Raw genomic sequence first — 72,089 nt, forward strand, 5'->3', positions numbered from 1 at the left:
CAAATCTCTTTCAGCAAGAATGATTTACCCCCGGAAGGAGCGACACACAACAAGGCCTTGCATCTAACAGTTAAATGTGAGGACTACTATGTCAAGCGGGTAATGTTGGATGGGGGATCAGGTGTTGATATTTGCCCGCTCTCCACGCTACAAAGAATGGAAATTGGGACCGAAAGAATCCGACCCAACAATGTCTGCGTAAGGGCTTTCGACGGCATCAAGAGAGATACCATGGGGGAAATAGACTTGTTGTTAGTCATAGGGCCAGTCGAATTTGAAGTAACCTTCTAGGTGCTCGACATGGATACATCCTACAATTTTCTCCTGGACAGACCTTGGATCCATGCGGCAGGAGCTGTGCCTTCCACTCTTCACCAGATGGTGAAGTTCGAGTACGAAGACCGAGAGATCGTGGTCCATGGAGAAGACGAGCATGCTATCTATCGGGACCCATCCATCCCATATCTTGAACCGAGAGAAGGGAGCGAACATACGGTCTATCAAGCTTTCGAGATTGTACTGGCAGAGCAGCACGAAGAGGGAATACCCTGCCCCCAGCCTTTCTTGTCTAACGCCTCGGTTATGGTAGCCAAAGAGATGATCCGGCACGGATTTAGGCCAGGGAAAGGGCTTGGACGAACCCTGCAGGGAATAATCGAACCTATCACCTTACCGACCACCAAGAAACCTTTCGGACTAGGTTTCAAACCTACTCCAACAGACGAAGAGTGGGCAAAGAAAAGGAGAAATGAGGGTTGGAAGTTACCTCAACCATTGCCAGATTTATATGAAACTTTCATCAGGCCAAGGTACACCGAAGAAGAAGACGATGAGGTCTTCACGGCTGAGGAAATCGATGAGATATGCGGGGCAATGAGAGAGATGCTCTACGAGGTCCACATGGTTCAACCAGGTGAAGGCACAAGCACTGCTGAGATGCTGTACATGGGGCCGAACGCCAAACTTCGAAACTGGGAGGCCACGCCATTCCCGACTAGACGGAAGTCCGGGTAGACCTGTCCTGCCACCTTTCATGTGTCACAAGTTGTCTCCAGGACATAACTTGAACGTTTTCTTCCTTTCAATTGTTGTTTTGAATTCCTAAGTTGTAAACATTGTTGTCTTCCAACTTTCCAAAGAAAATAAAAAAAAATCATCATTGCTTTCCCATTCTTTCTTTTGTTCTGATTTTTGTTATTTTTCCTTTTATCTTTCTTTTCAGTTATAATAATGCGGCTTTAAATATGACATGCTTGCGGACTTCACGCCCAGATCACAATGAGCTATTTAACTGCGAATTAATGAACCCAGAACCAGAATATGATGCGGAAGAAGCTTTTAGGGAAATAAACCGAGAGTTGGAACATTTTGAGAATAAACCTAAGCCAAATCTGAATGACACCGAACCGGTTAATTTAGGAACTCCTGAAGAAATCAGGGAGACTAAAATAAGCATTCACACGGACAAGAAAACGCGAGATGCGATAATTCAACTTCTTTTTGAATTTAAAGACGTGTTTGCTTGGTCATATGATGACATGCCGGGACTAGGTGTTGATCTAGTGGTTCATAAATTGCCGATTCATCCTGATTGTCCTCCAGTTCAACAAAAGCAACGAAAGTTCAAAACTGAGGTCAGTGACAAGATTAAAGAGGAGATCACCAAACAACTGAAAACGGGAGTGATTCGGGTAGTCCAATATACAACATGGTTGGCAAATGTGGTTCCAGTACCGAAAAAGGACGGGAAAACTCGGGTATGTGTAGATTACCGAGATTTGAATAGAGCAAGTCCCAAAGATAATTTCCCACTGCCCAACATCCACATCCTCGTTGATAATTGCGCCAAACACGAGATACAGTCTTTCGTAGATTGTTACGCTGGGTATCATCAGGTATTGATGGATGAAGAGGACGCCGAGAAAACTGCCTTCACCACGCCTTGGGGCACCTACTGTTATCGGGTCATGCCATTTGGTTTGAAGAATGCTGGGGCTACTTACATGAGGGCCATGACTGCCATTTTTCATGACATGATGCATCAGGAAATAGAGGTGTACGTGGACGACGTGATAGTCAAGTCCAGGACGCAGGATAATCACATCCAAGACTTGCAGAAGTTCTTCGAGAGACTAAGGAAATACGACTTGAAGTTGAACCCAGCCAAATGTGCTTTCGGAGTTCCGTCGGGCAAACTTTTGGGCTTCATCGTAAGTAGGAGGGGTATCGAGCTAGATCCAACCAAGATAAAATCCATCAGGGATCTACCTCCCCCGAGAACGAAGAAAGATGTGATGAGTTTGTTAGGCAGGTTAAACTACATCAGTCGATTTATTGCCCAGCTGACAAGCACGTGTGAGCCCATATTCAAGTTGTTAAGGAAAGATGCGGCGATCAAATGGACAGCTGAGTGTCAAGAAGCCTTTGATAAAGTCAAAGAATACCTTTCGAATCCCCCAGTTTTGGTCCCTCCAGAGCCAGGGAGACCACTGTTCTTGTACCTAACGGTCTTGGAGAACTCTTTCGGTTGTGTCCTCGGGCAACACGACATAACCGGAAAGAAAGAGCAAGCAATCTACTACTTGAGCAAGAAATTCACCGGCTACGAGGCCAAATACACCCTGCTGGAAAGGACATGTTGCGCTCTCACGTGGGTTGCTCAAAAGCTGAGACATTATCTCCAAGCCCACACTACGTTCCTCATAAGCAGGTTGGATCCTTTGAAGTATATATTTCAGAAACCAATGCCTACTGGGAGACTGGCTAAGTGGAAATCTTGCTTACCGAATTCTACATAGTCTATGTCACTCGCACGGCAATGAAAGACCAGGCGCTAGCGGATCACTTGGCCGAAAATCCGGTCGATGAGGAATACCAGCCATTGAGTACTTACTTTCCCGACGAAGAAGTGAATACCGTAGAAATGGTCTCAGAGGACGCTCATGTTTGGAAGATGTTCTTTGATGGAGCCGTGAATGCCAAAGGTGTAGGGATTGAGGCAATTTTGATTTCGCCTTCTGGTCAGCATTATCCCGCCACAGCTAAACTGCGTTTCTTTTGCACAAACAATACAGCTGAGTATGAAGCCTGCATCATGGGCATGCATATGGCGATCGATCAGGATGTTGAAGACTTACTGATTATGGGAGATTCTGACCTGATTATCCGGCAAGCCCAAGGCGAATGGGAAACTCGGGATGTCAAACTTATCCCTTACCGACAGCATGTGGAGGACCTCGGCAAGCGCTTTACATCAATAGAGTTCAGGTATATCCCGAGGTGTCACAATGAACTGGCAGATGCACTTGCTACTCTGGCTTCAATGCTACCCTACCCGGGCAACGCCCACGTCGATCCTTTGGAAATCCAAATCAGGGAAAGACACGGTTACTGCAATGTAATCGAGGCAGGATCAAATACGCAGCCTTGGTACCATGACATCAAGAGGTTCTTGAAGACACAGGAATACCCCGAGCATGCTACTGGAGATCAAAAGAGAACCATTAGGCGACATGCAAGTGGTTTCTATCTGAGCGGTGAATTGTTGTACAAGAGGACCCCGGACCTCAATCTCCTAAGATGTGTCGATGCCGAGGAGGCGAGAAAGATCATGCACGAAGTACACGCAGGTGTGTGCGGACCTCACATGAACGGGTATGTTTTAGCAAAGAAAATCCTTCGAGCAGGTTATTACTGGATGACCATGGAAAAAGACTGCTTTAGCTTCGTTCGGAAGTGTCATCAATGTCAGGTGCACGGTGATTTGATTCATGCACCTCCCACAGAACTGCATCCCATGTCTGCGCCTTGGCCATTTGTCGCCTGGGGCATGGACGTCATTAGACCAATCGAGCTGAAGGCTTCAAATAGACACAGATTTATACTGGTTGCCATAGACTACTTCACAAAATGGGTAGAGGCTGTCACTCTCAAGTCGGTCACTAAAAAAGCTGTAGTGGATTTTGTACACTCAAATCTTATCTGTCATTTCGGTATTCCTGCGACTATCATTACAGATAACGCAGCAAACTTGAACAGTCACTTGATGGGAGATGTATGCGAGCAATTCAAAATAACGCATAGGAATTCTACTCCTTATCGGCCAAAGGCCAATGGTGCTGTAGAAGCGGCGAACAAAAACATCAAGAAGATTTTGAGAAAAACAATCCAAGGTTCCCGACAGTGGCACGAGCAGTTACCATTTGCGTTGTTGGGATATCGTACTACGGTACGCACGTCAGTAGGAGCGACTCCTTATCTTTTGGTTTATGGGACCGAGGCTGTAATACTGGCAGAAGTAGAAATTCCTTCGCTTCGAACCATTGTCGAAGTAGAAATCGAAGACAGCGAGTGGGTCAAGACTCGGTTAGAGCAATTGACTTTGATTGATGAAAAGAGAATGGTCGCGGTTTGTCACGGACAGTTGTATCAACGAAGGATGGCCCGTGCTTACAACAAGAAAGTCCGACCCAGGAATTTCGAAGTAGGTCAGCTGGTACTGAGGCGTATTCTGCCGCATCATGAGGAAGCAAAAGGGAAGTTTGCTCCAAATTGGAAAGGCCCATACATCATAAGGAAGATATTGCCGAGAGGAGCATTGTATTTAGGTGATATCGAAGGAAATGACCCCGAAACAGCAGTAAATGCGGATGCAGTCAAGAAGATACTACGTCTGAATTATACTCCAGTAGTCTTGACACATTTGAAATGACGAAGGTTTTATTCCCCACTACTCCCCAAACACTACCCAATTCTCTCTACAAACCTTTGAGCCGCTTACAGAAAAAAACAAAAAAAAAACAAAAACAAAACATTGATTGAGGCCTGAACTACGTTTGACTTGATTCCGAAAGGATACGTAGGCAGCCTCTCCCTGAGGTTCAGTCATACCAACAATAAAATCCCATTCACCCTGAAATTGAAACTGGGGCACGTCAAGCGGCCTAGAAGTTAGTATCGTCTGTCTTTCTTTGCCAAGCACAAGCTTTCAGATCAAATTACCAAAGATAGTGGGAAGCCAATATGCGTCACGAATGGAGACCGGCACACTCTAAATGGAGAGATAAAAATGAGAGAGTCTCGTTGGTGAAAACCTTCGGGCACCACGAGGTGACGGGAGTAGAGAAACCAAAATGAGAGAGCTTGTTTAGTAAAAACTCGCAAAGAGTGCTATCAAGCGATGACAGGAAGAGAAATGAGAGAGGTCAGCCAGCGAAAACCCACAAAGGGCGCTGTTGGCCGAAAGAATGACTCCACCCAAGGAGGTCTCGGCAAAGTTCCACCGGTTTGGGATCACAGATCCGTTTTGGTTCGGGGAAACGCAAGTTCATTGAAGGTTAGGCGTCCAGTCCAAAGAGCATGTCATGTCATTTAAAGCCAGCATTATCTTCCTCAGATAAGTCTTTCTCGTCCCGAGAGGGACACTCCTTTCTTGAAATTCGTTTTCCCCTTTCTTTGTTTTTCTTCAAATCCCTTTTTATGTTTAACCCCAAGTTCCAGATACACCGAAAAGGGCAGGTGGCAGGTTTGGTTTCACGGAATTCTGTTTCATGAAGGAAAACCCCCCGTTTCATTGGTACGTCTGTCCAAACCTGATGAATCATGATGTCTGATGGCTTTCGAAGTAAAGAGGAAAGAGAGGAATTTCCCCAGCAAGTCCGCCTCGCACAAATCCCCACAGGATTTCCCTTTGTTAATAAAAATGGGGACACAAATCCCCATCACATCCCCAGCAAGTCCCTTTGTAAAAATTCCCCAACAAGCTTACCCCAACAAATCCTAGAGAGCCCGTTTTGAAACAAATCCCCAGCATGCACCATTGTACAAAAATCCACACAAAGAATCCACTTTGTAGATATTCCCCCACAGAGCTTCCTTTGGTACAAATCCCCACAGAATACCTCCAATAAAATCCCCGTTGAGAGTCTCCAAGCAAAACGGGACACAAAAAAAAAAGAAAAAAAAAAGAAGAAAAAAAAAAAGAAGAAAAAAAAAAGCCTTACGAGGCAAGTCATCACAGCTTCTAGAAATACAAGCCTGAGCAGTCTAAAGGGTTTCGCCATTTGAATCAAATCAATGGCGGGACTTCGCAACAGAAATATAGACGCAACAAAGCAACTGGGAACGATCAAGGTCACCGAACCGACCGTCATGTCCGAACTAACAATTGTTCTTTGTCTGAAAAGTTGAAACAGGTATAATCCAAGACAACCGTGCAAGAAGCAGGTGTCGCCCGAAGAAGAAGGTACGTAGGAACAAGAAATATTTTGGCAATAAGGAATTCACTCGAAAGGTAAGTTTCCACGAGACTCCCTTTTATCTTCTACTAACACAAGAAAATTCAAAAAAAAAAGGTCAGTTAGTGTTCTCGAATTTTGTCCCCAGCCAGTCAGCATTAGGGTTTTAAACCCTAAACTGAACTTTTCCTTTAGTCAGCATTAGGGTTTAAAACCCTAAACTGAACTTTTTCTATGCAATCAGCATTAGGGTTTTAAACCTAAACTGAACTCTTCCTTTCAGTCAGCATTAGGGTTTTAAACCCTAAACTGAATTTTTCCTTTAGTCAGCATTAGGGTTTTAAACCCTAAACTGAACTTTTTTCCATTCAGCCAGCATTAGGGTTTTAAACTCTAAACTGAGCTTTTCCATGCAATCAGCATTAGGGTTTTAAACCCTAAACTGAATTTTTCCTTTAGTCAGCATTAGGGTTTTAAACCCTAAACTGAACTTTTTTCCATTCAGCCAGCATTAGGGTTTTAAACCCTAAACCGAGCTTTTCCCTTTAGTCAGCATTAGGGTTTTAAACCCTAAACTGAACTTTTTCCATGCAATCAGCATTAGGGTTTTAAACCCTAAACTGAACTCTTTCCTTTCAGTCAGCATTAGGGTTTTAAACCCTAAACTGAATTTTTCCTTTAGTCAGCATTAGGGTTTTAAACCCTAAACTGAACTTTTTCCATTCAGCCAACATTAGGGTTTTAAACCCTAAACTGAGCTTTTCCATGCAGTCAGCATTAGGGTTTTAAACCCTAAACTGAATTTTTCCTTTAGTCAGCATTAGGGTTTTAAACCCTAAACTGAACTTTTTTTTTCATTCAACCAGCATTAGGGTTTTAAACCCTAAACTGAACTTTTTCCATGCAATCAGCATTAGGGTTTTAAACCCTAAACTGAACTCTTTCCTTTCAGTCAGCATTAGGGTTTTAAACCCTAAACTGAATTTTTCCTTTAGTCAGCATTAGGGTTTTAAACCCTAAACTGAACTTTTTTCCATTCAGCCAGCATTAGGGTTTTAAACCCTAAACTGAGCTTTTCCATGCAGTCAGCATTAGAGTTTTAAACCCTAAACTGAATTTTTCCTTTAGTCAGCATTAGGGTTTTAAACCCTAAACTGAACTTTTTTCCATTCAGCCAGCATTAGGGGTTTAAACCCTAAACTGAGCTTTTCCATGCAATCAGCATTAGGGTTTTAAACCCTAAACTGAATTTTTCCTTTAGTCAGCATTAGGGTTTTAAACCCTAAACTGAACTTTTTTCCATTCAGCCAGCATTAGGGTTTTAAACCCTAAACTGAGCTTTTCCTTTAGTCAGCATTAGGGTTTTAAACCCTAAACTGAACTTTTTTTCCATTCAGCCAGCATTAGGGTTTTAAACCCTAAACTGAGCTTTTCCATGCAGTCAGCATTAGGGTTTTAAACCCTAAACTGAATTTTTTCTTTAGTCAGCATTAGGGTTTTAAACCCTAAACTGAACTTTTTCCATTCAGCCAGCATTAGGGTTTTAAACCCTAAACTGAGTTTTTCCATGCAGTCAGCATTAGGGTTTTAAACCCTAAACTGAATTTTTCCTTTAGTCAGCATTAGGGTTTTAAACCCTAAACTAAACTTTTTTCCATTCAGCCAGCATTAGGGTTTTAAACCCTAAACTGAGCTTTTCCATGCAATCAGCATTAGGGTTTTAAACCCTAAACTGAACTCTTTCCTTTCAGTCAGCATTAGGGTTTTAAACCCTAAACTGAATTTTCCATTTAGTCAGCATTAGGGTTTTAAACCCTAAACTGAACTTTTCCCCAGTTGGTCGGTATTAGAGTTTCAACTCTAAACTGAACTTCTCCCAGCTAGTCGGTATTAGGGCTCCAACCCTGAACTAAGCATTCATACCTTCTTTCATCAATTTTATGAACTTCTTGGCGAATAATTCACGAAATTTTTCCTAGTGAAACTGGGGCAGAAAATTTCGTTCATTTGTTTTTCCCGCAGGTCTAACCTCGAGCCACACGGATCGAAACGACCCACAAGATGAGTCTCAACTCAGAATCTAAGAAGAAAAGACAAAAAGAAGATGTCCCGAGATACCAGAGAAAATGGAAGGCGGATCGCTCCAAGATTTGATTAAGGTCCAGAACTCTGCCAGTCACGTCTCACTCAGTATCCCAGAGATTAAACAAGTCGCCGCAACTCGCAAGCATCAAGATTCGGATCGAAGTCTCCAAGCACAATCAGCTAAGACCAGAGATCAAGCCGCAAAAGAATCATAGATAGGGATCTTGTAACTAGCAGTTGACATGCATATAAGTATATAGTTCAGTTTCATTTTTCCTTTGGTTGTAACAAGGCGGTCAGTAAAGCAACGGTGACAACAACAACAGTAGTAACAGCAAGCATTGCAGTCCCATGGTAGTCCCAGCTACCGAAACTTCCCGAACTACATTGACCTGATTCCTGTTTAGCCCAGGATATGTAGGAAATCTTTGAAGCAAGATTCGGTCAAAACTTTCAGAACATGCTTCGCACGGAGTAGTCCATAGGCAAAAATCGCTCATACATGCTCACTTTATCTTTGCGCGAAAACTCTTCGTGTTTCCGAACAAAGAGGGGCAGCTGTGAGCACGTGATTTTTGTTTTACGCGACAATCGCTCCAAAAGAAATAAAAAATAATAACAAATGGTCCTGTTGTACAATTTTTGGATTTTACATGGCACTTTGTTAATTATTTATGATTTTTACCTAATTTTTATTTTTATTAAAACAAAATACAAAAAAAAATGTGTATGTGTCACGCGTAATTTGAACCGTAATCCGTTCATTAAAAAGAAAAAAATCATAAATATGCATTTTTGTCCGTAATTGTTGTCTTGTTTAATTTTACCTACTTTTAACATTTTTATATGCGTGTAAAAAAAACATTAATTGTTAATTAATGTTTTTTTTTAGTTTCATTTAATTAGGTTGTGTGTTAAGAAAATTAGAAATAAAGAAAAAGAGGGTAAAATTTGTTTTAAATGAATTTGGGTCGTTCCCATTTCAAAATCTGAGGCCCAAATGAATAGCCCAAGCCACCAGTCCGAACAGCCCACCCCAGGCCACAAAACGACGTAGTTTAACACCAAAACTACGTCGTTTCAATGCCAATCCATCACGACCGTTCAAACCAAGCTGATCCAACGGTCCGGATCTCTCACCCATAACCCCCATTACCCGACCCGTTACCCGAACCAATTCTGACCCCTACTAAGCCAAACGACGACGTTTCTTTTAAGCCTTCAGATCCAAGCCGTCCATCTCGCCTCATCCAACGGTTGAAATCAATCCACCCATCCCATATATAAGGTCCCTATCATACCCTGCCCCCTATCCAAGACCCCAGCCTTCGTCCTCATCCTCTTCCCCTCCAAACCCTAGCCGCCCCTGTATTCTTCACCATGAAAGCCGGCGGCATGAACACCGGTGGCCTTCACCTTAACACCATAGGACCATCTCACCCCCCTGAACATGGACCTATTGACCGTTTAGTTCGAATCATCCTCTAGATCCTCGAATCTTCATTTGAAGATTCGAGCAAAACTCGATCTACACCGATCTGCCCTAGATTAATACCAGACAATCCCCGGACCCCCCTCGTGACCAAACCATACTTGGTTTGGTCCGAATCTAACCAAGAAAGCCCAAAACCCAAATCTGCCCTCTAGAACCCTAGGTTTCCTCGTGCCTGTTCCGTGCCTATTCGAACCAAGAGATTAGGGTCTAATGGACTTTAATCGAAGTGTTTCTCATTTGAGAAACACTTCGATTAAATTCCGTTCAACTTTGAGAAGGGTCTGTTCAAACACGAGTTGATTTTTCTGTTTTCAAAGTTTTTAAGGTAAGTTTGTTTTCTCTTTGTTATTCAGTACGTGTGTGGTTTAAAGGTCTGTTCGTATGGCTGAATGTCTTGTGTAATTTGTGTCTTTGAATTTTTATCAACTGTTGATTGTCCACCTTACTTGAACCTCTGTGTTTGATTGAGTCCCTCTTCTATTTTTACTGATAATGTGTATATGTGTGTGCTGTGCAATTAGTCGAACCTCAAATTTGACTGATCAACTGATTCCCCAGTACAATTCTGCTTGATCAGTATGATTCGAGTCATGTGTTCGATACTGTTAAATGTCTGATTTTGGCTTCGATTGTATGTGTTTTAACTAGTATAGTCGAATCGATATACGTCGTCAATCGGTTTCATGTTAGAATGGTAGCAATTTGACTCAGGCTTTTGTAATTTACTGAAGCATTGTTGAATCAGATAAGTGTTGTTGCCACTCGGTATTAATTTGTTTAGCCAAATCAGAAAGACATTTAAAGGATTGATTTATTAGCTAGGTTTCAGATTTTAATAGCATTGTTTACTCATCTCTCAACCTTGGGCAGCATGTGCATTACAAAGTAATGGACAGCATGTGCTGTCAGGACACACCCCTGCTGCCCATACTCTGCTTTAGTTTCAGAAATAATAAACATTACTCAAAAGTAAGTCTGCCAGGGAATATCATGGGGTTTGTTTATACTTAATTAGCTAAGTGGAATCTGAAAATAGGACAACACATGGGAGGGGTGTTGTGATGGTCTAAACAGGCTGTTAAAGGTTTGATTTTAGGTTGATAAAAGCAGGAACTTCCATCAGTTTAAGGGGGATATTTTTTGATATACACACACACAGACAGACATTGATAATAACAGAGTGGATTGAGAGGGAACATTTTTAGGAGAGTTGAGTTCTGAAAAACAGAAAACTGGAAAAGAATTCTTTTGGATAGCCAAAAATAGATTTCAAGACTGAAATTGGACATTGGATTTTGAAAAGAAATAGATAGTAAGAGGGATAAAGATACAGAAACCAGAAACTGGTTTTCTTCCTGCTTTTGTTCAATTCTTAGCCTGCTCAGCCTATTCAGTCAGTTTTCCTTTCTTTCAAGTATCAGCTAAAGTGTGTTGGTTTGGTTTGCCTTGGTTGACTCCCTTGGAATTGGATTGTCTGAATTTCTGTTTCCTACTGCATTGTCTGCTGCTGCCTTTCTGCCATTTTATCGGTTCTAACTGTATCTTGCACTGGGAGCTGTCCTATTTGTATCTGCTGTTACTGCTGCTGTTTGGTGTTGCTTCTATTGTCCTACTGACCCCTTGCTTCTTCTGTTGTATCCAACATCCAGGTACATACTAAGACTTTGCATCTGATGTAACAATGAAAGCATGAAATCAAAGATATGCAGGAGTTTAATCATTCGTTTGCTGCAGTTACAGTTTTTTACGAATGTTATTAAGATCTATTTAATTTTTTTGTTTGTAATTCAATAAAGAAACACGTTAGGTAGCCTTGTACTTAATCGCAGCTTAGTCTGTCCTAAATTGTGATTTCGTTTGCTTAATGGGTTGTCTAATGAAGAATGTATGAGTGTTTTAACACACAGATAATTAGGTAACTCTTCAACTAATATTCTGCATGTATAGAAAAGAATGCTTTAAGCTTGCCAGATATGATATTTAGTTTTATTGAATCTTTGTAGATAGTTCACAGGATCCTGTTCAAACTCTATTAGTAATAGTTTCCGATAAGTTAATTCCACTGATTTGGTTTAAATAAGCGAGTTTCAAACTCGGATTTGAAGAACATTTATCATAAGCTTTTTAACAGTTCTATTAATCTTGTATATTAATTTCCCCGGACAATTTAACAACATGCTCATCCATGAAATAAGGCACAAAATAACTCACGCCTCATAAAATCAGATAATCAAGTAAGGATCCAAAGTTGGTCAAGCATGTAATTAGCACATAATCCTCTTTCTTTCATTTTATTAGAGATAAATGTAATAGAAATGTAGACGCTTTAGGATATCCTTTCTAAAATAGAGACGAGCCTCGCCAAATAAAAATATAAATTGTGGGGCCCTCAACAACTAAACATAATAAATATTTAGAATTCAGGACAGGCCGTTTAGTAAATTTCATGGTCTTTCCCAAAAATAATAACGCGTTAGGCTCTTTAGGCGCGGTTTAATTAAATTACATTCTTAAACTCGGGTGCACATTGATGTGACCCGAATCCAAATCTCAACGGAGTCGAAATGTGTTAACAACTACGGGTGCATTGATGGTGACGTGGTTCGAGATGCATTTTCATGACGTTGCAATTCTATAAAAATAAACGATAATAATAAAAGCGGTTTTAAACTTAATAAAAGCACATAAGTCACAACATGTATTTAAATCAGATATTTAGCCATTATAACAATTTAAGCGACCGTGCTAGAACCACGGGATTCGAGGGTGCCTAACACCTTCCCTCGGGTCAACAGAATTCCTTACTTAGAATTTCTGGTTCGCAGACTTCATTTGAAAAAGTCGAAAATTTCCTCGATTTGGGATTCAAGATAAACCGGTGACTTGGGACACCAAAAACCAAACCTTTCCCAAGTGGCGACTCTGAATTAAATAAATAATCTCATTTCGAATATTGTCACTTAAATTGGAAAAACTCCCTCGCGCATTTAACCCTTCGGGGCGGGCGCGCAAAAAGGAGGTGTGACAACAATTAACACACAATTAAATAATAATTAAGCATGAAATTGTACAATTGGACATTAAATGCTAAAAATGCAAAAGATGCCTATTTTTGTAATTTTCAATTTTTGTTAAACAAACTTAATTACTAACAATTATAGAATTAAATCCTAATGCAAAATGCGACATATTTTTGTATTTTTTATTAATTTAACAAATAAACATGCACAGACAAATATACAAAAATACCACAAAAATTCAAAAAATTGTACACCAAGGAAAAATCATTTTATTTTGAATTTTTTGGGAGTAATTCTTTCATAGGGCAAAAATCACGTGCTTACAGCTGCCCCTCTTTGCCCGAAGACACGAAGGGTTTTCGTGCAAAGATAAAGTGAGCGATTTTTGCCCATCCGAGTACTTCGTATGAAGCATTTTTTTTAAAAAAGATTTGACCGAACCTTTGCTTCAGAGGTTTCCTACATATCCTGGGCTAAACAGGAATCAGGTCAATGTAGTTCGGGAAGTTTTGGTAGCTGGGACTACCATGGGACTGCTATGTTACTGTTGTTGCATGCTACTTTTACTGCTTGCTGACCTCCTTATTACACCATGCTTAAAAGAAAACAAGAAGCTAGGCTAGACTACGGATCATAAGATCTCATCTATCTGCAACTTATTCTTGTTGCCTTGCTTTCTTGTCGGCTTGTGTTTCCTCCGGTGCTTTTTTTTCCGTGAATTTGGGGATGACACTGGCCTTTTGCCTTTCTGAATACCAGTTTCATCATTTGCTCGGTCAGCCGGGGATATGGCTTTCTTCATTAAGCTTTTCGGCGGTTTCTCGGGGGATACGGCTTTCTTCATCACATTTGTTATGCTGGGCATAATTTAATGTTCACAGGCCGCTTCTTTCAAGACGCGTCTTTTCTTCATTTTGACTCATGCACTTGAATTTGTGTCAGGACCTCTTGTTGCCCCCTTCTGCTTTCCGGTGCTGGGGATTTTTATTGTTTCCTGCTGGGGATTCCTGTTGTAACCTTCTGCCTTCCGGTGGGGTTACTGATTTCAAAATCTGAAGTATAAGACTCAAAAGTATTCCTCTCGTTATACAGGTGGGCGCCTGAATGCAAAAATATGAAATGTATGCCCGCATTATACTGGTGGGCGACCTAGAACATAAAATGAAAAGAGAAATGTATTCCCGCATTATACTGGTGGGTGCCTAGGACAAGAAATGAAAACAGAAATGTATTCCCTTGTTATACAGGTGGGCGCCTAAGACATGAAATAAAAACAGAAATGTATACCCGCATTATACTGGTGGGCGACCTAGGACATGAAATGAAAAACAGAAATGTATTCCCGCATTATACTGGTGGGCGACCGAGGACATGAAATGAAAAGACAGAAATGTATTCCCGCATTATACTGGTGGGCGCCTAGGACATGAAATGAAAAACTGAAAGGTATGCCCGCATTATACTGGTGGGCGACCGAGGACATGAAATGAAAAGACAGAAATGTATTCCCGCATTATACTGGTGGGCGCCTAGGACATGAAATGAAAAACTGAAAGGTATGCCCGCATTATACTGGTGGGCGACCGAGGACATGAAATGAAAAGACAGAAATGTATTCCCGCATTATACTGGTGGGCGCCTAGGACATGAAATGAAAAACTGAAAGGTATGCCCGCATTATACTGGTGGGCGACCGAGGACATGAAATGAAAAGACAGAAATGTATTCCCGCATTATACTGGTGGGCGCCTAGAACAGAAATGAAAAGCAGAAAAGTATTCCTTTGTTATACAGGTGAGCGCCTAATGGTAAAGACATGAAATGTATTCCCTTGTTATATAGGTGGGCGCCTAATGGTAAAGACATGAAATGTATTCCCTTGTTATACAGGTGAGCGCCTAATGGTAAAGACATGAAATGTATTCCCTTGTTATACATGTGGGCGCCTAATGGTAAAGACATGGAATGTATTCCCTTGTTATACAGGTGGGCGCCTAATGGTAAAGACATGAAATGTATTCCCTTGTTATACAGGTGGGCGCCTATTTAACTAAGACATGAAAATATTCCTCTCATTATACAGGTGGGCGCCTGGCTTCAACAACAACTTTGAAAAATAAACGCCTTTCCTCTCTTCAGGCGGGCTCCTGACTTCAACAACAACTTTGAAAATAAAATGTCATTCCTTTCTTTAGGCTGACGATATTTCAACAACTTTTAAAATAAAACGCCTTTCCTCTCTTCAGGCGGGCTCCTGGCTTCAACAACAACTTTGAAAATAAAATGTCATTCCTTTCTTTAGGCTGGCGATATTTCAACAACTTTTAAAATAAAATATCTTTCCTCTCTTCAGGCGGGCTCCTGATTTCAACAACAACTTAAATTTTAACATGCCATTCCTCTCTTCAGGCGGGCTCCTGACTTCAACTTTAAAAATAAAATGCCATTCCTTTCTTTAGGTTGGCGAGATTTCAACAACTTTAAAAATAAAAATGCCTAATTTCAACAACAACTTAGGAGGAAATGCATCTCATATGGGTAAAACAAACTTAGGAGGAAATGCATCTCCTATGGGTAAAAACAAACTTAGGAGGAAATGCATCTCCTATGGGTAAAAACAAACTTAGGAGGAAATGCATCTCCTATGGGTAAAAATAAACTTTAGGAGGAAATGCATCTCCTATGGGTAAAACTAAACTTAGGAGGAAATGCATCTTCTATGGGTAAAAAACAAACTTAGGAGGAAATGCATCTCCTATGGGTAAAAACAAATTTAGGAGGAAATGCATCTCCTATGGGTAAAAATAAACTTTAGGAGGAAATGCATCTCCTATGGGTAAAACTAAACTTAGGAGGAAATGCCTTTCCTATGGGTAAAAATAAACTTTAGGAGGAAATGCATCTCCTATGGGTAAAAAAAACAAACTTAGGAGGAAATGCATCTCCTATGGGTAAAAAACAAACTTAGGAGGAAATGCATCTCCTATGGGTAAAAACAAACTTAGGAGGAAATGCATCTCCTATGGGTAAAAATAAACTTAGGAGGAAATGCATCTCCTATGGGTAAAACTAAACTTAGGAGGAAATGCCTCTCCTATGGGTAAAAATAAACTTTAGGAGGAAATGCATCTCCTATGGGTAAAAAAACAAACTTAGGAGGAAATGCATCTCCTATGGGTAAAAAACAAACTTAGGAGGAAATGCATCTCCTATGGGTAAAATAAACTTTAGGAAGTGCGTCTCCTAGGGTAAACCATTTCCTTAAAAACTTGTGTTGTCTTCCCTCGTACCTGCTGGGGATTATTTTGCTGGGGATGAATTTTCCTTTTCTTCCTTACCCATCCTGGGTTGTCCGACCCTCTTGAAACTTGGTCGAAACTCTGTCGAGGATGCTTCTACATCTCGATGATCCGCTGGGGATAACACTGCGATTTGCTGAGTAACCCTGCTGGGGATAACACTGCTGAGGATAAATCTGCTGAGTAAATATGTTATCTTACTCCTTCCAAATTACTTCCTTTTAAGTAGGATGTTTCATTCCTCTGCAAACTACTTCCCCCCTTTTTTTCTCTTTTTTTTTTTTGCATAGCTTCTTCCTTTGAAGACTACCTCCCTTAAGACTCGTTTTGCCTTTCCCCGAAAGGAAATGCTAAGGATACCGATTTTCACCAAACTTGTGTTGGACTCCTCGAAACTGCTGGGGATAACACTGTTGGGGAATTATTTACTTACCTGTCGGGGGATAAAATGTTATCAGCTGGGGATAACACTGTCGAGGATAACACTGCTGGGGGATTCTGATTCCTTCAAAACTAGTGCTTCACTCTTCGGAAGGCTGTTGGGAATGATACTGGCCTTTTGCTTTTCTGAGCTCAAGTTTCATCCCTTTGTTCTGTCCGCTGGGGAACAACTTCCTCCATTGAAACTTATTATGTTGGGGCAACACTGGTTCAAAGACCACTTCCCTTGAGACTGGTGTTATCTTTATTCTTCCCCAAATGGGTACCTGACTTCTAGAAAATTTTCTAAATGAAAGGAAAATTTTCTGCCCCAGTTTGATAATATCCCTTGTGGCATGCATTTCTGGCATCAATGCCATTTCCTTTACCTGTTTCAAATCAAACAAAATTTGTTAGTTTAAAGCGTGGTGGTTGGTTGTGATACTCCACTGGGATGGCTTTTCCCTTTTTCCTTCCCTGCTCTGCGTTCCAAAAAAAACTTGCGGGGATGATATTGTTTGCTGGGAATGATCCCTTTCTGCTGGGGATATCCCTCTTCTTTTGTGGCATAGTTCAGAAACTGTCATTTTCCCGACCTTTTAGTCTCGTATGAATTTCCCAAATCATGCCCATTGCTCTTCTTGATTTGTCCACAGGCCTTGGCCTTGAGGTTTATAACCTTTGATTTCGGCAAGGGTATCCCTCTTGACACTCGTCAATCCTTTTGTCAATTCCTTTTTGCTGGGGATATCTTTCTTGACACTGGCCTCGCGCTTGTTCCTTGCTGACTATACCACTTGGATGTACTAGTGAGATCTCATCTTGCATGATTGGAAAGTTGATGGCCTATTTTGAAGTCATCTCTCACTTGTTCTAACCAAATAGAATCTACTGGGGAATTTTCTATGAAAGGAGAAAGATAAACAAAAGGGAACCGAATAAAAGACAAAGGAAAAAAAATGACTCTTTAACAAAAGAAACTATAAATAAAAACCTATCAAATGCCGATACCGACTCTAATGGTCGTAACATGCACATGCGGCCTATCCTCCTCCGTCAATCGTCTTTCCAGATCTTCACTTGGAGATTCCCCATCTGATTCTTAATCTTATTCAGCTTGTAGTGCCCAAAGGGTTTTCACTATCAAACCTCTCTCATTTTGTTTTTTTTTTCTCTCAGCTTTCATCGTCTTATGGTGTCCGTGAAGATTTTCACCGATAAGACTCTCTCAGTTGTATCACTTTACAGCTGGGGATTTGGAGTGTTGCCGATATGACTCTTTCTGCTGGGAATTAGAGTCCTTTCTGCTGTGGAACAGAGTGTTATGTTCACTGGTAAGACTCTCATTTGTCTGACTTGGCATCTTTTGCAGACTGATCAGAAGGTCCTTCTTTGGACCGTAATGTGGGTTTTTGGATAGGTCTAGAAAGAAGGGGTATTAAAGGCTCAAAAACACATAAATTTGGGGTTCAAAATTACAACCTTCGGAACCATATTTGTTTACAACAAAACGCAACCCTTGCCCCAGTTTCTTGCTTGGGGATTATTATTATTATTATTATTATTATTATTATTATTATTATTATTATTATTATTATTATTATTATTATTTTAATTCTTATTACACCATGACCGAGCCGTGAGGTGCCTACGTATCCTCTTTGAGGAATCAGGTCGAACGTAGTTCCCAATTCCTCTGTTTTCTTCTGACTTTCTTTTGTTTTTTTTGTTTTTTTAACATTTTTCGTTTCTTTTTTTTCATTTTTCTTTTGTCATTTTGTTGATAATTTTTTTCTTTTTCTTTTTTTTTCTTTTTCTTTTTCTTTTCTTATCTTTTATGTTTGTGTTTCTACTCTTTGCTACTGATTCCGAAAGAGTGGTATGAAAGAAAAAAATAAACAAGGCTCAAAAGGGGTAACGAAGGATAAAGTGTTTAGGTAGCAGAACGAAATGCCTTCGTCATTCCAGTCTTCAAAACACGCCAAGCACAAACAACACCATTAAATATTCGCCACATCTTCTGATTGTGCCGGACTTGATAACCATATGCATACATTTGCCTTTTTCTTTTGTCCTTTTTAAAGCACCATTGGGCAATACTCTCACTTGATTTTATGGTTTTTCTTTATGTTTTATTTTCCCCAGTTCCACATGACTCGAGCTCCGAATAATCTCAAACCATCTTTATTCCTTTTAAATGTTCTAATCACCTCCCAATGGTTTTATGATTAACTTTTAAGATCAGGCCCAAACTGTGTGCGCATGTCATGTCACCAGAATCGGCGCTAAACAAAAATGATAAAAGGACCAAACAAAAGATGACTGGAAATAATAAAAGACCGGATTTTGCATTAGATTACCGGTGAAATGGTTTGAATAACAAAACGAACGAAACAAACCAGAATAAAATCCTAAAACAGCCTGGACAAAACTTAAACAAACCGCTATGACAAAATGGAAAGATAAGAAAGTTTGACGCAAGACAATATCCGAATTACAACCCTAATAATCCGGAGAAACAGAAATGACAACAAAATAAGCCACCAAAAGCTTCTCTCTTGCTAACCAAGGAACGGAGCATCCTCCCACTTTATCAAAACTGGCATCTTAGCCACTGAGCTTCGCATCAGTATTGCCTAGACCATTACCAACTTCAATATCATCAATCCTCAGTCAACAAGTTCCCAATAGGATTCGAGTGCTTCTGTCATCAGGCCTCATTCCCGCAAAGTGTGCTTCTGGATCTTGTGTATCCGGCTTACCACAATCCAACCACCTTAACTTTCTTTGTGATTCAAAGCAAAACAGGTTAGAATGGACTCAGTCGGTCCTCATTATTAACAACATCTTTTTTTTTCTTTTTCTTTTTTTTCATTTTTTTTTTCATTCTTTTTTCTTTTTTGTTGTGATAGAATCTTATGGAGATTGCCTACGTATCATGACCCCGCATGAATCAGACCTTGCGTAGTTCGGACCAAATGAAAGGTAACAACAATGAGATATTTTTTTTCTTTATCGATTTTCATAATAAAACAAACTGGGTTTCAAAGGTTGAAAGATGACCAACAAACTCAAAAATCAAACAACCCACATATTCTAGTCAAAAGATTTACAACCTTAAAACAAAAGGCCAGCTCCCTTTCTCCGTTTGACAAATGCAACCAAACGGTTATTTTTGCAAATGTGGCCCTTTCCAAATCTCACATGAATTTTGAGGCCGTGGAGGATTATTTTATGACACTTTACAAACTTGTCCGTTCTTTTACGAAAATAGCCTTTCGATAACTAAAAGATACTCTAAGGCTATTTCGGCAAGAACGGTTTAAGACACTGACCAAAAGCCCAAACGGTATTCTCCTGACCGCTGACTCTTTGTTTTTTTTTTCAAATTACAATAAAACCTGGTGTTGCAAACACGGCCCTTCAGGGCCTCAGGGACGAAGATTTTTAAGGCTGTGTGGGTCAACTGGACCAAATCTAAAACAATGACCCAAATGTGGCTGTTTATGCAAAGTCAGCCCTCCGACGTCCCTTTCGGGAACATTCGGCTATTTATGACAAAACAGCATCACCCGACTTATTTATGACCCAAAAGGTGGCTGTTTATGCAAAGTCAGCCTTCCGGCGTCCCTTTCGGGAACATTCGGCGTCCCTTTCGGGAACATTCGGCTATGTCTTGACAAAACAGCGTCACCCGACTTCTTTATGATGAATTTAAAAATTTGACATATATATATATTGCTATATTTTTTTTTTTTTTTTTTTTTGCAAAAGGGGAGGTTGGACATCACCCGACTTATTTATGACAAAATTTAAAATTTTGACATGTTTTTTTTGTTTATTTTTTTGTTTTTTGGCTATTTTAGCAAAAAAGGGGGGTTGGACCCGATGAGGGTTGCCTACGTATCTCACATCCGGTGAGAATCAAACCCGCGTAGTTCGGGTAGATTGGATACGGGTGAGAATAAAAAAATAACTAATTTAGAGAAAACATATCTTTTTTTTCTTTTGCTTTTTCTTAAAAGGTGATGAAACATGTAAAATCTTTTGGATTTTCTTTTTCCCTTTTTTTTATTTTTGATTTTTCAAAAATGATAAAAAGTGCAAAGATTTTTTTTTTGAATTTTTCATTTTTTTTTAAATAAAAATGTAACAAAACATAACCGGGCCCTATTTGCTTTATCTTCGCACTTCACCCTCTCTTTTTCCTTTTTTCCTTTTCATTCACTCTCAATTATCATTGGTCCGCCAAATGACCCTTTTACCCTTGAAGGAATGCAACATGTAGCACATAAGATGCATCAAGATGGTCTTTTTCATTTCAGGTTGCTAGCCCTAGACAGACCCAACCCCTGTGTTGAGTCCCCTAAGTCAAAATGCACATGATGCAAATAAGTGTTCCTACTAGGGATCCGGCATAAAGTTGAGTTATTCTATGTTTAAAACCTGGGTTGGTGTTCTAGATTGTGTACCCGAGCGGACAACTCGAGTCGAGGAGGGAGCAACTTTCCGGGAACCAAAAGGCCATCCGGCTTAGTAACTTATCCGAGCCTCTTTCTTATTTCAAGGTATGACACTAACAGAATAGGGAGTCTCAACCAGTAAGCACATCCCCGGAGGTGAAGAGAGAAGGGTGTCGGCACAATTTATATACAGTTCAGATAATATCAAAGCGGTAAAAGCAGTTAGTTAGCACATTAAGCACAGATCATGTAACAAAATCAGATAAAGCTAAACATAACAATTTATTCTAAGCTCGATTTCTAACCCTGAACCAGTGGTTCTGGGTTTTATCCCCAGCAGAGTCGCCAGAACTGTCACACCTCCTTTTGGCGCCCCCGCGAGGGTACAAGGAGTTTTTCCAGTTAAAGGACAGTCGAAACGGGATTTATTTATTTATTTCAGAGTCGCCACTTGGGAGATTTAGGGTGTCCCAAGTCACCAATTAAATCCCGAATCGAGGAAAAGAATGACTCCATATTACAGTCTGCGAACCAGAAATCCGGATAAGGAATTCTGTTAACCCGGAAGAAGGTGTTAGGCATTCCCGAATTCCGTGGTTCTAGCACGGTCGCTCAACAGTCATATTCGGCTTGTTTATCTGATTTTATACAATTATGCGCTCTTGTGCAAGTTTTAACTCTTTACCACTTTTATTATTATATTTTAAAAAAGAATGTGAACATTGTTTAAAAACATGTCTTTGGATTGCGTCACATGAAATGCACCCGTAATCCGGAACACATTTTTTATTCAATGTTTTGGGATTTGGATTTGGGTCGCATGAAATGCGCACCTGAGTTTAAAAAGGTAAGATTAATTAAATCGCGCCTAAAGAGTCTAACGCGTTATTGTCTTTGGGGAAGGCAGTGAAATTCACTAAACAGTCCATCCCAAATTCTAAGTACTTATTATGACCAATTATTGAGGGCCCCACAATTTGTATTTTTTTTTTTGGCGAGGCTCATCTCAGTTATTTTTAAAGAACAATCCTAAAATGCCTACATTTTTCACTATTAAATTTGTCTCTACAAAAATGAAAGAGAAAATGTCTTAATTTATTTACATGCTGAAATTAACCAATAGTATTTAACTAAACAACATTTCTACCAAGTTCCGAAATGGTCTATTCGTTTGATTTTTAACTAGACGGAATTACTACACCATTTATTTATTTTTAGGCAATATTTAGATAGTTCATCCCTTAAGCTATCGTCAGATGTTCCACTATATATATTAAATAGCTACATGATTCTGATTTTTGTAAGCTAAATAATTTATATATACAAATAAAATTCAGAATTTAATTAAAATAAATTTAGAACTTCAACTCTTCATTTTCGTATTCATGCTTCATATTTCAGTTTACAGTAACCAGCGTGTCAGTTGTGTACCTGATATTGGAAGCAAAAGAAAAGGGAGATCAGCAGAAATTCAGTAGCATACAACAACAGCAACACCCAGCAACCAGTAACAACCAGCAACGAGAAACTTAGTGACAGATTTTAAAATCAAGACAAAAATCCAGAAACACCAACAGCAATCAACGGACAGAAGCAAAGGGAATCTTTTCAGATTTTGAAAGACTAGTTAGTGTTCAACCCTTAATTTCTGAATCCGTATATCAGAATACTTAAATTGTATATCAAGTGTATCCTATTCTTCTTTTGAATTTCCAGAATGTTTTTCTTTTTATTTTTGGAGTCTTAATATTTTTCGGAATTTCCTCTCTCTTAAAATTTTCTTCTGTCTCTTTTTCTGTCTTCTCTCTTTTTATTCTGTCCTCAAAATCTTTCTCCTCTTTTCTTTTTTATCTTCTGTATTCTCTCTTCTTTTTTCTCCCCTCCAAAATCTGATCAAGTCCTTCCTTTTATTAACATCTTTCAGCATTAAAAAAAATTAAAACCCACTATCTTTCACTCATCCCCCTTTTAATCTGACTACCTAATGTTTTGTCCCCCACTTTATTAAACAAATACCACATTATATCTTGTCCCCCATGCTTATATTAAACAATTGCATTATTCCCCACCATTATATATTGTCCCCTCATCATTGATTATTTTAATATTATCTTAATTTTAATTGAAAGAACACTCAAAATAAATAATTATTCAGAATTTTAATTCCAAAAATACCCCTTTGCCCTTACTGAAATTACCATTTTACCCCTGAACGTACTGCAAATTACCAAACTACCCCCATCAGCTATAACCAATTCACCTAATTAATTTCAACCAAAATACAGCAAATATGACCAATTTCTAAACAAATTTTTTAACAACAAATTCAAACTAAATGATGAACAACAAAGAAACAACTAAAATTATCTTGATTGAACAATATTTTTAACAACAAACAAACCTACTTTCAGATTCAACAACAACAAACATGTATATTCAGATTTCTAAATTCAATAATCATTTGAACTTAAAATTAAATCTAACAACATTACAACCAACAATTTCTATATTAAAACTAAACAAGATCATGAAGCAAACTGAAGAAATAATCATAAATGATAAACAACAAACAAGAAAATCAAACTTATACTAATTTCGGATTCAAGAACAATCAAACAAAGTATGAACATAAATGAAAAGTTTCAACAACAATAACAAGCAAGTTTTATTCAAATTCGAATTAAGCTTAAACAAAACAAATAAACATATTCAAATCACTAAACTTCAAATAATCAATTGATCTTTTTAATTAACTCCAATAAAATTATAACAAAGATACATGATTCAAAAAATTAAAAACCAAAACATAACTTCTCATTAAATCACTGAATTAAAAACGAACTTTAAACAAAATGAACACGAATTTAATCTACAACAAACAACGGATTCAGGCGATTTAAACTAACATTCTTTTATATTAACATTAAATCCTTTTAAATTAATAAAACAAACTGAAAAATAATTAATTGAATCTTCAACTTAAATCTTAACAACATTATAATTAAACTAATCAATTTTTATCTAAAAATAAATAAGAAAAATGAAACAAACTTATACTAATTTCAAATCTGAAAATATCAAACAAATTACGGACGAAATAAAACTTAAACCAACTAACCGTAAATGACCAACGACGAACTCGAACGAACTTTAAACGAAACCAACGAAACTTTGACATAAACGGACTTGAAGACGACGAAGCGACAAGCTGCGATGGCAGCCATGGCGAAAGAAACGAACACAAAACAGTAGCAGCACAAAACAGTAGCAGCAACGGAACAGTAGCAGCGGCAGTCATGGGAACAGTAGCAGCGGCAAGGAATAGTAGCAGCGACGGAACAATAGCAGCGGCAGCCATGGGAACAGTAGCAACGACGGAACAATAGCAGTGGCTGCCATGGGAACAGTAGCAGTGACGGAACAGCAGTGGTGGAGCAGTGCAGCAGCAGTGGTGTAGCAGCGGCAGCAGCAGTGGTGGAGCATGACGACGATGGTCGTTTGGAGCTGGGTGTTCATGGTGCGACGAAGAAGATGAAGCAACAACGACAGGGCTGGTCGTTTATGGACGTGAGGGAGCTAACCATGGCAGACGCAGCAGCAGTAAGCAACGACGCAACGAAGAAGAAAAAACAGTACGAATGGAGGTAAAGTAGAAGACGGAGTAGCAACGCAGCAGGTCGACGAAGAAGAAGAAGAAGAAGGAGAAAAAGATGCACAGCCATGGGAGCTTGACGAGCTCGTCAATGGCGGATATTGTTTGACGATGAAGATGAAGCTTGGGACGAAGAAGCTGAAGACGGGGCAGCCATGGATGGAGGTCATTTGGAGCTTGAAGAAGAAGAAGGAAAATGAGGGGGGTGGCGGATGTTGTTTGTTTTTAGGTTTAGGGTTTTTGTTGTCTTTTTGTTTTGTTTGTTTTTTTGTCAAATGTAAGATATGGGGTGTTGGGTATTTGGGTTATGGACCGGGTCGACCCGTGTGGAGATGGACCGGGTCATGGGGAAGGTTGGGTATTATTTGGGCCTGTGGCTTGAATGTGAAGAAGAGGCCCAATTCCGATTTTCTTTATTTTTTGCTCTCTTTTCTTCTTTTATTTTTCTAAAACTAAATTCTAAAAATCCTTAAACTATCATATAGAACTAAATTAATTTATAAAAGCGCAAATTAACTCCCAATAACAATTAACACACAATTAAGTAATAATTAAGCATGAAATTGTACAATTGGACATTAAATGCTAAAAATGCAAAAGATGCCTATTTTTGTAATTTTCAATTTTTGTAAAACAAACTTAATTACTAACAATTGTAGAATTAAATCCTAATGCAAAATGCGACATATTTTTGTATTTTTTATTAATTTAACAAATAAACATGCACAGACAAATATACAAAAATACCACAAAAATTCAAAAAATTGCACACCAAGGAAAAATCATTTTATTTTGAATTTTTTGGGAGTAATTCTTTCATAGGGCAAAAATCACGTGCTTACAAGCAATGGGATCACCATGCCCATCATATTTCTCAAACTTCGGTGTTTTGAAACCTACGGGCAGGTGCACGTGAGGGAACATGCACAGATCAATATAGGAAACACTCTTCTGCCCGCTTAAACCTTGCATATTTTTAAAACTCTGCTCGAGGCTCCTCATTCTTTTTGCCATTTCTTCTTGTTCAAAATCTTTGGGATTTTGGTCTTGCCCAGGCGTAAACTCGTATTGAGGCTGTTGAGGGTGAGTGCTGATGGTAAACCGAGTTGGTTCCAGTGAGAAGGATGGAGCTTGAAATGTGAATGAGGAAGAGTCAAAATTAGGCCTGTGTGTAGCGGGTTGTGCCACGATTGGACAGGGCGGTGCGGTGAATATGTTTGTAGCCACATCTGTCGTTGACGTCCGGGGATAAGAATCAGAGGGTGATCCAGTGGAGTGGGCTGAAATGGTAGGGTACCCGAATGAGGTATTTGGATAACTTATGGGGACGTTGGAAGTCCCACTTTTCCTAGAGAACAACTCGGGGAATCCAGGGATTACACTCGACGGCTCTTTTCCATTGTTCCAGTCATCCAACATTTCCAACATGCGAAGCCGCAAGATTCTGTTTTCTTCAGCAGTTGCTGATTCGGAAGTTGGGATGGCCGAGATTGAACTCTCTTCAGAGATAGGAATTGTCGGCAAAGAAATTTCTGAAGACATATCTACACTCCCCTTTGATCTCGTGAAGTAAGTGTGAATACTTCCTCTCGACTTAGTGACGGGCAACTGAACACTTCCTTTCGACCTCGTAAAGTATGAATGTGAGGCCAGACCTCTACCAAACCAAACCACCTTTTAAAAACCTGGACTTAGCAGCAAGCAAACGGTTAGTTTGAAACAAATAACAGACAGGTAAACTCACGTTGGGGTGTGATGCACCTATATAGTTAAGTGAATTTCTACATGTTTGCATCGATGACATGCGTCATTCTGGCTTCTCTTTATGCTCCCCTTTATTTTTTATTATTTTTTATTATTATATATTTTTTTATTTTTTATTATTGAAGTTAAAAATGTGACCGGATCCGATGAGGATTGCCTACGTATCACGATACCGCGTGAATCAGATCATTACGTAGTTCAAGACAAACAAGTGTAAAAATAAAGAAGCATTTTCTTTTATTACTGAAACAATCTATTACAAACTAACATTTTTGAAAAAAAGGGAAAATAACAGACTTGAAATAAATACAAACTCAACAACTACTGATACACCCTGATGCGAAAAGACAAACAAAAGATGCCAAGATGGAAAATACAGACTCGACCTATAAATACATTAAAGTTTCAAGAATTGGCGCCCGCGGGGCATCGTTCGGCCTTGCCGCGGGCTTAGGTGTGAGGTCCCTTACAAGTTGTTCCAGCTCATATATGGTCTGTTTGACATAAATCATCACTGCCGAGAAAAAGGTAATGCTGGTCATATCTTCGCATCGTAGACACCTCCTGATGATGGCATGGGCAATGGTCTTAATCTTATCCCTGGTTTGCCTCTTTTCTATGAGTAGGCGCTCTATTTGATCATTACGGGCCTTCAAAACCCGAGAATCCTGGAGATGTTGATTTTGCCACTGCTGAATTTCTACTTCTATCTAGGCCAGTAAATCGTAACAATGTCTATTTTCAGCTTCAAAGGTTCGGGCTTGCTCAGCTGCTCTGTCCTCAAGAGTGACCACCTTTCTCTTCAAATTGGCAATGGTTTGCTTGTGATCCCTTTTCAACTGCTGCAGGTACCAGTTACGCTCTTCTGTCCTTTTTGCCCAGTGTGCCTCGAGTCCTGCTATGGTATTCTCAAAATTTTCCGACTCACTCTGGCACTCACCAATTTTCATTTTTAAACCTTTTATCAGTCGCTCATCCGATCGGCTCCTTTATTGGTTATCAACGGCTACCCTTATCTGCTGGATCTGGGCCCTGAGCGTCTCGTTTTCCTGGGTCAACCTGTTCTTTTCTCCCAGATCAGTAGCAGCTTGCACGTTGTGCTCATATTTTAGACCTTCGATTTGTCGTTTCAATTTGCCGATTTCAGCACGATAGCCTTTTTCTTTTGCTAACCAATCTCATTGCTTTTGTGATGACTCGGCAAAAATTCAGGATATGGGGTCTTTTAGCCGGCCTTTCGTGCTCAAGTTCTCTTCTGTACCACGCAAGGTAACCTGGTGCCACTTCACTTTTGGCCCGATCCTGCAAACAAGTATCTGCTTTCAAACATTGGCATTCATTCCAGATCTGGCGGACTTTTGTTTCAGGAAATTGTCCGTCAGGGCTAATCTCAATTGCTCGAGCACTAAGATCTTCCTCGTGTGGCACTATCTGGCATCTCCCGAGTTGTCTCAAAACACGATAGGGCACGTAAGGCTGAATGCTCTTAAGTCCCATCAATAGAAAGTGGGTCCTAACGGTCGGCATATATATGACCTCATCAACAGGCAACCATCCCAGTGTCCATTGTATTTGGCTGGCGGTGAGGGTTCGAAAGAATGACGTCCACGCCGTAACTCCCTCGGGTAGACTGACCTCCTTGATTCTCGTGTAAAACTCTTCTATGCAAGTCTTTTTCGAGGAACCATAACTCAAAAGCTCAGAACGGTGGCAAAGATGTTCAGTCATCCATATTTGTAGCAGCAAATTACACCCCTCGAAAAAATTCCCTCTGGCTTTGTAGGCTGTGAGAGCTCGAAAGATATCAGATACTACCATGGGCACGAGAGTGCTTTCATTTTGAGTGAGCAAAGTACTGACGACCCCAGATATTTTCAGATCAATGTTTCCGTCTTTCCTTGGAAACACCAAAAGGCCCAAAAATGTTATCATGAAAGCCACCCGTCTATGCTCATCCCACTTCTGACGGTTACCTTTGCTGCATAGCTTGTTAACCGGATTGTTGAACCCTCCTATATGACCATATCTGTCGTGTATGAAGCGCGGACTACAGAAACATGCGGCCAAATCTGGGTTATGGACCGTCCTGTGTATCTTTAATGAATCTAGGAAATGATGCACAGTGACAGCTCTTGGGGAAACCAGGTATTTTTGCCTTAATGGAACTTCAGCATTTCCGATGTACCCGGCTATTTCCTCCAGAGTCGGGGTGAGTTCAAAATCGGAGAAGTGGAAGACATTGTGTGTCGGGTCCCAGTAGGTGACCAAAGCTCTTATGATATCTCCCCGAGGCTGGATTTCCAATAAACCTGTGAGACCTTTCAGATATCTCTTGACCTCATCTTGCCCTTCACCACCTAGATCATTCTACCATAGCCGCAACTTGACAGGGATTTTAGTCATTATCGAAAAACGTTCATTTTGCATTGTGCTCATCCTGCACATTTATTTAGGTGATTTAAGCAAAAATAATTTGACTCGAAAAATGATTTGACTATTTTTAGAAAAGAGGGATCTAATTTTCGAACACGGCCTTTCAGCACTTCGGGGATGAAGATTTTAAGGCTATGCGGGTTAATCGACCCAAACTCTAAAGGATGATCGAAAGTGGCCGTTTATGCAAAGTCAGCCTTCCGCCGTCCCTTTCGGGAACATTTGGCTATTTTTGACGAAAACAGCATCACTTGATTTATTTATGACCTTTTTTTTTAGAATAGTGACCCGACATTGGGAACATGGCCTCGCAGAGCCTCGGGACGAGGATCCTAAGGCTATTGGGCAAGTTGGTCAAAATTCAAACAATGACCAAAAATGGTTGTTTATGCAAAGTCAGCCTTCCGGCGTCCCTTTCGGGAACATTCGGCTATTCTTGACAAACAGCATCACCTGACTCATTTATGATGAAATTAAAATTCTGACATTTTGGCTATTTCTGAAAAAGGGGAGGTTGGATCCGATGAGGGTTGCCTACGTATTTCACATCCTGTGAGAATCAAACCGGCGTAGTTCGGACCGATAAAACTAACTATTTTCGGAAAAAGACTTTTTTTTTTTTTGACAAACACCATTTTTGGAAATACTCTTTGTGTACTTCGACAAACTATTTAAAAAAATGAAACTTTTCTTTCTTTTTTTTTTACTTCTTTTTTTTTTTAATTTTCTTGACTAATAAACAACCATTTTTTTTAACAAATTCCCTTTTTTTTTCATTTTTTCTAAAAATTTGGCGGAGTTTCGACACTATTTTGACATTGGTTATTTTTTCTAAAACAGATAATCAACTCTCCGTACTCTATTTCTTTCCTTTTTTTTTAATTTTCCACATGCTCCAAAGCCGGTCAGCATGTAAGTCCAAAACAAATAAATGCACAGAAAACAAGTAGGATGTATCAGGATGGTCTTTTCATTTTGGTACATCTGTCCTAGACAGACCCAACCCCTGTGTTGGGCCTCCAAAGTCAAATGCACATTATGCAAACAAACGTTCCTACTAGGGATCCGGCATGAAGCTGAGTTATTCTAGGTTCGTAACCTGGGTATTTGTTCTAGACTGTGTACCCGAGCAGACAACTCGAGTCGAGGAGGGGGTTACGTACCGGGACCCGCGAGATCATCCGGCTTTGTAACTTGTCCGGCCTCTTTCTTATTTCAAGGTATGACACTAACAGAATAGGGAGTCTCGACCAGCAAGCTCCTCCCCGGAGGTAAGAAGAGAAGGGTTTCGGCACAGTTTATATACAGTTCAGATAATATCAAAGCGGTAAAAGACAACATTTAGCACGTTATGCCCAAACATGTAATAAAGATCAGATAATAAAGCCAAATATAACAATTATTCTAAGCTCGAATTCTTGAACCCTGAACCAGAGATTCTGGGTTCGAAAGTCCCCAGCAGAGTCGCCAGAGCTGTCACACCTCCTTTTTGCGCGCCTTCCCCGAAGGGTAAATGCGCGAAGGAGTTTTTCCAATTTATGTGACAATATTCGAAATGAGATTATTTATTTATTTCAGAGTCGCCACTTGGGAAAGGTTTGGCTTTTGGTGTCCCAAGTCACCGGTTTATCTTGAATCCCAATTCGAGGAAAATATTCGACTTTCCAAATGAAGTCTGCGAACCAGAAATTCTAAGTAAGGAATTCTGTTGACCCGAGGGAAGGTGTTAGGCACCCCCGAATCCCGTGGTTCTAGCACGGTCGCTTAAATTGTTATAATGGCTAAATATCTGATTTAAATACATGTTGTGACTTATGTGCTTTTATTAAGTTTAAACCGCTTTTATTATTATCATTTATTTTTATAGAATTGCAACGTCGTGAAAATGCATCTCGAACCACGTCACAATCAATGCACCCGTGGTCGTCGACACATTTTGACTCCGTTGAGATTTGGATTTGGGTCACATCAATGTGCACCCGTGTTTAAGAAGGTTAAATTATTAAAGGTGCGCCTAAAGCAACTAGCGTATTGTTATTTTGGGAAGGCCGTAAAATTCGCTAAACGGCCTGTCCCGAATTCTAAGTATTTTAATATATACATTTAGAGGGCCCCGCAGCTTGTGCATTTTTGTTTGTCGAGGCTCGTCTCATTTTTATTTAAAAGGATAAACCTACAGTGACTATATTTTCCTATTAAGTTCGTCTCTAAAATAAAAGAAAATCTCTTAATTAATTACATGCTAAAAACGTAACTTATTAATTATTAGTTTACGGCTAATGCGAATGGAAAATTGCGACCGAGTTTGTACAAAGAAAAACTGCTTTCATTCTATATTCTATTATTCAATAATACTAAAACGTGAGATTGACACACCATAATATCAAAACAGATTAACTATTCTTTGATTAATTTAAACTAACATTATTAGATGAAGAAGTTATACATATGTGACATCGTTACTAATTTAATCAATCAACTACATTTTTATACAAAGAAAAGAAAATTATATTCAACCACAAATCTAAACAGGAGGAATTCAACAGGAACAAAGCCTGATTAATATTTCATTTTTGCTTCAAGCCGAGATTGTACAAATGTGTACCTGGAAACAGCAGTACAAGAACAAAAGAAGGAGAAGTCAGCAGCAGTAATAACACAGCAACAGCAGATTCAGCAACACCGCAAACCAGTACAGTAGGAATAGCAGAAAAAACTAGTTAATTTTGTTGTTATAGCTTTCAGTTAAACTAGTGACGTTATTAAAGTTATTGACTAAACAAAATTTAGCAAACTAGATAGTTCATTAACAAGCCAAAACCAAATCAAATTATACAGTTTACCTTCCCAAACGGTATCGAACCAAAGTAAACTTAGATTAATTACAACATCAACTAGTATCTATTTTTGAAAAAAAAAACACAGATGCGGGGTAAACTACATAAGCACAAATGTGAAAGCCAAAGCATGAATACTTCCATTTTTCAATCTTTCAACTCAAAGTTACATCAAAACTTGATTCGAATGTGTACCTGATTACAACAAATGGAACAAATGAAGTGAGCTGAAAAATGCAACAGCAGGAGTAGAAGCAGCAACGGAACAACAACAGCAGTAACAGGACTCCAAGACCAAAGCAGCTTATACCAAACTTTCGAATACCCAAAACTCAAACTATTCTTTCCAGATACAAGGATTTGTGATTTTTTTTTCCGTAAAATTTATAACTAAACCAGAAAGCATAGACAACCAGAAAGAAACCAATTTGGAGCAATTTTCAAACGGGCCAAAAGTTCAGTCGGTGTTTTCAGTTTATCTCTCTCTTTTGAAGTTTTTTGTTCTCCAGCCCCCTTTTCTTTTCAGTCCACACTCTGCTCCCCTTCAGTCTACTCTCTCCCCTCCTTTTCTCTGTTTTCTGGTTCTCTTTTTATATCTATTAGAAGAGAAGAGCTCCCCCCAAAGACAGGCTGCCCATGGCTTAAAATAAACCCTCATGACTATCATTTTCACTTAGGATCCTCTAGGCATGGAGTTTTTTTCCTATTTTAATCTTCTGAAGTTCAAAAGTGTAGTGAATATCCAACTGTACAGCAGGTTCCACTACCATTCTCATGTGCATTTTCAGCTTTTTATCATCAAGCCCATGTTGTTACTGATTTCCAGCTACTAAAGGTACTTAATATATTATCACCCCCACTATTGATCAATTAATTTCATTAGTTTAATTAATATTTTAGTACCCTATTGTCAGCCCACTAACACTTAAACATTTCAAAACTTCTAAACTCCAGAATACCCCTGAAACTCCTGTGATTTATTGTATTACCCTTAAGCTTAGAAGTCTGAGGTTATAGCCTATATAGACTTACTCCTAAGACTGGTTTCAGGATAACTTACAGTTCTACAGCTATATCCAATTCATTCATTCATTGATTCAATACTAAGTCAAACAGGGGAGTTAATCCAATGGCATGAGTTGGTCATATTGGGAACCAATCCTGACCAACTCAAAGCCAAAGGATCAAGCAAGCAATTGAGAATGCAAACAAAGATCAAAACGAATACTGAAACCAGCATACTGATACGAGTTTTTCTTGACATAGAGAAGAGGAATCATGCTAGAAATTCTACTGGAATGAGCAGACTCATATTTTCTAGTTTTTCAAGTGAGTTTAGTTGACGACACTTACTTAATTGACCATATGAGCTACAACAGATAGCTAACAAACAATAAAATATATCAAGCAGGTCGTCAGATGGCTTTCAGTGATTTCAGATGCAACAGGGGATTTTAACACGAACTTAACTATCCTATGATTCTAAACAGGTTGGACACATAATTCACTGGTAAGTACAAGTAACAAACAATCAGAAGAAAAATGACTACATAAAAGGTCTTATGAAGACGGACAGAATTGAAAGAAGATGACAGAAAAAATCAAACAAATTAACTAATCATGCAAGCAAATACAAGTAGAACACAAACAAGAACAGAAGGAAAAGAAACTTATCTCGGAAGATTAAGAACAAAACGAACCAGGCTCGAACTGGACTCGACCTCTTTTGAGGTCGAACGGATTTTAATCGAAGTGTTCTCAACTGAGAACACCTCGATTAAGGTCTATTAGACCTCAACCCTTCGTTTAATTGGACAAACCCCCAGGTTTTGGATTTCGAGGGTTCTTGGGGATCAGATTAGGGGTTCGAGTTTTTCTGGTTAGATTCGAACCAAACCAGGCTTGGTTTGGTCACGAGGGAGGTCAGAGGAGTACCTGGTGTGCATTAGGGGTGGATCGGCATAGGCTGAGGTTTGGCTCGATTCGAGACGATGGGGGAAGATTTGAAACCAACGGTTTGCAGATCCGTGTCCAGGGGGTCGAGGTGCACTAGGGGTGTTAATCTGGTGGTCACCGGCATCGTTGTCGCCGGGTTTATGGTGAGGGGGTGGAGAGGCGGCGCGAGGGTTCTGAGGGGTGTTTGGGTTCAGTCTCTGAAAGAGACGAGGATGAGGGAGGGGGTCTGGCTTAGGGGGCGTGGGGGTAAGAGAGAAGGGTTTATATACGGGACGGGGAGTTGAATTTCGGTCGTTGGATCATTGATGATCAACGGCCTTGATCTTTTCACTCAAAGGGACGACGCGTTTGGTTTAGTGTTGGGAATGGGTCAATCCGGGTACCAGTGGGTCGGGTATCTGGGGAAAGTCTGGAGCCGTTGGATTGGATGGGATGAACGGCTCCGATTGGTCATGCCTAAACGGCGTCGTTTGGATTAATGAGAGAGCTGAACTGGACCGTTGGATCTGTTTGACCAGCGGTCCAGATGGAAGGTGCCAAAACGGCGTCGTTTCTTGTGTCTGGGGGACGGATTGGATCAATGTGTTTGGGCCTAATTTTCTTTGGGTTTAAAAATGAGCCCATGTCCGAATCTTTTCCTCAATTTTTGCACTCTTTTCTTTTCCTTCTTTAATTTCTAATTAAAAAAAAATTCCTAATTAAATTGTAAAATCAAAAAAATAAACTACACAAATATTAATTAACACTTACAACAAACAACTCACAAATCAGAATATTTGATTAAAATAAAATCACACGATGACGAACAAATAAAAGAAGAATAAATTTTTTTTGCGATTTTCCTTTTTTAGAACCAAACTATAATTTCATTAATTCCTAAATGCACAATTAAATCCTAAATATGCATGCAACATGTATTTCTTATATTTTAAGATTAACTACAACAAAGTAAACATTTACGGACAAAAATAATTAGCAAAAATGTCATGCCAATTCTCAAAATTATACTCGAAGGTAACTTGTTTTATTTTCGATTTCTTTTGGAGTAATTTCCGTGAAGCAAAAATCACGTGCTCACAACCACCATGCACCACTTACCACCACCGTACTCAACCACTACCACTAACCACCATCCTCAACCATAACCGTCACGGCTAACATTATTGACTACTATCACACACCACACTACCATTATCGATTACCACCATCCATCACCCTCATCATTATGAACTAACACCAGCACCATCGTCCTCAACCACAATCTACTGCTCACCCACCTCAATTGCACCATCAACCATCCCCACCACCATCACCAACCATAAACGACCCTTTTTACTATTACAAACTACCACCACTCACCACCACATTCCTCAACCGAAACTACCAATACCAATCACCACTAGCTATTACTCAGAACCACTACCATCAATCAAAATCACCACCAACTATCGCCTCCAGTCAGCATTCACTAACACCACTTGTTGGCCGCCGCCACCGCGAATTGGCATATTATTTAAAAATATATTTTTTAATAAAAATATTAAAGTAATTAGTACTTTATTTATTTTATCTATTTACTAATTTTTAATAACTATAAATCTTATATATCCATATGTTGAGAAAATAAATAGTCTTAATTATTTAGTATCCAAATATTAATACACATCTTAATATTCAGATGTGTATTCAAATTCAGACATTTAATCTTAATACACATCTTCGTATTCAAATGTACATTCCAGGTCTTAATCTTTTAAAAAAAAAAGGACTGCTCCCCCATATCTGCTAGTCGTTCTGCTTATAATCCAAAATAAGAGCAAATCCTGTCAGTTACAATTATTTGGGGCGTAATTGCTAGTCGTGGTTAATGAGGATCCCACTTTCCTTGGAGTCTATTGGTTCATGGTGGACACTTGCGTTCCTCGAAAAGTTAGTTCTGGATCTCCCTTGGTCCAATTTGCGCTATGTAACTTCAGGGGTAACTTTCCGGATCTACAAAAAACCTCTATAGATCTTCAATCTTTGACGAAAGCAACCGTGAGTGAAGTGATGCTGACTAGCTAATTCAAAATTGTATGACACTGTCATGGTGTTTCATGCTGAAAGTGGTATCTTTCTACGAACATTAAAAACACTGATTATTTTCCAAAATCTACCCGAAAAGTGACTAGCACATACATTTTTTTACCGTGTCCTGAGTATGTTTGAATCATTATTTACTCGTAAAATGGTACGGTTAAATACAAACGAACTGATTTGATCAAAAAATGATAAAGATATAAGATTAAAAATGAGATTTAACAATTGAAATTGAAAAAGATACAAGCCTGACCGCGAGCGCAATGTCACCGAGGACAAAAGTGAAAGTAATGATAAAGAACAAGTAAAGTTGTTTAATTGAGAGCAAAAGTATAATATAACATATGTTTGCAAAGAATTTACGTATCTTACCATGACTGGTGAGCCTACTATTTATAGCTTTACATAAGGAAACAAGATTCTAAGATCAAGCTCCTCTTAAATGATAATAAAAGAGTCACTGATGAGCATGTAACAGTAGACCATGAATGAAAATATTCTATGTAGCGGTTGCTCACTTAATGTTAGAGAATATTCTCCGATTGAATGATACCCGATAGCAAATACTTGATCTTCTCTTGTTGACCATGCTCCCCTCGGGATTTACCCGATGTCGGCCGGATTGTATCTGGTAATGATCGTTACTTGACTTGATTTTTATCTATCTTTGGTTCCACGTGTCATGCTACTATTTGACCATTTATTATGAACCAATTTTACCCTATACAGATAGTCCCCTGTTTTTCGATGACATATCTTTGTGTTATCGGGAAGTTGGTGAAGATTCCTTTCTTAGCGGGAAAGTTTTTGAACAGTCTCTGACACTTGAAAGGAAGAACATCTTCTCGCATTTAATACCCTGAACACGTGTTGCCCCACGATTCAACAAATATTTTTATCGGTTTTTGAGGTAATCATGACCACGATTTTTGCCGGCTATAACTTCACTTCTGGAGTACATCAAGTATATCGTCCTCCCTTGGTTTAATGAATTCAAATTGAGCGAAGTGCTGAGAATGGTGGCGACAAGTGAGTCATTTCATGCATTTCTCATATCCATTCAGCTGGTTTGTAAACACAGCACAATTTTTTAGCTCATCTTTTGGTTTGTTCTTTTTCCCACACTAGGACCTATAAGAATTTTGAAGAATTAGCGGCTGACTATGAAAGTGGGAACTTGCATCCTGCGGACCTGAAACCTGCATTGTCAAAAGCAATCAATAAGATATTACAGGTAGATGACAACATCTTACTAAGCTGCTGGTAATTGGTGTTTGTGCTAATCTCTTGTGTAGTCCTTGTTTTTAGTATTACATTGATGCATTTGCAAATTTGCCATTTTGTTTTGCATTGACTCTGCATTTTGATATTCTACTATTACTTTATTAGCTTTAATGTGAGAAGTAGTCTTTTGATTGTTGGTCTTATTACCTGTCGTTCTTTGATATATACAACTAATTATCCCCAACACCTATAGAATAACTTCTTTGTTTGTAGCTTATTCTCATCTCTTTAGAGTATCTTTTAAATTTCAAGGTTCTTAGTTTAAAGACCGAGTGTAATCAATCATATATGCAATTTAATATCAACAAATAGTAAATTAAGTTATTGCACACTTGATGGCTAGTATCTGATGCGCTTCAGGTTGTATAGTTAATATCGAATAAACTACTGTCACTCAAGATCAGGACATCACAAATTGTTTTTATTTTTTTATAGTTCAATATATTTGTGATTCCACCTTCCTCCTGACTTAGTTTTCAATGTGATGCAGCCGGTGCGGTATCATTTTAAGAATGATCAGAAAGCCAAAGACTTATGAAAAGGGTGAAGGTATGTTTTCTTGAATTACCTAAATGTTATGTGCTGGATAAAGTATCTCATCGTGTTAGCTAGACTTTGTCACTTGAGCTCAGGGTACCATCATTTACTTTCCAAAAGAATTACAAAGGGGAATATATTTTCCTGATTCTACCTTGTCTAGAAAGTTCAACTATTGTTAGTTTGTTTAAGTTGCTCTATTTATCAAAATGAAGATTGTTGAAGTAGCTGTTACGATTGAAGAATAGATTGACGAATTTTTTCATTATTTTTGAGAAAAGTAATTCTACTTAGACCATCTTGTAGTTGTGCGTCGGATAACAATGATCCCCTTGTATCAGTCTTTCAACGCTTAAACCCACCTTTACCTGGACTAAGCCAGAAATGTTTTGTGTTTGTTGATGGAGTTAAACCGGAGCTGAAATTATGGTGCTCTTGCCTCTTATCTCAGTTTTCTCCATCCTCAAACAAGAAGTACCTTCATCTCTTACTTTTTTTTACCCTCATGTCTTTTGCACCACAACCTGTTGTCGTCCCCGTATCTTTTTCACCTTTTGCCTCTCCACTTGATTGCTTTGCTTACTGAATTAGTGGGGCTTCTTGATACAAGAAAAGAGAAATCTGAATTAAGGCCTGAGTTGGAGTCAGGCTTTACCCCTTTTCCAAGAGGGATGATTGATTGTCTAATCATATGGCTCAAATTGAATATATCGTATCTCCTAGATTATTGAGGTTGCAATTCTTCCAGTGCAAAACATACTATTTCTAATATAAAAAAAAAATGATAAAGCGTACAATTCACATTAACATTGTTCCACATAGTCAAATCCACTCAAACATTTTAGTCTAGTGTAGATATTCTGTTAGCAAGCTTAAAAGATTTTTTGAAAATTGGACATTCAGAACAATAGCATTAGTATATCATTTTGTCGCCCGCCTTGACCATATTCAAGGGGCAAGTGTTCAAAACTAGTGTTATGGCAACTTTCTGATCTCAATCTTACTGTCTTCTGTTGTGCAGGGTTTCAAAGTAACGAGGTGAGGTCTAGTTGAATGAAATGCCGTGGATTAGGAGCTGGTGATGGCTGTCTGGAGGTTCCATCCCATTTTTCTCCTGTTTCAAAACTTTAATACCTTGGTTTTCCAAGAGACGTTAACATCATAGACATCCACCATTTTGATCTAATATATCTTATTCTTGTGTTATTGAAATGTCCGAATCATAAGACTGAATTTTGTTGTGGTTTCCGGGACATCTGATATTCTTTTAGCAAGCCAGATTGCATCTGCCACAGGTATAACATTAGAGGTAGAATATGAGTCATGCTTCCCCCTTCTGAAGTTAGAATGTGCTCATCTTAATACATGGATATTCTTGGGACTCGGAGGTGGACTCGTGTATTATAGGCCTGTCAGTTGTCATGTCAAAGCTGACCGTGGTGGACAAGGATGTCTGATGTGGATAGATCTATTCTCTGCTGTTTCCTTTTCCTCCTGATGTATGTGCCATTAGTGCCTCACATATAAAAATAGAAGTTCTTTTCCTTTTAGATATGACTAGTCGCTGTCCAATTGAGTGGGAGCAGAGTACTGTCGAGCACAGATGCCTGTCTTATTATCTATACCAATATACCATTCTTTTAGTTGCAGAAACATTAGAATGAGAGCATATCCGAATATATGATTTATTCATTATGGTCATGCATTATTGATTTTAGTATCATCATTAAAATTCAAATTAAATAGAGGTTCTTCATACTGTTCTTTCTCAAGTATACTTTCATTTGGTTACTAGCCCATTATAACTAGGTGTACCTCAAGTTATAACATCCTAGAAAGAAAATAATAGAGTAATCGCAAAGATTATCAGGACTTATTAAGCTTAGTTTAGATGCTTTAAAGATGTCACAGTTTCCATAATTTTCCAATTAGGCTTCTTTTGACTGTCTGTTTCGTGCTCTTTCAGTTTATGACATCACAATTGGCTACAAGCATCATTGCCCTTCTTTTTTGGGCAATGCCTTTGGGGTTGATCCAGCTGAAGTACATATGCACGTCCGCTGTATTTCTGTTGCCGATATACCAGAATCTGAAAATGAGGCTGCTTCATGGTTGATGGATACATTCTGTGACAAGGATGAATTGTTGTCGGATTTTCATTCACAAGGTCATTTCCCTCGCGAAGGAATAGAAAGTGAGCTGTCTATGGCCAAGTGTTTAGCAAACTTCATCTTTGTGATGACATTGACTGCGATTTGTACTTATCTGACTCTATTTTCTTCCATTTGGTTCAAGATATATGTTTCCTCTGTCTGTGCATTCTTGGCAACAGCTACATACTTCAATTTTCGGCCTTCGCCCATTGTATCTTTATGAATGCAGTCGCCTTTCAAGATTTGAGATAAGCGAGCCTTAATTTGGCACAATTTTCTCTGTTCTGTGAAATTCATTTTCTGTTGCGATCCCTTTAATTCCTTTTCTATATCATACATCAGGCTCTACTATTTTTGTGATTATGTCTTAATGTTCAGTTATTGGTTGACACTCTCATAGAATGTGCCAAGGAATTATTCACATTTGGTAATTGGTAGATATCTCCACACACGCTAGCGCGCACACAAAAAAAAAAAGATACCCCTCATTTCTCAAGCAAAGTTTTGATATTGTAAAGCAATAAGCTGGAATTTTCCTTTTTCCTTTTTGTGACCGAACCTTTGATCATTCTACTTGTCGTTTGACGTTAACTTTGATATTTTCTCTCATTTCTGGACCTCTTCCTGTTAGCAACTTTTATAATGGTGTTAGGTCATGAAATTTCCAAGAGTTTGGACCAACACCAGATTCATACGTGTTAACAAGGGTCCTAGCAGGTTGACTCTGAAATTGTCTGAAAGGTACAACTGGAGAAGTCATTCAAGAGATTATTTTTTCCGGCCAAATGAAGAGAGATAAGAAAGAAAAACATTGACAAAATCAGCCTCGGCATGTACCAGGAGATAAACTTACATATAGAATTGGGAAAGTAATTTAATATAATTTTATTCATGTAAAAGAATAAATGAATAACAAATAAAAGAAGTAATTGATATACCTTAAAAAAGAATCCAATAAATTTATTCTTCATGGTATAAAGGTTAACGAGTCCTTTAACCATGATATATGTTTCAGATTAAGTTTCACATATTTAACATCACAAACTATGAAAAACAGATAAATAAATGTTCAGTGCTGCTAAGGCAAATTTCAGCATGCAGTAACCTTCAATGTCTTCAGTGGTTTGGTGGTTTGATGATCCTTTGTAAGATAACAGTCCTTGCCCTACGAATATCCCTGCTACAAACATCAGCTTGCACTCCAAGATCTTCAACATTCTTCATAAAAACATCAAGTTTTTTCCTGATCTCTTCTATACCAATCTTAACTTCATTTTCATCAATAGCAAACTCAACCTTCTTCAAGAGGGACTCAATCTCAATTTCCAGTCGATCAATCAGCACCCTGATACTGTCCAAATCCTTAATTGTTATAAAAGTACCAACATGCATTGTGTTGATCAATTCTTTCTGCCCTTTGACAGCATTTTCATAGTTCTTGAGAAGGGAATCTATCCATTTGCCCATTGAGCCTAATGGAATCGATGTTGCAGCAGCCAGAGCAGATGCAACTGGAGGAGCAGCTATAGCAGCAGCCACTACCGAGCAAATCAAAACAGCTGCAAATGTAGCCACAAATATAATGTTTGACACTTTCCTCCAAGCATGAATGTACTTAAGCCTCTTATCAAGCTTGTTCTTTTTCAGCTGCAGCTTTTCGAGCATCAGCATTTGCTGTGTATAAACAGACTGGAAAATCTGGAAAAATTCCTCTGTGAAAGGATCCCCTGCAGCTTTGAAATTCTTCAGTTCCTCTAAAGTCTTAGTGTATCGATTCCCTTCAACCCCACTTTCCTCTTCGAATTGTTGAAGTGCTACAAGAATCAGCAATTGGCTATCCCGAGCTCGTTTTAGGCATTTCTCTAAAGCAGCCAAGAAATCAAGAGTTTTGAGGCTATTGTCAAAATACTCCTCAACCAGCTCAAACAATTCTTGATTCTTCCATATGTCTTTCTTGCAATCCAATATCACCTTCACAACTTCCTGATTCATCTCCAAAAGGCAACCAGTGACTTCTTTCAAAGAATCAAAAGAAAGTGCTCTAACTTCAACCCCATCAGCAAGGGTATTGATAACATGACTGGTTCTAGCTTGTAGAGTTGTATCAAATGACTGTAAATCCGTGTCAGCCCTGCACGCGGCTTCATATGAATTCAGCTCGATTTGGTACTGCATATTGTCAATTGCAGCTGAAGTCTCACCAGGCTTTTTGCTCAAATGTCCTCCCATATTGTTCTCAATATCAAATCTCAATTCAGGTAGAAATCTCTACACAAGCATAAAAAATACAGCTTTAGAAATATTTCCAGAACTTCAATTATGATGTTTTGCAAAGAAATCCAAAAACAAATAATCCTCCTATTAAGCTTATTAAATTTCAAAGTCAATAACTAGTGGAGGAAGATTATAAAGATCTGATGCAAAGAGTATCCAGTCTTAAGGTTAGTCAACAGTAAAAGGGATGATTGATTATTGATTATTGATGAGATGGGAACAAAATAATGAATGCCCAACAACGAAGTTCCTACCAAAAATATCACTTTCATACACATAACATCAAGCAAAACAAACAAGAAACTGCAACAACTTAACAAAATAGCCAAAAAATATGCAGTGCCCAAAAATAGAAAAAAATACAATTTTTATCCAACAAATTAGTCTTCACAAATTCCCCAAATTTGTTGCAAGAGATTAGTCAATGTTGCAAATGGACAACAGATACATGTAAAAAATTGCAATATTTTCATTTCAGCTAAAAGAAAAGAAGCTTTTAAATTTAGTGAGATAGGAACAAAATAATGAATGTCCAAACAATAAGGTCCTACCAAAATATCACTTTCATATATATATATAACATAAAAACAAAACCAGCAAGAAACTGCAACAACTAAACAAAAAAGCTCAAAATATGCAGTACCCAATAACAGAGAAAATCCAAGCTTTATCCAACAGAATCCTACTTCATAGATTCCCCAACGATGCACCAAAAGATTGATCAAATATTGCAAATGGGCAACTTATAAAAGTAATTTTCAGCTTAAAACATAAGCTTACCTGCAACAACTGAACAAATTAGCTGAAAATAAGCAGTACCCAGAAATAGAGAAGATCGAAGCTTTATCCAAGAAAATCGTACTTCATAAATTCCCCCAACTTTGAAGCAAGAAATGGATCAAAGATTGCAAATGGACAACTGATAAAATGTAATTTTCAGCTAAAAAAACCAAGCTTTAAAACTGTTACGCTCTGATCAAGAATGGAGTTAGGAGAAAATCAAAGTGGGGTAAGCAGTGGGTATATAAAAAGGTAGGGGGATTGAAAGGTGATGATGATAAATTAAGATAAAGATTGAGGCTGAGGATAAAGGAAGAAGCTTAGAGAGAAATGAAACCGTTAAGAACCAAGAAAATTGCTTCGGTGGCGTTGGTATTGACACATTACAACAAATACCTTGCACGCATTAGTTAATTGAAATTTTTTTGCAGATGGAAAACACGGGAAGCAATGTTCTTCTCTGGTTTGAGCTAAATTAAGAGTTTTTTTTCCGAATATATCTTGTTCTGATTCAGAGCTAATATTGTTCTGTAGATATAAAGAAAAATTTTCTGGATATATAAAAGGGAGGTGTAAATGCTAAACAGTTTAACGCGGAAAGCAAGGAAAGAAACTGTGAAACTTCAGCTTAAAGAAAAGAAATGATTAAGTCAGAGAGTAGAGGAAAACATGGGTCTTTTCCATTGTGTTTTCATAAAGATTTTTTCTTTATAACGGTAAAGATTAAGGAAATCACCAAAGCATGCCATCTTTTCCTTATGAAATGACCAAAAACACCCTAGTTGATATTTATTTGATTATAAATCATAGTATTATTAAGGATAAAATTTGACGTTAAATTTAAATTATTTTAAATATAAAAATTTAATATTCTTTTCGCTACAGGTTAAAAAGGAAAATGTGTCACATATATTGGGACATAGGAAATAGTAATTCTGTTGCGGGTCCTTTAGTTACATACTAGCTACTTATTCGAGGATTATAATTGAGAGTCATTTATAAGATTAGTAATATAGAAGAGATTTTTATACATGAATTACTTGCTATAAAAATATATTTTTATCTTTAAATAGGTTAATCCTTGTATTGCTAATACATGAATTATTATTCTACATTTTGCCGCTCATAAAATAATATGTAGCTTTTGCATAACATAACGCAAGTAGTATTTAAATTACCAATCAAATATTGCATAATTATGTGGTATTTTTTTATGGACCAACCAAACACATGGAAGATTAGTGCTTGGATTGATTAAGTTAATACAAACAAGCAAACGACATCTAACTGTTTTGCGTTTACTTTTTCTATTAATAAATATCTTATTTTGACAGATTATGGAATCAAGGTAGAAAATCAGAACAAACTTATACGTGGACAGGGTTTAAGTTAGAAAATGATTGATAGACCTAACAACCTTGATCACGATGGACTGCTTGGCCGAGGATTGAAAAGTAAAATTTGGAACATAACTACAAAATTTGCTGTCACAGTCTTTTTTAATTCTCTAGTAATTAAAAAGGATGTGATTAAGTGAATGCTTCATTGCTTGCTGCTACACACTTTACGTTTCTCAGTTTCATCCAAGCTTGGTAGTCTCTAAGGGCTGAGTTGCTAAAAAACTTGGATAAACATCTTTTGTTAGATCTCGACATCTTTATTATGATCTTCCAATAGGCGCTACAAGTGAGAAAAATAAGCTAAGACGAAATCCTTTGAATTGTTGGCTCTCCCTATTCTTCAACTTTGATAATTAAGCTACAACTCAATTACTAATGCTAGAACTAGAATGCATGTTGCTAATGGGAGAGATTATTCATTAATTCATAATTTACTAAGGAATGGAGAAGTTGAATTATAAACCTACATTTCAGAAAGAATGGAGAAGTTAACTTACCGGTGATCTTATCTCAAATTGTTTGATCTTCACAAACTTAGCTTGCAGTCGTACTTGAGAAGTAGCTTACTAATTAAGAGAGCTTTAATTTAGTTACAATATAGCTTTGGGTAAATTGTGATGGTAGCAGTAATATTTATAGGCAAATTTGGACCAAGACATTAGACAGTGACTTGCCATGAAAGTAATTGGTTGTTGCCTTCTTTCTTCTCTTTTTGGTCTTTCTGTTTAGATAACAGTTGTCATTGTTACAAAGTGTGTCGAATGTGTCAAAGTAACTCTTCTTTTAAGTGTAGCTAGGGGCATAATTTGGGCAGACCCGAAATCCAAATCGAAATTCGAATTATGGATTTGATTTCGAATTTAATTTTTAATTTTTTTGAATTTCGGATTGGATATTGGATTTTATACTTCAGACTTTTGGATATTCGAAAATTCAAAATTTTTATATTTGATATTCAATCTATTATTCATATGCCAATAATAACAAGTCCAATATTCTAACTATTAGATATAATCTCATATATTTAATACTAGTTACTAAGTTACTATCATAGTACTTTCTATTTGGAGATGATTTTACAATTGCTACTTCTTATCGGCCTTACTAATGTTTTGTTTTTATTTGATGATGATTTCATTACTTGAATACTTTATATGGATGATTGCGGTAAAAATGAGGATTTGTTTAGGCAATTTAACACAAATACTTCATTGGGATGTTCATTATCATAGAAAGAAGAAACTTCTCAACTTTTAAGCTCAAAATCGAACATCCAAAATATCCAAACCAATTAATCCGAATCCGAACAAAAAAACCCGCTCCAACCCGAGTTTATTTGGATTGGATTTGGATTGTCATTTTTTCAAGGAATTTTTACATTCCTATGCCATATAGGAAACTATATTACCCTCAATGTTTAAGGTTTGATATAATTACATTTAGTATACCTAATTACCAATTCTCTACCATAAGGTGTTTTAACTGTACATTAATTGTACCTTATATCACTCCTAAATTTATGGAACCGTATATTCCTCCAAATCCCCACCCCCCATGTTTCTCTCTCCCAACCCCACACCCTCACCCACGTATCACCACACACCCACGTTTCAAACCATTATTCCCTCTGCTAAAACCAGAAAAACAATTGAAACCATCTACCATTAACGTCCAAAATCAAGGTTTTTTCTTCTACAACCAGTCAAAATTGAAGTCAAATCTTCAAAGTTCATACATAACAATATTTTGATGGTTATGATTTCGGGTTCCTTCAGTAATATAAGAGGGAAGGAAAAGAGAACAACAATTCCATCATTAACAGCCATTAAAAAACTTTGAAGCTTTGAATTCAAATTTGAGTTTTCAAAAATAATTATTTATTTGGATTGGGTGTTGTTGTAAATAACTGGAAATATGGTTTGGAGTTTATATCTCAATTTTGAGGGGTTTTGGTGAAGATTAGACTTAGTTTTGACTGAATTTCAGATTGAAACTCGAAGAAGAAGAAGAAGAAGAAGAAGAAGAAGAAGAAGAAGAAGAAGAAGAAGAAGAAGAAGAAGAAGAAGAAGAAGAAGAAGAAGAAGAAGAAGAAGAAGAAGACATGACATACATTATATTGCAGCAATTGTAGATAAATTGTAGAAAAATTGCAGACTGTTATTTATTTATTTTTGAGCTTTTGTGTTTTTGTGTTAAAGTTTTAATGAGAGTTTGTTATTCCATTTCGTCTGTTTTGGAGCTAACTTGTGCAGAGGAGAAGATGTTTTTTAAGTTATATATATTGCTATACCTTTAAATTCAAGAAAGTATGGTTGTATTGTATTTAAAGAGACGTGAATTTGTAGAATAGGTTGAATGTGTGAGGAATGAGTCAAATAAGACTCACAATGTCTTGTTTTCTACATTTAATCTACAACAAAACTATATATCATTTGAAATTAATATGAAAATATAGAATTTGAATGTTTCTACAAATTATCTATAAAATATCTACAAACTGTTCATAACAGAATTTATCTTTATTTTCATGCATGTTCGTCTGGAACACTAAAGTTACTTGATATGCCAACATCTCCCGTTATAGAGGAATACAACTTATATATAACTTTCACACATTATTTTCACCCAGTGAAATACAACTACAATAAATAAAACTAACATACAAATTTTATACAAAATTATACAATATGTCTTTTGTATATTTTGTATCTGATTTATACATACTAAAAATAAATTTCGTACAACTAATTATATATTATACAACTTATCTACAAATTATCTACAATTTTCGTACATTATTTCTACTAAGTTATATACAACTACAATATAATACCACTTAAATATAATTTTTATACAATGTTGTTCAACTTTCATACAATAGTTAAATGAATAAAAGAAAAATAAATAAACAACAGAATACAATTTTTCTACAATTTAACTACAACTTATCTACAACTTTTCTACAATTTCTGCAATATAATGTATGTCATGTCTTCTTCTTCTTCTTCTTCTTCTTCTTCTTCTTCGAGTTTCAATCCGAAATTCAGCCAAAATCAAGTCTAATCTTCACCAAAACCCCTCAAAATTGAGATATAAACTCCAAATCATATTCCCAATTATTTGTAACAACACCCAATCCAAACAAATAATGATTTTTGATAACCCAAATTTGAATTCAAAGCTTCAAAGCTTTTTAATGACTGTCAATGGTGGAATTGCTGCTCTCTTTTCCTTTGCTTTGTATTACTGAAATTTGGACATAATTGCGTTTGATGTAGAAGAATTGTAGAAGATTTAGTCGTTTTTGATTTGTAAATTGTAGAAGAATAATCAATTCGTTTTTGAATTGTAGAAGAATAATTGTGTTTGATGTAGAGACGCTAAATTTGAAACGAAACTGACGAAGAAGATTAATGTGCGTGATTTGCGTTTGGAAGATCTGGAAGAATATTTAATCCTCCAATTTTAGCGCGCCTAAATAAGGAAGCCTACAACTATAATGATTTTTTATTTAATGCATGGTCTATATTTTGTAAAAATACTATTAGCATGAAGGGTAATATGCAAACTATGAATATATTTGATAATATAATTTCCTATATAGTATAGGAACAAAAAAATTTCTTTTTTCAATTCAAAAATCGAAATTTTCATATCCAGTCCAAATTACCCGAACGCCCACCACTAAGTATAGCTAGCGGTCACACTAATCTCAACCTATGCTGCCTGTTGTGAACTGAAGATGAATATGCAAGGGCTTTAATAATTTTGTACGTAAGATTTAGATAGAAAGGGTTTATATATATATATTGCATCATAATTGCCTCAATTATGCAAAATGAATATTTGGTGTCAAAAGATAAAAGTTGTATGATCAAAAAGATTTAAGTTATATACAATAATATCATAATGATCTTCAGCCTATGTAATTTATGCAATAAACTCCTTAGTCAAACCTGTCAAAAGTTCAAAAATAAAATTGATCAATGTAAAACCAAGAAAAGACTGAAACAGTTAAAACATCTAGATATTATACAACCTTGCCCTAATAAGCTTACTAATTATTTAGCACAGTTTTTTAAAATTATTTAACACAATTAAAGAATCAATATTTATTCTTTATATCGACTGGTATATATTTAGTTAATTACCCCTCTCTTTTTTTATCTTTTTTTTTTAATGTATTTATTTATTTACAGTTATGGGGGAAAAATTTTGCATAAAAAGTTGAGAATGGTATATCCGTTATTTGCAGTAAAGTGGAGGGTATTTGAATAAAAGAGAGTGGGTAATAGGAGCTAAAAAAAGTGGATAAACGAGAAGCAAGTACGTTATCTGACAAAGCAGCTCCGCGTGCTTTAACATACTCCTGCGTTATTTTCGGAGTTATTGAACCGGCTTTCAGGAGGACACGTCAGCTTGATTGACGCGTGTCACCAATTCAGTGGTTGCCGCCTCTACGAGGATTCAAAAAGATTCCACGCTACGTCAAATACACAAAACCAATCTTTTGGATCATTTCTTATCCCTCACGTGCTTCGTTACGGTTCTTGGCTCCCCATTTTTCTCGTTATTTTTCCAACTAATTAAATCAATCTTTCAAATAATGAGTAGGGAACAGTAGACATCCAACTGGATTGCATGTTTACTATACTATGGTTAAGTTGTTGACGTTACATTGAAGAGTGAGAAATGTCTAATAATTTATCATTCTCATTTTATATGATGATGTATAATTATATATAAAATTTTAATTATGCTACGAATGCTTGAATTAATAGAAATACTTTTTCCAATTTTCATATGTGCATTTGAACAATCAAATAATGAATTTTACAGCTTATTTGTTCCAAATCAATAACTAATATGGAGTGGAGGTCCTGGAGGATTTTAATTGTGTTATATAATTACTGAGCGTAGATGAAGTTAAATGGGTGTCACTTCCTTGTGTTTTTGACAGTCGAGAGTATGCTCTGGTGCACTAGTGGTAATGTGCTTCGTCCTTGCATGATAAACTTGGTTCTTCGCTAATTGAATAACACTTTGACTATCACAAAAAATTGTGATATCTTTTTGTTCAACACCAAGCTCCTTTAGCAATCCTTGAAGCCAAATTGCTTCCTTCACATCCTCTGTAATAGTCATATACTTTGCCTCTGTTGTAGACAAAGCAACTGTTGACTGCAAAGTAGACTTCCAACTAACTGGTGCCTTTGCAAAAGTAAACACATAACCAGTAGTTGATCTTCGTTTGTCCAGATCACCTGCAAAATCTGAGTCACAATATCCAACTACAGACTGATTGTCTTCCTGCTTAAAAACTAACCCAACATCTACAGTATTATGAATATACCGTAGAATCCACTTCACAGCTTACCAATGCTCCTTTTCGGGATTATGCATATATCTGCTAATAACTCCAACAGCTTGTGAAATGTCAGGCCTCGTACAAACCATTGCATACATCAAGCTACCAACAACATTTGCGTATGGTACCTTTGACATATACTCTCGTTCAGCTTCATCCTTTGGCGACATAGTAGTACTTAGCTTAAAATGGGGAGCAAGTGGAGTACTAACTGGCTTAGTCTTTCATCTATGCCAAAATGTTGTAGTACTCTTTTCAAATATTCTTTCTGAGATAAACAGAGTTTCTTTGAACGTCTATCTCTTATTATCTCCATGCCAAGAATTTTCTTTGCCTCACCCAGATCCTTCATCTCGAACTCCTTCTTCAGTTGAATCTTCAACTTATCAATTTCTTCCGAATTCTTGGAAGCTATCAACATATCATCAACATATAGGAGAAGATATACAAAGGAACCATCTTTAAGCTTGCGCAAATACACACAATGATCGTATTTGCTTCTCTTGTACCCTTGCCGCAACATAAACTCGTCAAATCGCTTGTACCATTGTCTAGAAGATTGTTTCAATCCGTACAACGATTTTTCAAGTTTGCACACCATATTTTCTTTTCCAGCAACTTTGAATCCTTCTGGCTGAGTCATGTAGATTTTCTCCTCCAAGTTTCCATCCATTTGAACTAGTTCCAAATCCAATTGTGCTACTAAAGCCAACATAATTCTAATGGAGGAATGTTTTACAACTGGAGAAAACACTTCATTGTAATCAGTTCCCTCCTTTTGAGCATATCCTTTGGCCACCAATCTTGCTTTGTAGCGAACATCTACTTGGTTAGGAAATCCTTCCTTCTTTGCAAATACCCATTTGCACCCAATTGCTTTCTTTCCCTTCGGGAGATTGGCCAATCTCCATGTATGATTCTGATGAAGGGACTGTATTTCATCATTCATGGCAATCCTCCACTTATCTTCTTCTGAACTTTGGACAGCGTCTTTATAAGTAGTAGGAACATCATCAGCTACAATTGAGGTTGCACAAGCAACCGTCTCTATGAGACGAACAGGTTTCGTTATTGTTCTTTTTGGCCTGCTGGTTGCTATTGATTCAAGTTGTTGTTGAGGTTCCTGAGTTGGAATCTCCTCTACTGGCTCTCCTTCCAGAGGGTAATCTTCATTTGTTTCCTCCTCTGCTTCTTGTGTAGGAAAAATAAATTTTCCCTCAAACTCCACCTGCTTAGAAGCACCTTCATTTTGTTTGGTATCTTCTGTTACCTTATTTACCATAGCAGATTCATCAAAGGTAACATCCCTGCTGAATATTACTTTCTTTGTCATAGGACACCATAAGCGATATCCTTTGACTCCAGAAGTAATTCCCATAAAAATAGCCTTCTTTGCCCTTGGATCCAATTTTGACTCTGTCACATGATAATATGCAGTTGAGCCAAACACGTGCAAAGAGTCATAATCTACAGCAGGCTTTCCATACCATTTTTCAAATGGTGTCTTGCCATCAATAGCAGCAGATGGTAGACGATTAATGAGGTGGCATGCATATGTAATTGCCTCAGCCCAAAATTCTTTGCCCAAGCCAGCATTGGACAACATACACCGTACCTTCTCCAGCAAGGTCCGGTTCATACGTTCTGCCAGTCCATTCTGTTGTGGTGTATGTCTAGCAGTGAAGTATCGGACGATGCCATCATTTTCACAAACCTTATTGAAATGATCATTTTTGTATTCACCTCCATTGTCTGTGCAAATACACTTGATCCTCCTGCCTGTTTGATTCTCCACCATCGTCTTCCATTTGAGAAAAATTCCCAGCACTTCATCTTTGCTTTTCATTGTATACACCCACACTCTTCGGGAAAAAATCATCAACAAAGGTTACAAAATAGTTCTTCCCACCCAATGAAGGTGTTTTGGAAGGACTCAAACATCAGAGTGTACATAATCCAAAATGCCTTTAGTAGTATGGATTGTTATACCAAATTTAACCCTTGTCTGTTTCTTTTTGACACAATGCTCGCAAAACTCCAAGTTGCAAGTCTTTACCCCTTTTAACAATCCTTGATCTGATAGAGTCTTCAATGATTTTCCTCGAGCATGTCGCAAGCGCATGTGCCATAGCCTGGTTGCTTTTGCCTCTTTGTCTTCACTGAACGTCGCTGTCCCAATAACTGTACTACCACGATAACGGTACAAGTTATTGTTTTTCCTATTAGCCTTCATTACCACTAGTGAACCAGAGCACCCATTGGAAAGTTGTAATGAAGATTCAATGCTCATTCAAAGTACTTCTGCCAAACAAAATTAGGGAAAACTACACAGCATAGTTGTTACCAAAAATAATAGTTAATAATTTTTTATTTTAATATTTAACTAACGAATGTAACTATTTTTGGCTGATTGGCAAATATGTAACTTGCCCAAAAAATTAAGGGCTAGCTCATGGGCCAGTTGGCTGGGCAGAGTTAGCGTTTGTAGGTCATTAAAATCATGGGCTGAGATAGGCTATTAAATTCTAAAGTCCATAAAGACTGGGTAGCCTATTTTGATAGCTCTGCTTCACTCCTCTTTTTGGGCTTTTTTCAATTTAGCCCGCGACAGTTTTTTTTTTTTTTTTTTATATTTGGTAGCCGAAAAACTGTATAAAATTTTTGTATATAACATAGAGAATGTATATATATACAAAAAATATATATTATTTCTGCTATTATTTTGAAAGCGGTTATACAGTGTCATTTCACCCATTTTTTTTGGTTGAACTCTAGAATGTTACAGTCTGTTCACAAATCACACAGAGTTTAATTTCACAAGACTCTAAACTTATTGACAAATGAAAAGAGAAAATAAAAACTCCAGTGCATACAGGCACATTATTACTCCTTGATGATACAGTTACTATTTAGAAAGTCAAGTACGTCTTATTTGAGCATGATTTTTTTAATACTTTCTAAATATTTTAAATTGTTAATTATTGTGACTTATAGTAATTTTTAGGTAGTTTTCAAATATGAAAAAAATATTTCCAAAAGAATTAGAGATTCTATGTACGGGTTTATATATGAAAAAAAATTTGGAATGGCGAAATAAAATAAAATGAAATGGCGAGAGTACTATTTAACACCATGGGCGCATCAATACCTGGTTTTGCTAGTCGATGTTTCCTGGTTCCACAGCACTACAATGCTACAAAGGGAAGGTCAAGTAACGTATTTATCAGAAATCTTTGCTCGTGACATTAAAAATTTGATTAGACAGGCTAAAAGCAATATAAAAGCTGGATTTATTTGTTTTTTCTTTTGTCTTAAAAAGAGTTTAGTACTTAATTATACAATTAGGAAACGAAGTCCGTGATATGTGAAGCCAACTTTGCCAACCTTTCCTCACGAGTGACGAGATTAGTTACCACTAATCCACACCTTAATATTTGTTGGTAGTCGGTGTCCAGATTCTTTTAAAGTTATACCTTAATTAATCAATCATTATCTTTAATCAGTATAGCATTGTTCAATGGGGTAGGAGGCTGGATAAAATCAACACAAGAAAGCTCTAATTATTTTTAGATGACAACTTAGATGGGTGGCGGTAAGATTCGAGCTTAGGATCGGTAATTGCTCTAATATTATGTTGAAGTACATATATTATCAGTGGCGTATCTAGCATTTTAAGAATATGAGTAAACCATTATCTTTAGATAAATATATAATTTGACAATATAATCTCTTACAATGACTCAAGTTGAAGAGCAAAATTTTATATAATATTATTAGTATTATTTATGTCCTCGACGAATTTTCATACTTTGAAAACTATTAATAATAGCGTCATTACTTACAATTTGAATTAAATATCTTACATTATATATAGCAAGCTAAAAGTCATTAAAAATTTCTTCATCCATTCTATTAGGTAGATCTTTTATGTACTTCTACTTCCCTGTAGATATATGATTTGTATTAGTATTAGTTTTTTATTTGTTATTTTTTATTTTTATTATAGTGAAAGTTTAAGATTAATTTATTATCTTTTTCTACTACTTCATTTCTTGTTGAGAGATTAATTAGTATTTCAATTTTGAAGTTCTCTTTTCCAACCGACACTTGCAAGTTTAAAGCTACTATTATCAGTGATCTTACGCCGAGTAACCATGAAAGAAAAGGCAACAATAAAGAAATGGAAGCATTGTTAATTAAATAATCTAAGCAAGTATTACTTGGGGCCAAAGGTGCACTCATTGACTGTTAAGCCAAAGTACTCACTTAAGCATGAGTTCACACATGCTTATTTAAGAGCAAAATTAGAAAAATACAAGTGCTATATATGATTTAGGGAAGGGAGCATGGGTTCACGTGAACCCACCCCTTAATCCGTCCCTATATATAACTATCTTATCTAAAAAAGTAAACTATTAAATACACATTTTTATTCGCTTAATTTTATCCTCAATTCTCTTAATCCGAGAATGTAACGTTGGATGTGTTAACCGACGAAAGTTTGCTCTTAAAATTCATGTACTAAAATCATTATATTTTCATTGGATATGTCATGTTTCAATTTGAAACTGCATGTGAAATGTCATTAACAAAAATAAAATAGTCATCAACTAGCTAGTACAGCCTAAAGCCAAAGTCTTCATCCTCTATATAAACCCTTAACCACACTCCTCAAAACCACCATCCACAAAACAAAGATAGTGAAAAAGTTCCAAAACTTCAATATTGAGAGATGGAAGCAAAGCAAAAGCTTGTAATTTTTGTGGCACTTGTGATGGTTGCAGCCGTAGGATTTGAAGTGGCGGCGGCAGGATCCGGAGATTCACCGTGTGGTTTAAGCATTGGTGATCTAATGTCATGTAAGCCAGCAGTATCTGGTCCTAAACCATTGCCACCATCTGAAAAATGTTGCGCTGCTTTAGGCAAAGCAGATTTGCCTTGCCTTTGCACTTTCAAGAACAGTCCAATGATATCTGCATTCAAGATTAATGCAACTCTTGCCATGGATCTCCCCTCAAAATGCAATCTTAATTCTCCAAACTGCGCCGCTTAATTAATTAATGATCGTACTGACTACCCCTTTCACTTGATGTTATTGTTTTGTTTCAATATCTATTGGCTTTGTTGTTATTTTTCTTGGAAGTGTAGACGTTCCTAGTGTCACCTTGCTGTCTTTCGTTTTATTCTATTTTCTTTTTTTTTCTTCTTCTTTTATAACTTGGAGTGGCGGGGTAAAGATCAATTTCATGTTATGGTAAGAGTTTGTGTTGATCAACTAGTATGGTTGATTGCTCAAGAGTTATGTTAATAAAGTTTGATGTTTTGTTTGTTGTTTCATGTCACGACATTTGATTTGGTTTAAGTTTTGTGTACTGACATTAGAGTTTTTATAGTATCGGATTAAATTTACCTATAATAGGAGATAGCTCCTAATAGTGAGTCTGATAATTAACATTCAAAATAAAGTAATGTGACCTTCCATATCTAATTAAATTGCACGGATAATATAGAACAATTCTATCAGGTAATTTAATCACTTATGATAAACTTCGAACACTAAGTGCAAAATAATATTTACACAATCATCTAGCAAGTCACAAAAAGTTCATAATAAGTGTAACTAATTACTTAAAATTTAGATAAAGCAAACATTTTGTTATAATAAGTTAAAGTACATTATATAAAAAATTTGTATAATAAATCCGTGACTCTTTATTTAATGCGCAGTTCCTTCTTTAGGCGAGGAAAAGGACAATTTTCTTCTCATGGCTTCCCACTTTAGAATACTTGATCTAAAGAAATTAATTGCCTTCGTTCCTTGTTTCTTTTGTTAATTTATGTTAAAGATAGGAGTCGTCACGTGCCAATCACGTGAGTGTAGTTAAGTTAGTTAAGAGGGATTAGTTAGTTATAATTAATTATGGAATTGGTTAGTTTAGGTGATAAAAGGCTCTAGATTAGATGCAATTGTAAAGATGTATATATAGATAGTATTATCTCATTGTAAAGTAGAGCTTCAATAATACAAGCCAATTTTCTTTCAAATAGAAAATTCTCTCTAGAACTGTTTTCCGTCATTGTTGTGTTCACTGAAGCTCTCAGATTTTCATTATGGTATCAGAGCAGGGATGATAGATCCGCGTTCACTGTAATTGTCATTCCTCGTTTTCTCCGACAAATTTTTGTCGTAGATCGATTGTGATTTTTGCAATCGATTAAGCTAGGGCACACAATTTTTTTCCCTGCAATTTACGACTGAAAACTCTGTTAATTGTGGAATTCAAAACTTAGTTACTTGAATTTGATAGACATGGTAGTTGGAGAAGAAGTTTCAGTTGGAACCAGCACAGGAACAACCGCAATAACCATCGATCATCATCACCCTCTGTTTTTACAGCCAAGCGACACTCCAGGTAGCTCCTTGATTTCAATTCAGCTAACTGGAACCGAGAACTATGCATTATGGAATAGATCTATGGAAATAGGATTGATGGGCAAGAGTAAATTAGGGTGTGTTGATGGACGATGCACTAAGGATAAGTTCGATCAGTCATTGCATGAAATTTGAAGAAGTGTAATGCAATAGTTTTGCCTTGGATCATGAATGCTGTGAGCAAGGAATTGCTCAGTGGTATTATGTACAAATCAAGTGCACATAAAGTTTGGACAGATTTGAAGGATAAATATGATAAAGTGGATGGATCTCGCATTTTTTTTTACATAAAGAAATTGCAACTTTGTCGCAAGGAATTTCTACTGTGTCAGCCTATTTTTCACGGTTGACAGATTTATGGGAAGAATATGATGCCTTGATGCCATGTCCTGGATGTGATTGTCCAAAATCTAAGAGTTATTTAGAGCACTTTAAATATCAGAGTTTGCTACAGTTTCTGATGGGCCTAAATGAGACATATGCACAGCCTAGGAGTCAAATTTTGATGATGAGCCCAGTACCTTCCGTAAACAAGGCGTATTCCATGGTAGTTTCTGAAGAAAGCCAGAGAAATCTGAAAAAATCTACGCAGGCATTAGATATGGGGGACAATACAGCATTGTTCACTAACAAAGGAGGCATGACTACAGGAAACACTTATAAGCCCAAAAGAAACAATTTGTTTTGTGACTACTGTAACTATACAGGTCACATCAGAGAAACATGTTACAAAATACATGGCTATCCAAATGATTTCAAAATGAGGAGGAAAGCCAAAAGTTTTCCACAAAGACCAATGGTTAACACCGCAACACATGAAGGACAACAATACATGGGGAAAGCAGCAGAACATCAGTACATGGGAAAAGCAGCAGCAAATGTAGTATCTCAGGAAGGGCAGCAGATGCTGAACTCACCAGTTGGAAATCCAACACCTACACTGCCTCAGCTAATCATGTTCACTCAGGAACAATATGATCAAATTTTCAAATTGATCAACAAAGACACAGGTGACAATTCAAAGTATTTTGCAGGTACGACTAAGGCCACTACATTAGCTGACAAAACAAAGAATAAAAACTGGATAGTAGATTCTGGTACAACTAATAACATGGTTCACATCAGAGAATTGCTTGACAAGATTAATACTAATAACCTAAAGTATGAATCTAAGGTTCATTTACCTGATGGTACCTCACTAGATATTGCTTGTATTGGAGAAAGTAGGATTGGTGAATGTGGTGTTATTAGGAATGTACTATACATTCCAAATTTTAAATACAACATGTTGTCAGTCTCTAAGCTTACAAGGGACTTACAATATTTTTTTATCCTTCTATCTTGACTTCTGGATCAGGCAGGACCTTCATAATCGGAAAGTGAAGGGGATTGGTAAAGAGCTTGAAGGATTGTATAATATGCAGCATCAGCAGGACAAAGCCAAGGCTGCAACTGTGCAAACACATGCTCATTCTAAAGTAGAAGAGGAACTAAGGGTCTGGCATGAGAGACTTGGACATGCCCCTGATAAAGTGGTGAAACAAATCCCAAACATGAAGTTCAAGATCAACAATGATAGAATAAGAGATTGCACAATATGCCCTCTAGCTAGACAAGGAAGATTACGATTTCCAAAGAGTACAAATAGATAAAATAAACCTCTTGAGATGATTCATGTAGATGTATGGGGTCCATATAGAGTAGCAAGTCACAATGGATACAAATACTTTCTTACTATAGTAGATGATTACACTAGAATGATATGGGTTTACTTGTTGAGACTTAAGAGTGATGTGATTGTATGCTTGAAACCATTTTTTGCTTTAATAAAAACTCAATTTGGAGGAACAGTCAGAATTTTGAGAAGTGATAATGGGGCTGAATTTTTCAATTCTAAATGCAGCAGCTTGTTCAAATTGTATGGAATGATTCATCAAAGTTCCTATGTCCATACCCCATAACAGAATGAGGTAGTAGAAAGGAAACATAAATATATACTGGAGGTGGCTAGGGCAATTAGACTACAAGGTCATTTGCCTCTCAAGTTTTGGGGAGAATATGTGTATGCAACAGTCTATATCATTAATAGACTTCCCCTGTCAGTGCTATCAGGGAAGTTCTCATTTGAGATGATGTATGGAAGAGCACCTTCCTTATAGCATATGAGGATCATATGATGTCGGTGCTTTGCCAAAATTCTAGTAAGGGAGATAAGTTTGCAGCAAGAGCCATTGGAGCTGTTCATATGGGATATTCTTCATCTCAGAAAGGATATAGACTATACAATCTCTTGACTAACTCCTTTTTTGTCAGCAGGGGTGTAAAGTTCATGGAGAACATATTTCCTTTCCAGCTTTTAAAGGAAGGAAAGTTGCAGGTTTTTCCCAATGGAGTCATAGAATCTATTATTAGCAATGACACAACACCACTCTCTCTTTCATCTACAAATGTAGATCCTCCACATGAAGCTACAAGTCCTTCTTCTATAGATGCATTACAACATGAGCCAGTACCTACTCCTAAATCACCATCTTTGTTGCCTTCACTAGTTTTTGAAGACATACAACAGCCACACAGCTAGAAGGAATATTCTTAGAAGTAATCCATCCTTCACACTCAGACAACCAGCCCAGAAAATCTAGCAGAAATGTGAAAAAAACTACCTGGATGCATGATTATGTGTGCAATGGTTCATTGGCAAGCTCAACTTCAGAGACATCTTGCAAGTATCCTATGCAAGATTTTCTGAGTCATGATGGGTTTTTAGTCAAGTACAAAGCTTATCTTTCCAAGATAACTAGTTTGAAGGAACCTAGCAGCTATGAAGAAGCAACAACAGATCCTAAATGGGTAGACGCTATGACACAAGAGTTGAATGCCCTCAAAGAGAATGGGACCTGGTTCTTGGTAGATTTTCCAACAGGGAAAGTTCCCGTAGGTTACAAATAGGTATTCAAAATAAAATATAGTGCAGATGGGGAAATTGAAAGATACAAAGCTCGTTTGATTACGAAAGGGTATAATCAGATTGAAGGCCTTGACTACCAGGAGACCTTTTCTCCTGTGGTCAAAATGGCGACAATTAAAATGGTTCTTGCCCTAGCAGCAACACACAATTGGAATTTGCATCAGATGGACGTATACAATGCCTTCCTTCAGGGCGACCTCATTGAAGAAGTGTATATGTGCTTGCCCCAGGCATTTCACAGTCAGGGGGAGAAAGTATGTAGCATAAATCCCTCTATGGATTGAAGTAAGCTTCTAGACAGTGGAATTTGAAACTGACCGAGGCCTTGATCAATTCAGGATTTGTGTAGAGTCGATTTGATTATTCCTTGTTTACAAAAAGGCAAGGGATCAGTTTAATGATCATTCTATTATATGTGGATGATCTTCTCATAACTGAGAATGATCATTGCCTAATTTCAGAAGCAAAGTCTATATTGCAAAGCAACTTCAAGATCAAAGACTTAGAGGAGATGAAATGTTTTCTAGAAATTGAGATAGCAAGATCAGGAGAAGGAATACTGATGAATCAATGAAAATTTGCAATGGAATTAATCACTGATCTTGGAATGGCAAGATCAAAACCAGTAGCCACTCCATTGGAATGCAATCAGAGATTCACAATAGCAGAATATGACCAACACTTGGAGCTGAAAGATAATGGGAAGCTTCCAGATGCAGGTCCATAACAAAGATTGGTTGGGAAACTGTTGCACCTCACTATGACAAGACCAGACATTTATTATGCAGTGCTGTGTTGAGCCAATTTATGCACTGTCCAAAGAAGTCACACATGGAGGCAGCAATAAGAGTTGTTATATACATAAAAGGGGCACCAAGTCTTGGTCTACTGATGAGCTCAATGCCTTGCCCAAAACTCACAGCATTTTGTGATGCTGACTAGGCATCATATGCAGTGTCCAGAAAGTCTGTGATAAGGTACGTGATGAAGCTAGGAGATTCTTTGGTGTCTTGGAACTCAAAGAAGCAGTTCACGATATCAAGAAGCTCAGCAGAAGCTGAGTACAGGAGCATGGCTGCTGCGGTCTCAGAAATTCTATGGTTGACAGGGTTATGCAAGGAACTGGGTGCAAAAGTTGAATTGCCAGTGGGGCTGTTCTGTGATAGCAAGGCAGCAATCCAAATTGCAGCAAATCCTATATTTTACGAACGGACGAAGCATATAAAAATAGACTTGCACTTCATAAGAGAAAATATCCAACAAGAAATTGTCAAAACAAGATATGTGATGCCAAGAGATCAAGAAGCAAACCTGTTCACAAAGGCTCTAGGAAGATTGCAACATGATTGTGACCACCTAATTTTTGACTATATTTGAGTTTTTCATCATTTTTAAGTATGCAAATATATTTTAAGTTTAATCGACATATTTTAGTTCTTATTTCTCCTTTTATATATTTTACTTAAAAAATTGAAAACACTAAAAAAAAAGTCACATTTTAAATATAAGCTTTATCTTCATTTACAACGAAAGAAAATGTTTTCCAAAAAATATATATATATTAGTTTATTAAGTAAACTTTTGAGTAATTAGTATTTTATCTTACTATTCAACTTTAGGAGTAGTATTTTATTTTTCATCTATTAATAAAAAAAAAGAAAGAAAATCAAAATCACAAAAAAGGAAAAAACCAATTAAAAGTGGCCATGTGCCAAAGATTCCTTCTTATCTTCCCATAACAAATTCACAAGCACACACTCACCACCTGCACACACTCTCACATGCCTCACCATTAATTTACACACTTTCACATAGGATTCTTGGACTCTGTCACAACTCATTTTTTGGCATGATCCTCACAAGAATAATTCTTATCCATATACGCAAATACATATAAAAAGACACACACAAGAGAAAAAGAAAGGGAGGGAACCCTAGATAAAACTAAGAAAAGGAGGTGGCGGAGTATTAGTAAAAGGGCCAAGATACTCTTTTCTTCTCCAATTTAGTTTCTCCATGAAAACTAGTTAAATAATCTCCCATAACTCTAGCACCTAATCAGCCATGAAATCCACCATTTTCATGTGATGACCTTTTGGTCATCACTTGTTTTAAAAATAAATTCTGCATTTTGAGGCCTTAAAAACCTCTTTCGGCATCACCTCGATTTGCGTGCGCAGTCGGGAGCATAGCCGGAAAGCCATTATATAAAAATATGTGAAAAATGATTAATTTTGACTATAAAATATATTAAGTTAACTTCGGTCAACATTTTGGGTAAACGGATACGGACCCGTGATTTGACGGACCCAGAAGGTCCGTTGTAAAATATGGGACTTGGGCGTATGCCCGGAATCGAATTCCGAGGTCCCAAGCCCGAGAAATAAATTTTTAATCCGATTTCAAAACAAATTATATATTTGGGTTCGTGGGGAATGGGTAATCGGGTTTTGATTCGAACCTCGGGTTTTGACCATGTGGGCCCGGGGGCGATTTTTGATTTTTTGAGTAAAACTTTGGAAAACTTGTTTTCATGCATTGGAATTGATTCATTTAGCTCTTATTGATGTAATTAAGTAACTTGTGGCTAGATACGAGCGAATTAGTGGTGGAATCAAGAGGTAAAGCGATAGTAGAGACTCGAATTGTATTCGTGGCATCGAGGTAAGTGTTTGGTCTAACCTTAGCTTGAGGGATTAGGAGTCGAGTCCTATTTGCTATGTACGACGTATAGGCATGGTGACGAGTATCTATATGTTTGTGTCAAGCATGCCCGTGAGTCTTATATTGTGATTATTATGACTTCGTTGTATTTTTCATGCTTTGGTGATATTGCTATTGTTGGGCAAAATTTGTGGAAGTAATTGTGGCATTTGAATATTGAGGAGCATTGGATCAAGTCATATAATGAAATATGAAAGTGTAAGAGGTAAATGGAACCCTTTTAGAGCATTGGCTCAAGTTGAAAAGTGAGTTGTGAAGTAAAAGTGAAAGAGAGGAAAGAATCACTATATTGTCTCCCTTGCCGGGATATTGTTGTTGTTTTGATATTGTCCCTTACCGGGACTTGTTGTTGAATTATTATTCCCTTGCTAGGATTCTTATTGTAATTTCATTTATTTCCTTGCCTTATTGTTTGTGATTGTTTTTTGGGTGAGGAATAGAGTTAAAGTACGAAGGGTGATGTCGTGTATTGTTTGATGAGAGAATGTTAAAGCACGAAGGGTGACACCATGTATGATTTGTAAGGAAATAGTGTAAATCACGAAGGGTGATGTCGTGCCGCACGATGTACCATTCCGTGCCGATTATATTGATTATCTGGTGAGGAGGAGAGTAAAAGCACGAAGGGTGATGCTGTGCACATTTTCATTACTTGATTGCTTTGGTGAGGACGAGCGTAAAAGCACGAAGGGTGATGCCGTGCACTTCTTGATTTCTGGTTCTTTGTTGATATCCGAGATATATTGTTTCTTTCAATTACCTGTTGTCTTTCTATTCTGAATTGATATCTCCCCCGCAACATGCTACCCTCCCATACTTGACTATCTATTACTGTTCTTCTTTTCCGCTGTATATAGTTGAATTGCACAGGTTTATTTGGTAGTCTAGTCCAAGCCTCGTCACTACTTCGCCGAGGTTAGGCTAGGCACTTACCATCACATGGGGTCAGTTGTGCTGATACTACACTCTACACTATGTGCAGATCTCGGAGCAGCAGTATTTGGACCGTAGATTGGGTGGCTGCCTTCAGTCCATGCGGAGATCCAAGGTAGACCTGCAGGCGTCAGCAGGCCCTGGCGTCTCTCTCTATCCCTTTATCCCCATTTCATTTCCTTAATTCAGAAATAGTGTGTCTCTTATTTTCAGGCTTTGTATGTAGTATTCTTAGATCGTTTGTGGTATTGTAACAACAATTCTGGGTGGTCGAGGTTCAAATAGTTGTATTGGATTCATGTTCAGATAGCTTATTGCTTTTCTTCCGCTTATGATAAATTCCGATGTTTAAACGTTATTGCTTTATAATTGTTAATAAGTATAAAATGTTTAAAGAAGTAATTTGCTAAAATAATTGGCTTGCCTAGCTTACATTAGTAGGTGTCATCACGACTCCCGAGGGTGGGAAATCCGGGTTGTGACAAGTTGGTATCTGAGCTCTTGGTTACATGGGTCTCACAGTTCACAGACATGCTTAGTAGAGTCTGAGGGATCGGTACGGAGACGTCTGTATTTATCCCCTAGAGGCTATAGAGTTAGGCAAAAAAATCACATTTATTCTTTCCTGTCATGCGGTTTGGTTTCTCAATGCTAATTGAATTTCTACTCTGTTCTTTCGTAGATAACGAGAACACACGCTTCCTCATCCACTGACCAGTAGCCCGAGCCCCCAACAGTATCTCCCATGAGGGGAAAAGGGCGAGGCCAAGGCCTTGCTAGAGGCCGAGGTAGGGGCAGAACTCAACCCAGAGCAGCAGCACTAGCAGCGGAGCCTCAAGTTGACTTTGATGATGAGTTTCCGGCCCCGGAAATTCCGATGGGCCCAGATTAGGTCCCATAGGAGTTTATTGCTATCCCAGTACTCCAGGATGCTCTGTTCCGTCTATTGGGCATTATGGAGAGTGTTACCCGGGAAGGCTTGCTTCATGTAGCACCAGCCGTCTCTCAGGCTGGAGGAGGAGCCCAGACTCATGCTACTCGCACTCCGAAGCAGGTAGCTCCCCAGTTTCAGACTCCATCAGTTCATCCTGGTGGATCAGTTTAGCCGGGTGTGGTAGCTCAGACCGGTGATGGAGCAGTTATGTCTGTCGATGCTTTGTGGAGGTTGGACAAGTTCACCAAGCTCTTCACTACTACTTTCAGCGGTGTATCTTCTGAGGATCCCCAGGAATATCTAAATAACTGTCATGAGGTTCTCAGGAACATGGAGATAGTTGAGACCAATGGGGTCAATTTTACTACTTTTTGCTTGTCTGGATCCGCCAAGACTTGGTGGAGAGATTATTGTTTGGCTAGACCAGCCGGATCGCCAGCTTTGACTTGGGAGCAGTCTACTCAGCTATTTCTGGAGAAGTTTCTCCCTATCACTCAGTGAGAGGCCTATCAGAGGCAGTTTGAGTGTCTCCAGTAGGGTTCTATGACTGTTACTCAGTATGAGACCAGATTCATCGACTTGGCTTGTGATACTCTTATCATACTTCCCACTGAGAGAGAGAGAGGGTGATGAGATTCCTTGAGGGACTTATCCAACCTATTCGACTTTAGATGGCCAAGGAGACTAGGAGTGAGATTTCTTTCCAGGAGGCGGCCAATGTGGCTCAGAGAGTTGAGATAGTTCTGTCGCAGGGAGGTGGTCAGGGGTCTGACAAGAGGCCTCGTCATTCAGGCCGATTCAGTGGTGCCTCGTCTGGAGGTAGGGATTCGTATGGTAGAGGCCATCATCCTAGGCCTTTTCAGTCAGCCCTTCAGGTTTCTCATGGTGCTACAGGTGGCCGTGGTCCTTAGATGCAGCATTTTGATCAGCAATCCTACAGTGCACCACCATCCCCTATCAATGCACCGCCGCTTCAGAGTTTTTGGGGTGGTCATTCAAGCTGTCAGGGTCAGCAGTCTCACCAGCCGAGGGCTTGTTACACTTGGTGTGATATGGGTCACATTGCTAGGTTTTGCCCTCGAGCACCGAGTAGCTCTCAGCATCAGGGTTCATGTGCCATGGTTCAGGCACCGAGTGTCCCACAGCCCACCCAGCCAGCTAGAGGTGGGGGTAGAGATGCTAGAGGTGGAGGTAGAGGTATTAGAGGCGGATCTCAGGTCGCTAGAGGTAGAGGCTAGCTAGCAGTAGGCTATCCCAGAGATGTAGTTCAGGGTGGTGGGGCCCAGCCCCGATGTTATGCTCTTCCAGCCAGGCCCGAGGCTGAGGCTTCCGATACAGTTATCACAGGTACGGTTCTGGTTTGTAGTAGGGATGCTTCAGTGTTATTTGATCCAGGGTCTACATACTCCTATGTGTCATCTTATTTTGCACCGTATCTGGCATGCCTAGTGATTCTTTGAGTGCTCCTGTTTATGTGTCTACACCGGTGGGTGATTTTATTGTGGTAGAGCGAGTACATTGTTCTTGTATAGTTGTGATTGGAGGTCTTGAGACTCGTGTAGATTCGCTTCTTTTAGACATGGTCAATTTTGATGTCATATTAGGGATGGACTAGTTATCACCTTACCACGCCATCTTGGACTGTCATGCCAAGACTGTGACATTAGCCTTGCCGGGTTTACCTCATTTGGAGTGGAGAAGGGCTCTTGGTCATTCCACCCGTAGTGTTATCTCATATATAAAGGCTTGGCGTATGGTCGAGAAGGGGTGTTTGGACTATTTGGCCTATGTTCGTGATTCTAGTGCTGAGGTTCCTTCTATTGATTCTGTGCCCATTGTCCGTGAGTTTCCTGAGGTATTTCCTTCAGACCTACCGGGTATGCCACCGGACAGGGATATTGACTTTTGCATTGATTTGGCTCCGGGCACCCAACCTATTTCTATCCCGTCGTATCGTATGGCCACGCCTGGGTTGAAAGAGTTGAAGGAGCAGTTGCAAGACTTGCTTGAGAAAGGCTTCATTAGACCTAGTGTCTCGCCTTGGTGTGCGCCGGTGTTATTTGTTAAGAAAAAGGACGGATCGATGAGAATGTGTATTGATTACCGGCAGTTGAACAAGGTTACAATCAAGAATAAGTATCCATTGCCGAGGATTGATGATTTGCTTGATCAACTTCAGGGTGACAAGATATTTTCGAAGATTGACTTGAGATCTGACTACCATCAGTTGAGGATTAGGGCATCCGATGTCCCTACGACAGCTTTCCGCACTCGGTATAGGCATTATGAGTTCTTGCTGATGTCATTCGGGTTGACTAATGCCCCAGCAGCTTTTATGGATTTGATGAACCGAGTATTTAGGCCTTATTTGGATTTGTTCGTGATAGTTTTCATTGATGATATTTTGATCTATTCCCGCAACCGGGAAGAGCACAAGCAGCATCTTGGAGTGGTTCTTGAGATTCTGAGGGATAGTCAGTTGTATGCCAAATTTTCGAAGTGTGAGTTTTGGTTGAGTTCAGTTGCATTCCTGGGTCATGTTGTATCAGTAGAGGGCATTCAGGTCAATCCGAAGAAGATTGAGGCAGTAAAGAACTGGCCTAGACCAGCATCAGCTACAGAGATCCAGAGTTTCTTAGAATTGGCAGGCTACTATCGTCGGTTCGTGGAGGGATTTTCATCTATCGCAGCCCCGATGACCAGGTTGACTCAGAAGGGTGACCAATTCAGATGGTCAGACGAGTGTGAGGCGAGCTTTTAGAAGCTCAAGACAGCTCTGACTACGGTATCGGTGTTGGTTTTTCCTACAAGTTCAGGGCCTTATACAGTTTATTGTGATGCATCTCGTAATGGACTTAGTGTGGTGTTTATGTAGGATGGCAAGGTCATTGCCTATGCTTCGCGGCAGTTGAACATTCATGAGAAGAACTATCCGGTTCATGATTTGGAGTTAGCAGCCATTGTTCACGCGTTGAAGATTTGGAGGCATTATCTATTTGGCGTGATATGTGAGGTATTTGTCACACCTCCTTTTTGCGCGCCCCGCCCCGAAGGGTTAAATGCGCGAGGGAGTTTTTCCAATTTAAGTGACAATATTCGAAATGGGATTATTTATTTAATTCAGAGTCGCCACTTGGGAAAGGTTTGGCTTTTGGTGTCCCAAGTCACCGGTTTATCTTGAATCCCAAATCGAGGAAATTTTTGACTTTTCCAAATGAAGTCTGCGAACCAGAAATTCTAAGTAAGGAATTCTGTTGACCCGAGGGAAGGTGTTAGGCACCCTCGAATCCCGTGGTTCTAGCACGGTCGCTTAAATTGTTATAATGGCTAAATATCTGATTTAAATACATGTTGTGACTTATGTGCTTTTATTAAGTTTAAACCGCTTTTATTATTATCATTTATTTTTATAGAATTGCAACGTCGTGAAAATGCATCTCGAACCACGTCACAATCAATGCACCCGTGGTCGTCGACACATTTTGACTCCGTTGAGATTCGGATTTGGGTCACATCAATGTGCACCCGTGTTTAAGAAGGTTAAATTATTAAAGGTGCGCCTAAAGCAACTAGCGTATTGTTATTTTGGGAAGGCCGTAAAATTCGCTAAACGGCCTGTCCCGAATTCTAAGTATTTTAATATATACATTTAGAGGGCCCCGCAGCTTGTGCATTTTTGTTTGTCGAGGCTCGTCTCATTTTTATTTAAAAGGATAAACCTACAGTGACTATATTTTCCTATTAAGTTCGTCTCTAAAATAAAAGAAAATCTCTTAATTAATTACATGCTTTGGACTAATCCAGATTCTTATCAACTTCTAATTAATTATTTACAAAGTGGAGAAAACATTATAATTCATGGAAAGAATGCTTTAATTTGACAAAGAGACTACATGCGAGCTGATGATATGCTATACTTGCATCCAAATGTTTCTTTAATTGAATTTCACTAGACTTATTTAGGATAGATTAAGGGAATTAACTACTAGGCATTATTACTAATAGGGATTCGAACGCGCTTCCATATACTGCCTAGCGGGTCCTGATAAAGGAAACTAAAAATAAAACAGAACATCAAAAAATGGAAGTACCCTATCGCATGCATATCATTATAGCTAACAGGAATTTGGTCAGTCGCTATGTTAATTATCTGTACATTCTGTGTACTGTACAATTACATACCTCGTAACAACAAACGACTATAAACTAAGACGCAAGAGACTAGAACTTAGTTAAGCATCAACTGATCTTTCCCTGCTATTGAAATTACAAACTAATCAATTATATAGAAAGAAATCAATTATGCCATGAGTATTACAACAGACATTTAAACTTCTCCAACTTTTCATTTCATGCTTTCAGATTGTTACAGTTACACCAACATGGGACTTGAAACGTGTAACTGGATACTGAAATGCAAAGAAGAAGTGGAAGCAGAAGAGTCAGCAGCAACACAAGAATGGCAGTAACAACAAAAGCAACACAGCAGCAATGACAATCCCAGACCAAACAGACCAAAGCAGTGAACCAATGGTACAGTACTCAATGTTGATCTTTTCCAAAACTCAAAGGAAGATCCTAAAATCTGATAGAAACAGACCAAACTGGATGCTGGATTTCAAACACGAAAGGATGAGGAAAAGTAGTGTTTCCAGTCGAACAAAGAATTTCTTTTCTAAATTCCCCCTCCTGATTTCCAAAATAAACTCTCTTTCTCACTTAGAAACTGATTCTGTTTGGTTTCAGCTTCCCTTTATGTGTGTCTCTCTCAATGTGTATCTGTATCTCCCTTCTATTTCTCTCTTCCTTTCAAAAATCTCTCCCCTCCCTGTTGTTATCCTCTCCTCTTATCAGATCTATCCTATGTCTGTGTGTGTTAATGTGTGTGTATTTTTGCTCTCTCTTCTCGGATCTCTCTAATGTCCTGATCTTCACCTTTTAACTGATGGAAGTCCCCCCTTTTATAGCCTAAATTCCACCCTTTAACAGCCTGTTTAGACCATCAGAACACCCCTCCCATGTGCTATCCTCTTTTCAGATTCCACTTAGCTATTTAAGTATAAACAAACCCCCCCATGATATTCCCTGGCAGCCTTACTCTTTTAAGTGAGGTTTAATACTTCTTAAACTAAAGCAGGGTATGAACAGCAGGGGTGTGTTCTGACAGCACATGCTGTCAAACTATTTTAATTCAAAAAGGGCCCTTATGCACATGTTGTGCACAAGTGCACATGCTATCAATTCAGATTGCAATTTAGACAAAACCAATCCCTTTACATTTCTGATTCAAATACATCAAAGGTAAGTAGCTATAGTTGATTCTTAATTCAAACAATGTTCAGCAAAACAAATCAAGCTGTACCATTCAAACAACTAAAAACTATTTGACGACATGTATCGAATCGACTATACCAGTTAAAACACATACAATCGAAGCCAAAATCAGACATTTAACAATATCGAACTCATGATTTGAATTGTACTGACTAAGCAAAATTGTACTCGAGGAATCAGTTGATCAGTCAAAATTTGAAGTTCAATTGTCCGCACAGCACATACACATATACACATTATCAGTAACAAGTAGAGGAAAGACTCAGTCAAACATAGAGGTTCAGGCAAGGTGGACAGGACACAGTTGGTAAAATTCAAAAACACGAATTAAAACAAAACATGAACAGACCTTTAATCAGCACATGGAATAAAGAAAAGAAAAGAAAACAAAACTCACCTTAAATCCCGAAAAGTCAAAGAGCCTTAGCTTGGATTCGAACAGGCCTTTCTTAAGGCTGAACGGACTTTAATCGAAGTGTTTCTTAGATGAGAAACACTTCGATTAAGGTCCATTAGACCTTAATCTCTGTGTCTTAAACAGATACGGAACAGGCACGAGGTTTAAGCCTAATCCCTTGGTTTAAACAGGCACGGGACAGACACGAGGTTAACCCTAATCTCTTGGTTTAAAACAGGCACAGAACAGGCACGAGGACAGGCACGGAACAGGCACGGAATAGGCAAGGGACAGACACGAGGACCCTAGGGTTCAAAACATCAGATCTGGGATTTGTGTTTCCCTGGTCAGATTCAGACCAAACCAAGCATGGTTTGGTCACGAGGGGGTCCGGGGACTATCTGGTATGAAACTGGGGTTAATCGGTGTAAGTTAGGTTCCGACTCGAATCTTCAAATAAAGATTCGAGAAGGTGGGAGGGGATTCGAGCTAAGTGGTTAACAGATCCATGTTCAGGGTGGCAAGGGGGTTCTATGGTGTTAAGGATGGGGTCACCGGCGTCCATGCCGCCGGCTTTCATGGTGAAAGTATACAGGGGCGGCTAGGGTTTGAAGGTCTGAGGTCTGGTGAAGACGGCCTAAGGTAGGGGGGGTTTGGATCAGGGCGCGGGGTAAAGGGTTGTAAGTTTATATAGTTAGTGGATAGATGGATCCTGGCCGTTGGATGAGACACGATGAAGGGCTAGGATCCTTCAACTAACGGGAAACGGTGTCGTTTCAAGGGTGAAGGGTTGGGTCGGTCCGGGTGAGACGGGTCGGGTCTGTTAGTGGGTACGAGGTGTGAGATCTTGGCCGTTGATCATTCAGAGATCAATGGCTCAGATCAGACTCAACCACTACGACGTCGTTTGGACGTTTTTGAAGTAGGCTGGTCCGGACCGGGGCAAGCACAAGTTTTTGGGCTGGGTTGTTTGGGCTTTGAATTAAAAACGAAAATCAGCCCAAACTGACTTTCAAACTAATTCTGCACTTATCTCTTATATATTTTATTATTATTATTATTATTATTATTATTATTATTATTTTTAATTTAAAAACAAAACCTAGGTAAATCAAATTAAAATTAAATAAACACTTAACACAATTATTTGCACACGTATATTAAAATATTTAAAGCAGGTAAAATCAAACAAAACAAAAAATCACGGACAAAGATGCCTATTTATGATTTTTCTTTTCAATAACCGGATTACGGTTCCAACTACGCATGACACATACATTTTTGTATTTTGTTTTAATAAAAAATAAAAATGGGCAAAAATCATAAACAATTAACAAAGTGCCATGTAAAATTCGAAAATTGTACAGCATGACCAATTGTTATTATTTTTATTTCTTTTGGAGCGATTGTCGCATAAAACAAAAATCACGTGCTCACAGCTGCCCCTCTTTGTTCGGAAACACGAAGAGTTTTCGTGCAAAGATAAAGTGAGAGGATATGAGCGATTTTTGCATATGGACTACTCCGTGTGAAGCATGTTTTTGAAAGATTTGACTGAATCTTTGCTTCAAAGATTTCCTACATATCCTGGGCTAAACAGGAATCAGGTCAATGTAGTTCGGGAAACTTCGGTAGCTGGGACTACCATGGGATTGCAATGCTTGTTGTTACTGTTGTTGCTATTGTCAATGCTGCGTCACTGACCGCCTTATTACAACCAAAGGAAAATTGGAACTGAACTAACTACTTATATGCATGTTAACTGCGAGTTACAAGATTCCTATCTATGATTCTTTTGCGACTTGATCTTGGGTCTTAGCTGATTGTGCTTGGAGACTTTGATCCGAATCTTGATGCTTGCGAGTCGCGGCGACTTGTTCAATCTCTGGGATACTGAGTGAAACGCGACTGGCAGAGTTCGGGATCTTAATCAAATGTTGGAGTCGATCTGCCTTCCATTTACTCCGATATCTCGGGACATCTTCTTTTTTGTCTTTTTCTTCTTTGATTCTGAGCTGAGACTCATCTCGTGGGTCATTTCGATCTGTGTGGCTCGAGGTTAGACCTGCGGGAGAAAACAAACAAACGAATGAAATTTTCTGCCCCAGTTTCACTAGGAAAATTTCGTTAATTATTCGCCAGGAAGTTCATAAAATTGATGAAGGAAGATAAAAATGCTCAGTTCAGGGTTGGAGCCCTAATACCGACTAGCTGGGGAGAAGTTCAGTTTTAGAGTTGAAACTCTAATACTGACCAACTGGGGAAAAGTTCAGTTTAGGGTTTAAAACCCTAATGCTGACCAAAGGAAAAATTCAGTTTAGGGTTTAAAACCCTAATGCTGATTGCATGGAAAAGCTCAGTTTAGGGTTTAAAACCCTAATGCTGGCTGAATGGAAAGAGTTCAGTTTAGGGTTTAAAACCCTAATGCCGGTTGCATGGAAAAGCTCAGTTTAGGGTTTAAAACCCTAATGCTGGCTGAATGGAAAAGTTCAGTTTAGGGTTTAAAACCCTAATGCTGACTAAAGGAAAAATTCAGTTTATGGTTTAAAACCCTAATGCTGTTTAAAGGAAAAATTCAGTTTAGGGTTTTAAAACCCTAATGCTGATTAAAGGAAGAATTCAGTTTAGGGTTTAAAACCCTAATGCTGATTGCATGGAAAAGTTCAGTTTAGGGTTTAAAACCCTAATGCTGGCTGAATGGAAAAAGTTCAGTTTAGGGTTTAAAACCCTAATGCTGACTAAAGGAAAAATTCAGTTTAGGGTTTAAAACCCTAATGCTGATTGCATGGAAAAACTCAGTTTAGGGTTTAAAACCCTAATGCTGGCTGAAT

General features: G+C 38.1%; 5 protein-coding genes and 1 long non-coding RNA gene across 8 annotated transcripts; 4 read left to right on the plus strand and 2 right to left on the minus strand.

Moving 5' to 3' along the window:
• The first annotated feature begins 36,513 nt into the window (after positions 1 to 36,513).
• LOC104243730 (uncharacterized) lies at positions 36,514 to 38,804 on the plus strand. The gene is made up of 4 exons (XR_715277.2): positions 36,514 to 36,768; positions 36,868 to 36,973; positions 37,514 to 37,572; positions 38,582 to 38,804. It is a non-coding gene; the product is annotated as an uncharacterized lncRNA (long non-coding RNA).
• Positions 38,805 to 39,113: 309 nt separating this feature from the next.
• LOC104243731 (probable 1-acyl-sn-glycerol-3-phosphate acyltransferase 5) lies at positions 39,114 to 39,936 on the plus strand. Its single transcript, XM_070157207.1, has 2 exons — positions 39,114 to 39,147; positions 39,527 to 39,936. Exons 1-2 carry the CDS (start codon positions 39,114 to 39,116, stop codon positions 39,934 to 39,936), a joined length of 444 nt encoding a protein of 147 aa, XP_070013308.1.
• Positions 39,937 to 40,621: 685 nt separating this feature from the next.
• LOC104243728 (UPF0496 protein At4g34320-like) lies at positions 40,622 to 44,751 on the minus strand. 3 transcript variants are annotated; one of them, XM_009798974.2, is made up of 3 exons: positions 44,665 to 44,751; positions 42,631 to 42,767; positions 40,622 to 41,981 (listed from the first exon to the last, which is right to left on the minus strand). In XM_009798974.2, exon 3 carries the CDS (start codon positions 41,940 to 41,942, stop codon positions 40,830 to 40,832), a length of 1,113 nt encoding a protein of 370 aa, XP_009797276.1. In that variant the 5' UTR covers positions 41,943 to 41,981; positions 42,631 to 42,767; positions 44,665 to 44,751; the 3' UTR covers positions 40,622 to 40,829. The 3 variants fall into 3 exon arrangements, with proteins under 3 accessions (XP_009797276.1, XP_009797277.1, XP_009797274.1); XM_009798975.2 differs by lacking the exon at positions 42,631 to 42,767; XM_009798972.2 differs by lacking the exons at positions 42,631 to 42,767; positions 44,665 to 44,751 and adding an exon at positions 42,768 to 43,519.
• A 4,342-nt stretch (positions 44,752 to 49,093) lies between these two features.
• Positions 49,094 to 51,825, minus strand: LOC138877587 (uncharacterized). The gene is made up of 2 exons (XM_070157210.1): positions 51,592 to 51,825; positions 49,094 to 49,378 (listed from the first exon to the last, which is right to left on the minus strand). The coding sequence occupies exons 1-2, from the start codon at positions 51,823 to 51,825 to the stop codon at positions 49,094 to 49,096; spliced, it is 519 nt and encodes a 172-aa protein (XP_070013311.1).
• Positions 51,826 to 54,267: 2,442 nt separating this feature from the next.
• LOC104243727 (putative lipid-transfer protein DIR1) lies at positions 54,268 to 54,588 on the plus strand. The gene has a single exon (XM_009798971.2). It carries the CDS (start codon positions 54,268 to 54,270, stop codon positions 54,586 to 54,588), a length of 321 nt encoding a protein of 106 aa, XP_009797273.1.
• A 1,257-nt stretch (positions 54,589 to 55,845) lies between these two features.
• Positions 55,846 to 57,620, plus strand: LOC138877591 (uncharacterized). Its single transcript, XM_070157217.1, has 3 exons — positions 55,846 to 56,035; positions 56,322 to 57,223; positions 57,330 to 57,620. The coding sequence occupies exons 1-3, from the start codon at positions 55,846 to 55,848 to the stop codon at positions 57,618 to 57,620; spliced, it is 1,383 nt and encodes a 460-aa protein (XP_070013318.1).
• Positions 57,621 to 72,089: the final 14,469 nt, after the last annotated feature.

This window comes from Nicotiana sylvestris, chromosome 1, assembly GCF_000393655.2.
Source record: "Nicotiana sylvestris chromosome 1, ASM39365v2, whole genome shotgun sequence".
NCBI classification, from domain to species: Eukaryota; Viridiplantae; Streptophyta; class Magnoliopsida; order Solanales; family Solanaceae; genus Nicotiana; species Nicotiana sylvestris.

Bases quoted from the DNA above. Each gene is read 5' to 3' on its own strand.
- LOC138877591 (XM_070157217.1), top strand. From the start codon at position 55,846: ATGGTAGTTGGAGAAGAAGTTTCAGTTGGAACCAGCACAGGAACAACC. The intron at 56,036-56,321 runs GTAAATTAGGGT...CACGGTTGACAG, and splicing joins AATAGGATTGATGGGCAAGA to ATTTATGGGAAGAATATGAT. The intron at 57,224-57,329 runs GTACTATACATT...TGGATCAGGCAG, and splicing joins AATGTGGTGTTATTAGGAAT to GACCTTCATAATCGGAAAGT.
- LOC138877587 (XM_070157210.1), bottom strand. From the start codon at position 51,825: ATGAGCATTGAATCTTCATTACAACTTTCCAATGGGTGCTCTGGTTCA. The intron at 49,379-51,591 runs GTAAAGACTTGC...ACTTTTGCAAAG, and splicing joins ATCAAGGATTGTTAAAAGGG to GCACCAGTTAGTTGGAAGTC.
- LOC104243731 (XM_070157207.1), top strand. From the start codon at position 39,114: ATGACTAGTCGCTGTCCAATTGAGTGGGAGCAGA. The intron at 39,148-39,526 runs GTACTGTCGAGC...GTGCTCTTTCAG, and splicing joins TCCAATTGAGTGGGAGCAGA to TTTATGACATCACAATTGGC.
- LOC104243727 (XM_009798971.2), top strand. From the start codon at position 54,268: ATGGAAGCAAAGCAAAAGCTTGTAATTTTTGTGGCACTTGTGATGGTT.
- LOC104243728 (XM_009798975.2), bottom strand. From the start codon at position 41,942: ATGGGAGGACATTTGAGCAAAAAGCCTGGTGAGACTTCAGCTGCAATT.